Source organism: Lygodium microphyllum, chromosome 26 (genome assembly GCF_053477565.2).
Source record: "Lygodium microphyllum isolate KBCC chromosome 26, Lygodium_microphyllum_v1.1.10, whole genome shotgun sequence".
In the NCBI taxonomy this organism is placed as follows: Eukaryota; Viridiplantae; Streptophyta; class Polypodiopsida; order Schizaeales; family Lygodiaceae; genus Lygodium; species Lygodium microphyllum.
In genome coordinates this window covers 82,488,665-82,560,753 of record NC_141160.1, presented here as the reverse complement: position 1 = coordinate 82,560,753, position 72,089 = coordinate 82,488,665, and positions in this window count along the sequence as shown.

Below are 72,089 nucleotides of genomic sequence, written 5' to 3'. Positions count from 1 at the left end.
TGGCAGAAGGTCTTGGGGGCCTGTTGGTGGCCAAGGTGGCTGGTGGAAGATTGTTGGAGTTGGTGGTAGGGCTATGCTGTGTTGGGGATTGTATTGATGGCCAGCACAAGTGTTGGTTTGTTGGGGATTCTTCACATGATGATCCTTTTTGGGCTTGTCGAATGGTAAGGGATAAGCATTCAGAGTTGGGTGTTGATGAAGATCGAACGACACTTTTGTTGGAGTCTTCAACACGTGCAATTTGAAAACCTCTCGTGTGGTCTCTCCCTAAGGGGTAGTGCTAGTCTTCTTATCGTGCACAAGACATATTTGATTAGTTTGGGAGACAGGTCAAACTCTAAGCAAGCTGAGAGTATTGTCCTGCACTTGAGGACCCAAACTGTGTATATACTTTGGTGCATATATTAGGTGAGTGCCCGTGCATACTTAGATATTACGTAGTTAGAAGAATGTGGGCTAGTTTCTCACAACAATGTGTGGATGAAGCAAAGTTGTCCATGTTGAGAAGAAGTACACGTGAAGGTATATGAGACATCCTTTGCATTGTGACTGCACGATGGAGCATAATTGAATACAGGGACACCGCACTTTCAGTAGTAGCTGGAAACTATTGGACTTACTTGATGAGTACGGTGTACTTTTCATGGCCAATCGTGCGATGCTTATCACCACTAATTGCAATGGTACTAAGGCAGAGTGCAAAAGAAAATTGTGCAAGTGGGTCAAGGTGACAGGTCTAACCCTAGGCGAGACAAGCTCCCCAGGTATGTCCTGCCCTTGATGTGCCCTGAACAATTGTGGGTGATTGTAGGGGGCTAGGGGACTAGGGACGAAGCCGGTCGACCAAGGTCACCAGACGTACCTAATTTGAGGACCCCTAGGTGTTGTGCTGTGATCGTGGATGCTTCTTATTTTTCCATTCAGTTCTTTTCCTTTTCTTTTTCTTTCTTTTTCTTTTTTTTTCTTTTTCTTTCTTTCTTTCTTTCTTTCTTTCTTTTTTTTTTTTTTGCCTGAGTACAACCATTACAATATGTTGAGGCTACCAACCTTTCCATGGGTTGGAAAATGTCAAGCTTCGAAGGCTTTGAAAATGAATAGTACAATGATGATGGTGCCCTAGCCTCGTCGTTAGAGAAGCAGTTGGCGAAAGGGGGAGATACACTTGAGATATTGCAACCCTCCTTGTGGCACATGCGATGTGGGTACAATTGAGGTGACGACTGTTGGAGCCAACTGTAGAGCTTGTCCCAGAAAGGGGGCGTGGCCCAGGAATGTTTTGTGGGCCATGCAATGTGGGTGATTGGCAAGGGTGCTTTTTGGCAGCGTGGCTTTGCCGTAGCTTGCTGTGGGGTTGTGCGTGTTTCGGTGATTGGACATTGAGCATTTTTGCACAGGGACCTGTATTATCCTGCATTCACTTGTCGCTTCATGAGAGCATATGCATTGTGTATACCGCAACTATAATAAACCAGTGCAATGCAAGGAGACATCACTTATTTGGATTCTATGGTGTTGACTAGACATTTATCACCTGCGCTTGGTAAAGGCGTAGCATATATTAAACGCAGATATGATAAGTTTATACAAGTCAGGAACATGTCAACACTTAACAAGTCGGGAACACTCAACCATTTAAAAACAAAAAGTCCTGGCCAGTTATCATTTGATAAGCCCCTTATGCATTATGGGCTACTCGATTTGTACGAGGCGGGGCGAGTCTGGATGGCCGGGTGATGGGGGTTCTGCTGGTGTGGGACTCCCGCGGGGGTGAGCAGGGAACATGTCGGCCCGGATATGCATGGTGTAATCCCGGCTCGCTACCGTCTCCAAAATTTCTTTAAATAATTCATTAAATTCTTCTCGTTCCCAAGCTGCCTTTTCTGCCTTAGAGCGTCTGGGGCTCGAGCAGGAGCTGGGAGTGCGCACCACTAGTGCTGCCACCTGTTGCGCGTTTCGAGTCTCGACTTTCTTGACTCGAGGATTCTTCGGCCTTCGCCCTGGGCAATGTCGCTTAGGGCGTCGCTTCTTGGCATACCTCTTGATGGTGGGCACATAGTGCTCCGGCGGAGGGGCGCGTGCCACATGCTCTCACCTTCTGCGAAGAGCGTCTTTGCAAGCCAACTCTTCATGATTCTCCATGCATTCCGCCAAAAAAGGAAACCTGCCAGATGCACTCCAAGGGTCAGACCTTGATACAAGATACAACTGTTTGTATGGAAGGGATTTTAGTGTGGTTTATCAAGCGCATGTGACAAGAAGGGGAGGGGTGAGGCATGCAGTGTTTTGTCGTAACGGGATGTCCCCCATGATGATGTTCGTTTTGCCTCCAGCCATTAGCCAATATTGGCTTTTGCTAAGTTGTGTGGACTGGTTGTCATGGAGTGGGATAGGGCACATCCTCGGAAGGATAGACCAAAAAGGGAAAAAGGTGTATAGAAAGGGGCTACACCCTGTCTACACCATCAGTGTTGTTGGTCAAAGCTTCCTATGGCAGTAATGTGGGTTGGATGCCCTTCACTTGGAGGTGGAAATGGTCACACGGCTTTTAAATGTGTGATGAGAAGAGGACTTGAGGAGGTTAGCCTGTTAGAACCAACTCTTCTCCCTGCGCTTGACTATCATTACTTGTGTGTGTTGATATTGTTTATACAAGGTGACACAAAAATCAGTGTTTATTTATATACATATCTATGAATCCATGTCACATCACGAGGATAAGAACCAAGTGTAGAACTCGGGGTTGTACCGAAGCATGGCACACGCATCTAGTATTCGTGGCAGCTAACTTAATACTGATAGATATTTTGCCACGTCGAGTAGTACGGAACCTTGACCGAGTCTACTGGCAATATGTAACTCCTCTTCGGTGAGAACCTTATCAATCAAAGGGCCCAGTAGCCTAGTCTTAGCTAAGTCCGTACCCCGAATGTTAGTGAGCACTCGAAGGGAAGTTGGTGCCACGTAGGTTGGGTCTCTTTGAGACCGCCATTTGGCCAACTGCTCTTCTGAGACCGTCATGATCTGAGCCCCTAGTTCGGCCATTACGACGCGGCTTTCGCACCAACGCCCTCAAATTGACTCTAGCCTACTGACAATCGCTTTAGTAGCTCTATGTCTACTAGATTCGATTGACATAACACTTCATTGAACATGACGGTTAATCATAGTTCGTCAGCCTCCTTGTCAGGGATGAGTCGCATCTGTTCATGCAGGAGCTTGTCATAGTGCCCGTTAAGATGTTCTTGTTCTTCCCATGATAGAGGAAAGGTCAAGTACTCTCCAAGCTGCTCCTTGGGGATCGTGCCCACGTCTGCAAGGACGTAGACACGTGCGACCACTTTGAGCTTAGCCTCCAACTCAGTTAAGCATTCTGCGACATTTCTATGTTCAACGAGGGCTTGCTCGGTTGCTATCTCATGCAAAGTTCTAAGAGTTTCCTTAGGCCTTAGCATGGCTGGGGGCTCAGGCCTAGATGAGCAAGATTGGTCCACACTAGGTTTTCTTATGCTCTTGGGATTCTCACGTTTCTCCTGAGGTTTTGCTGTTATTTCGTCACGGTTCTTCTCGGATGTGACTGGTATAGATTTGTCACCCTGTTGTGACAGCGTTGTATCCACTCTTGATTGATCAATGTGAGTTCTATTGTCAGTGGATAGAGTGTTGCAAGCAACTGTTGATGACAACGGTTGCTTTGGTTTCTCAGAACACACAGATGTGTCTGGGGTTTCACCGCTATTAGGAGAGGCATCAGTGGGCTCATTGGTGGATGGACTCGATGCATTATTCATCAGCTCTCCAACGCCCTTTGTCTCAATGTTCTTTGGGTCCACAACCACCTGCATCTATTGTTGTTTTCTCTGATTTCTCCTCTTTTTCTTGGTCAATGAAGGTGCCTCTTTCAACAACTCAGGACCTTGGGCTATATCGACCGTTGATGTGCTTGGTTGGGCCTCAGCATTTCCCTTCTCTAGTGTGTCCTTATGGGACATAGCCATGGTTTGCTGAATAGCCTTGCCCGGTTGTGAGGGCACAACTGCCGCCCTTTTCGGAGAGTCTATATTTTCAACTAACTCCCCTGCGTTTAACTCCCCCGTCCTAGGCTTTAGGCACTTTGCAGGTGCTGGAGTTGTTGAGGGATTTGGTTGCGACCCCTCCTCCATAGGTAAACTACTAAGGACACGTTCCACAAGGGGCATTGTCACGGCCAAGGGCTGTGACTGCTGTGATCCCGGATTGGAAGTAGTAGCAATTAGTTCAGTGGGCTGGCTACCCTTGGTGGATTGTGGTGTCAAGTCCCTAGGGCGATCAGAAGTGGTTGTGTCTTTTGTTGGCCTTTGAGCACTCATTTGTGTAGATCGAACATGAGTTGATCTAGTCGCATTAGGTGGCTCAGGCATATCCTTGGGTCGAGAGCTACAGATGGCATCATGTCCAACCTTTTTGACGATTGGAAGCTTGTTGAGATGACAAGCTCACATGCGGACATTGATGATGGACCGCCTGGTTAGATGGGTCCACACATCTACACTTAGCACGTCGGTGGTCATTATGACTCTCACATGGCCACTGACTCATTACTTATTATATTCAGGTTATTACACCTATTTACAACTGGCATAGTTATAGCGCCAGTCGACTAGTGTAGTCGGTTATGCATTGTTTGACTTAGTAGGCCACTTTCCTTTTATGTTGTATCTTATCTATACTTTGTGTACATTGTAAAGAGTGTGGAAGAAGAAGAAGAAATCAGCAAGAAAACGTTTTGGCCTCCATCTCTCTTCTTGTCTCTTGAGTGAGCTTCTCCTTGTGCATTCTGTGTGTGTTCGGCGCAACATCTTGAGCAACCCCCTCCACCACGCAATTCTTGACAAAGCTTAGATGGAGATAGAGATTGGATTTGAGTAGTTGCCCTTGACAACTGCTGTGGTGCTTCGTGTGTCTGTTTGGGAGCAGAGGGCGTAGGAGATCTAGGACTCTTGGGTGGACTTGGCACTCGCTGAATGATCTGCTCGAGGTTACTAGACAATTGTGCCATTTGCTTTGTTGAGCGATCAGCCTTGCCTTGAGCAATGTTGTGCCTATGATGCTTGTTCTCCCCTTGGGGAATCAAAGGCTCTTTGGGCACTAATGGCTTTTGTGCACACTCAATGACTACATATGACATCTGCTTATTAAGCATGCTAGGCTGTGGCTCTTTCTTTTGAACACTCATGTCTGGTTTCTTGCCTCGAGACCTAGAGTTTCTCCTAGATTTCCTCAAATGCCATGCTTTTGATGTACTCTGGCCTTCAGCTGATAGAGGAGGTTTAGCAGGGGATTTTGGCACCCAAATCCATTGGTTACCTGCGTAGTACCCTTGAGCACGTAGCAACGCTTTGGATATCCATCGCGGCGTTGTGCTGACTCTCCATCGATGCCTTCGTCTATAAGGCTTGGGCTTCTTTTGGGGTCTTCTACGACATTTGTAAGTCCAAAGCCCGTCCTTGGCATTGTCTCTTGACCTTCTTTTCTCAGGCCTGGCCTCACTCACTGGTTCTCGTTGTTTGACCTGTGCTTGTATCAGTTTTTCCAACAAGTCCTTGCTACCTTCCTTGCCCTTCCCTTGAGGTTTGATGAGGTCACCCTTGCTAAAGGTTGTGACTATCCTCACACCCGGTAGTGCTAGGTGTATCCTCTGTTCTACATAGTCGGCCTCACACTTGGTCGCCCTTTTGAAGGGTCTTCCTAGGAGGGTTTCTTTCCCGTAGCTAGCACTATTTGGAGGAACATGAATTAGGATAGGCAAGCTTTTTGTTTCAATTGTCGCAAGGATTTTGCACTTCCCTATGAGTGCTTGTGGGTGTCCCCCATAAGGGCTAAGAGTTGCACTAGTCGGTGTGAGCTCTGGTTGGCCTAGTAGGGTCCATGATTCATAGGTCAAGATGTTAAAATCTGCTCCCTCATCAATTAGAGCATCAATAGTATGCTCTCTTTTCGCGGTGAGTTTGACCCTAAGATAAGCAGGCGGTACTATGTCTTCATCTTCCGGGTCTTGGCTTGTAAATTTAAGCCTTCTGACCGATGCCCTTGAGTTCTCAATTGCACGACCAGATGTGGATTCTCCACCGCTGTCTTGAATCGTCAGTGCAGTGCTATTCAAGGTACATCTCTCGTCAAGAGCGTCATGTCTAGTCATCTTGGCATTTGCAGCTTGCTGATGTTGCATTTCACTCTGACTAGACATGGTATGAACACAATGTCTTTGTGTTCTCGTGGCGTGGCCGTTTTGCCCTTGATGGCTAGATTGGCCCATGGAGGTTCTAGGGTCTCTGTTTGTCTCTGTTCGGGTATGGGCTTTTGGTTGCTCTATTGCAAGTGAGAATCCATGCTTGTATAGAGCCATCACTTCACTAAGGTCCACCGCAGGGCCGTTACGGTAGACGCCATATGCAATTTGGAGGACCGTTTACAGCCAAATTTTGAACTAGTGCTCTAAATTTTAGCCCAGTGAAGATCTGTGATGTGCGTTTAGCTCTACGTAGCCTTTGGGGTCAATTTCGGGGTTTAGATGCGTCAGAATCTGTGTTCAAGATACATGTCCGATTTTGATAGTTTTTGGTCCAATTCTAAGATGTCCGATTATCAGAATCAGACGTCCGATTTTAGGTTGGTTCGATCGGCCCAGTGGTCTGATTTTGCTCATGTCCGATTCTAAGAGTCGGATCAAAAAGTGGTCCGATTCTGGGAATCGGATCAGACAGGGTGGTCCGATTCTGGCCTGGTCCGATTCTGAGTTGGTTTGATTCTGGCTGGTCCGAGTTTGGGACTCGGACGGCCTGGTCCGATTATGGACTCGGACGGCCTGGTCCGAGCGTCCGATTCTCAAAATCGGACGGGTTGGTCCGAGTGCCACGTGGCACGTCCGATCGGGCTGGTCCGATTTTGGGAATCGGACGGTCTGACTCCCGAACTCGAGTGGTCCGATTCTGGGAATCGGACCACAGCGAGTTGGTCCAAGTGCGTCGGCGGCGGGCGCGATTCCAGTGCGTTTGACCCCTCCTCACTATCTGGTGCACAAAATCACCACAAACTTTTTAAATCTGATAAGGGCACTTGTTGGAAAACATCAGATTCACCTGGAGCAGCACGAATCACCGATGCCTAGGAATCGGGGCAGCGCTTCCTCGCCCTATGAACCAGAAGTTCTCTCTCTCTCTCTCTCTCTCTCTCTCAAGGCAAACCAAGGAACTGAGGTCTGTCCTAGCCTCCCAGGCCTCTTAAGGTCCTTTCCCAGCACTGCAAAACCTCACAGCTAGTTCCTTGTCCCTATCCTACCCAAAAACTTGAATCTGGTCCCCTCTTTCCCTGTTTCAGCCTGTTATACAGCAACACAAAACCCCACTGTTTGCCTGTTTTTTTCTTCTTTTTCTTTGTTTTTTCCTACCCTAAATGCATCCAAATCACAAAATAAATACCTACACTACTCCATTCCACAATATAAATCTCAGAAAGCAACAAACCTACTTGCCAAGGAGATCGAATACCATCTTCAACCCCCTCGCTTCCTACCTATCTATCTCAAGCACCAGTTCGGGGGAAACCCCTTACTTTGATGCTCGATTCGAAGCGCGCAAGCACTCAAGGCTTGAATCGGTTGGTCGCGGCGAAGGAACCAAAATGTGGGAGCTTTCACTCAATCGCCAAGACCCTCGGACCGCTTATTGTTTCAAGCGTTCCAAGCCGAGCACTAATGGCTATCTCTCACATAGCCGACGCGCCATCCATATCTACGGGTGTAGTGAGCTTACCTTGATGCCGTTCGAGTTACCTCCTCTCCCACGCACTCCGGTAGCTTCACGATCCAAGTGCAAGCTTCAAGCAAGCTCGATCCTCCCGCTCCAAGCTCCAAGCTCCATTGCCGCGAGCAAGAGAAGAGAAGAGAAGAGAAGAGAAGAAGAGAGGAGAAGATGGAGAGCTTCTCCTCCTCGGTCCCTCACCCTCACACACTCACTCCCTCACACTCTCACACTCCCTCTCTCAAGCACAAGCTCAAGCAAGCAAGAAGAAGAAGAAGAAGAAGAAGAGGAGAGCTACTTTTGGCCACACACAAGAATGAGCTTCTCATTCACTTTTCAACTTTATATACAAAACCCTAAATCCCTTTTGGGCGGTCATCCCCTTTTCCCTTTTTTACATGGCCGGCCATAGCCTTGGCCCTCTTTCCCATTGTCCTTCTATCTTCCTAGCTTCCTTTCCACCGCCCATCTACATTTACAAATTGCACGGGTGAGAGCCCGCGGTTGAGAGCCGGACGCTCTTTTACAAGATTTCAGGGTGCGCCTTTTCATTTTAAAATGCGCCTTTCCCCTTTTGTCGTTGCCTTGGACTTTTAAGGTTGCCCTTGCGCTTTTGGCCTTTTCTCCTTTTTTTTCTTCAGTCGGGCTACCTTTTTTCTGCCTTTTCCCTACGTCTTTTCCACTTCCTTTTGCTTTCTTCGTGTTGGGGTTAACAACTATAAAAATATCAACGTAGCTACAAAGAGAGACAACTACTCATTACCATACACTGAGAACATGCTAGAGAGAGTGGTAGAAAAGGAATCCTACAATTTTTTGCATGGCTCCTCACGCTATAACCAAGTGCAAGTCCATTTGGATGACAAGCACAAGATGACATTTGCCACCAAATGGGGGGTGTTTGCCTACATAGTCATGCCATTTGGATTGATGAATACCCCTATTACCCTCTAGCACCTCATGTACTATTTTCAAGGACATGCTCAAAAAGTGGTTGGAAGTATTCTTGGATGACTTGTGTGTCCACAGCAACTAGGAAGCGCACTTAGAAAAGCTACAAATAGTCTTTGAATGGTGTAGGCAATACAATCTCTCACACTGAATTTGTGAAAGTGCTAGTTTTGGGTGAAGCATGATTATATTCTAGGGCACATTGTGTAAGAAATGGGATAGCCATAGACTCCTCCAAAGTCAAGGTGATTTAGACCTTCCCCATCTAACCAACTTTAAGGGAGTTCAAATCTTCTTAGGCCACACAGGGTACTACTCCACGGTTTGTGCTAAACTATGCATTGATTGCTAGACCTTTGTACAAGCTATTGATACTATTCGAGTGTACCAAAGAATGTCAACAATCCTATGAAATTCTCAAACAAGATCTAACTTTAGCCCCTATCTTAAGAGTCCCAAATTGGTCCATTATCATCCATGTGTAGGTTGATGCATCAAAGTTTGTCGTGGGCGTAGTGTTGGTCAACCTGGTTAGCATAACATCGATTATCCAGTGAACATTGCTAGTAGACAACTCACTGATATGGAAATGAACTATTCCACAACAGAGAGAGAAGGGTTAGCCATGGTGTTTGCTATAAAGAAATTTAGACACTATCTTCTAGCAATATCCTCTACCTTCGTTGTGGATCACCAAGCATTGCTTTATCTTATAAATAAACAATGTGTAATAGGACACATTACTCAATGTTTACTTCTTCTTTTGAAAATTGACTTCTTTGTGGTAATGCACAAAGATAAACACTACTATAGGGAAAATCACATGTTCTGTATATCCATAAGTGAAGCCGGTGGATAGGGCATCATTGATTACTTACAATATGCACATATTTTTAGAATATCCAACCAAAACAAGATTTGTTTGGAGTAGACCTCACAGCATATTAGTTAGTTGATGTAGTCCATATCCTAGAGAATGAATTGCCTAAATGACCCATAGAAAAAGCTAGGTTAAGGAGACTAATCTTGAAGATCCAATCCTATTAGTTGATTGTTGGTCAATTGTATTAGTCAAGACATGTAATAGAGCCCCCCCTTTTTCATGCATTCCATACGAATCCCCCCTAATCTAATCAAAATTATTTCAAAATTTTTTACTTCCCCCTCATGTTGACACTGCGGGAGGGGAAGCAGAATTTGGTGATGAAGACGATGATGACGAAGACAATGAGGAGGGGCACACATGTGCCACCTCCCACCCCCCCAACTATCCCTCCCCCAATTCACAGTGACGGCTTGCATGGCGATGGCCATTTTAAACTACTCATGTGGAGGGTGAGGAGAGGGGCACCATCACCCCCCATACCACTCCTCCTCCTCCCTCTAAAGACCCCCTCATGTCAAGCTACGAAGAGAGAGAGAAAGAGAGAGAGACAGAGAGAGATAGAGAGAGAGAAGAAACTTCTAGAAGTTTCCAAGCCCCTCCTTGGGAGGGGTTCCCACACACTATCTTTTGTAAGGAGCTATCCATCTACCAAGAAGGCACACCAAGGAGCACATTCAAGTTACCTTGATCATTCTAGTCTTCATCCTTAGGAGGAAAGGTATCCTAGGATGCACTACAAGGAAATTAGGCCATAGCGACGCTGATTAACGATGCAAAATAGCAGCAGAGAAAAAAAAGCGGGCCGAAACCCGAGCATGTTTCATTTCGCACATTCATGAAAGTTTTTGAGTGGAAGAGCGAGAGAGAGAGCGACCGTTTTGCATAGAGGGTGAGAGAGGGAGAGGAAGAAGGCTTCTCGCCGCCGCCGCCACCATTGCCATTCGTGAAGGAGAGGAGGAGCCACCGTTGTGAAGAGGAGCTGCCGTCACGAAGAGGAGTTGCCAAACCCTCCTTCAAATCTTTATAATGAGTCCATTCTTTCTCTCTTTTACTTGTTTAGGGTTTAATTTATGTATATTGAGAGAGGGATAGGAAATGAGAGAGAAAGAGAGGGAGAGGGAGAGGGAGGGAGAGAAAGAGAAAGAGAAAAAGAAAGAGAAAGAGAAAGAGAAAGAGAAAGAGAAAGAGAAAGAGAGGGAGAGGGAGAGGGAGGGAGAGTGCATTCTCTCTCTCTTCTACTTTTTTTAATATAATTTGTGTATATTTAGAGAGGGAGAGGAAATGAGAGAGAAAGAAGGGAGAGGGAGAGGGAGGGGCAGGGAGGGAGAGCGAGAGAAAGAGAGGGAGAGGGAGAGGGAGGAAATGAGAGAGGGAGAAGGAGGAAATGGAATAGGGAGGGGGATGAAATGAGAGAACGAGAGGGAGGGAGAGTGCATTCTCTCTCTCTTTTATTTATTTTTGTATAATTTGTGTATATTGAGAGAGGGAGAGGAAATGAGAGAGAAGAAGAGGGAGAGGGAGAGGGAGAGGGAGGAAATCAGAGAGGGAGAGGGAGGGAAAGAGAGGGAAAGAGAGAGAAAGAGAGGGAAAGAGGGGGAAATGAGGATGGGAGAGAGAGAGAAAGAGAGGGAAAGAGAGGGAGAGGGAGAAAATGGGAGAGGGAGGGGGAGGGGGAGGAAATGAGAGAGGGAGAGGGAGGGAGAGAGAGAGAAAGAGAGGGAGAGGGAGAGGGGGAGGAAATGGGAAAGGAAGAGGGAGGGAGAGGGAGGGAGAGGGAGAGGGAGAGGGAGAGGGAGGGAGAGAGAAAGAGAGGGGGAGAGAGAGGGAGGGAGAGGGAGACATTAAACATAATAGAGGAAATGAGAGAGGAAGAGGGAGAGGGAGAGGGGGGGGGACGAAAACATAATAGGGAAATGAGAGAGGAAGGGGGAGGGAGAAGAAATGAGAGAAGGAAAGGAAGAGAGAAAAATGAAATGAGAGAGGGAGATGAGAGAAAAAAATGAGAGAATGAGAGGAGAGAGAAAATATGTTAAACATAATAGGAAAAGAGAGAAAGAAGAGGAGAGAGAAAAATAGATGAGAGAGAGAGGAGAGAGAAAAAGAGAAAAATCATTAAACCTAATAGGGAAAGAGAGAAAGAGAGGGTCAGGGTGAGGGAGAGAGAGGAAATGAGAGAGGGAGAGAGAGAGAGGAGAGAGAAAAATCATTAAATCTAAAAGGGAAAGAGAGAAAGAGAGGGTCAGGGTGAGGGAGGGAGAGGAAATGAGAGAAAGAGAGAAAAGGAAATGAGAGAGTGAGAGGAGAGAGAAAAATAGAAAAAAATCATTAAACCTAATAGAGAAAGAGAGAAAGTGAGGGAGAGGAAATGAGAGAGGGAGAGAAAGAGAGAAAGGGAAATGAGAGAGGGAGAGGAGAGAAAAAAAATGAGAGAGAGAGAGAGAGGAGAGAGAAAAATAGAGAAAAATCATTAAACCTAATAGGAAAAGAGAGAAAGAGAGAGTCAGGGTGAGGGAGGGAGAGGAAATGAGAGAGGGAGAGAAAGATAGAAAAGTAAATAGGACCTTACAATAAGCTCATCCTAGGCTCATAGGGGTTAGGCCAATCCTCAACAAACCTAAGGGATATATGGCTAGAGAGCCCTAGCATACTTGTGCCTCCTAGCATAACATTCTTCTTGCAAAGAGACCTTTCATACATGGGGCTTGTCCTAGCCTCCACCAAGCAAATATACAACTAAGGCAATCAGCCTATTAGTATGAAAAACATTCATTTTTCATAACATAAATCTAAAAATAACTTTGAATATTCCATAAAAATCAATCTCTTCTTAAAAAGACAAATACAAAAAACTAAAACAGCATCATTCATATGCTTCGCAAAACAAAAACAACATCACCACAAGATCTCTTAGGAAATCCATCTTCAACTATCAATTTTAATTAATAAATATAATATAAAATCACTTGCAAGGAATGACACTCTTTTATCATTAACCCTCTTTCTTCCTTAGAATAGTCTTAGGAAAAAATTCCTACTCTAACAAGCATATATTTGAGCATAATAACTATTTTAAGGCTTATTCGATGAGTAGTAGTAGTATATATGCAACCATCAAGCTAGAGATTATGTTTTGGTATATGTGGAGATCCCAATCTCATGCCCTCATAGAGATTGTAGTGTGCAATAGTGTGGAGAGAAGATGGGTGAGTTGTAAATGATAAAGGAGAATTCTATTGATGATGGAGAGAAGATGAGGTGAATCGCCAATCCTATTCTTAGTGAGTGCAACCTACCCATTGTCATGGTCATCCTGGTCATGGTCGTGGTCGTGGTCTTGGTCATGGTCATGGTCGTGGTCATGGTCATGGCCGTGGTCATGGTCATCATAGTTGTAGTCGTAGTGGTGGTCATGGTCGTGGTCATAGTCGTAGTCGTATTCGTAGTCGTAGTCGTGGTCGTGGTTGTGGTCATGGTTGTGGTCGTGGACGTGGTCGTAGTCGTGGTCATGATCATGCTCATGGTCGTAGTCGTGGTCGTGGTCATCATAGTCGTGGTCATGGTCGTGGTCGTGGGTCGTGGTTGTGGTCTTTGTAGTCGTAGTCGTGGTCATGGTTGTGGCCATGGATCGTAGTCGTAGTTGTGGTCGTAGTCGTAGTCGTGGTCATGGTGGTCGTGGTCGTGGTCATAGTCGTAGCCGTGGTCATGGTCGTGGTTGTAGTCGTCGTGGTCGTGGTCGTGGTCATGGTCGTAGTCATAGTCGTGGTCGTGGTCGTGGTCATGGTCGTAACGTAGAAAAAGAGAGAGAGATGGAAGGAGAGGATAACAATTTAAGAAAGAAAAAATGATCGTGGTCGTAGTCGTAGTCGTGGTCATGGTCGTGATCGTGGTCATAGTCGTAGTCGTAGTCGTAGTCATGGTCGTGGTCGTGGTCATGTTCGTGGTCATGGTCGTGGTCGTGGTCGTGGTCGTGGTCATAGTCATAGTCGTAGCCGTGGTCGTGGTCGTGGTTGTAGTCGTGGTGGTGGTGGTGGTGGTGGTAGTTGTCGTGGTCATGGTCGTAGTCGTAGTCGTAGTCATGGTCGTGGTTGTGGTCATGGTTGTGGTCGTGGTCGTGGTCGTGGTCGTCGTCGTAGTCATAGTCGTGGTCGTGGTTGTAACGTAGAAAAAGAGAGAGAGATGGAAGGAGAGCATAACAATTTAAGAAATAAAAAAAAAGAGAGAGATTGAAGGAGAGGATAACAATTTAAGAAAAAAAAAGAATGATAACAAAAACAAATTGTTTGTCGTAACATAGACAAAATGGAAAACGATGAAGGTCCTATTGTTCAAGATCGCGAGGCGTATCCGTTGGAAACTACGAGGAAGACGAGAGACGAAAGGAAGAGAGGAGAGAAGAGAGATATGAGACATCGGAAGTGGAACCCCAGAAGTGTGTAAACTGAGCACACATGATAGGAATATATAGAGGGGACCTGGGGTGCTATATATAGACAGACTATATATAGCTAACACCCCCACTCAAATAAAGGTCCCTTACTATGGATGAAAAAACCCTTGGGGGCTCAAGGGAATAACCCACAGCTCTATATAGCCTACCGTTATATTAATATTCAAAATATAAAATTACAAAGTTGAACTTACAAGAGCCTATTCATAGGCATCAAAGGAGCTACATCACTCGTGAACGACAACATCAACAGAGAAGGAGCTACATCACTCAGGAGCTACATCACTCCTGAATTACAACACCCTATTCAGAGGCATCAAAAGAGCTTTATCAATACTAAATATACAACATGTAAAATAAGGATAAGCGACATCACTGCATAGTGTTAGCTATATATAGTCTGTCTATATATAGCGCCCCGGGTCCCCTCTATATATTCCTATCATGTGTGCTCAATTTACACACTTCTGGGGTTCCACTTCCGGTGTCTCATATCTCTCTTCTCTCCTCTCTTCCTTTCGTCTCTCATCTTCCTCGCAGTTTCCAACAGTATCTTAATCAGTGTATCCCATGTCCTTGCTCTCAATGCAAGCTGGCAATTAGACAAAAACGTCGATTGTCTATAGAACACATACGAGGATTTGGCAAGTTTCAATCTGAGATCATTGATCAGGCGATTGTAGATTTTCAGCAAATGGTAAGAAAAGTTAATATCAATCATGCATTGTACTCGCAAGCTAATTGAATATCATATACAATAATATTCCCATGGATGTCGAGACTTCTGATCCGCTTAGAGAGGAAGCATCCATACCATTATATGATAGGTGCTGAGTATCTCGCCTGAAGACACTGCTTGCACTCTTAAGTGTGCAAGCAAAATACGGGTGGAGAGATGGGAGTGTGACCGAGTTGTTCAGGTACCTTGCACATACGCTTCGTTGATTTTTTTTTCAGCACTATTATTCAAAATATTTGTGCTTTTTCAAGGTGTTTATGATTTTTTTTCAGGTTATTGAAATATCATATATTACCATCTGCAAATACCATGCCTAAGTCTCGTGATAATCCACGACATGTTTTACGAAAGCTTGGCATGGACTACAACAACATCCATGCATGTATCAACGATTGCATACTATTTCGAGGAGAATACAAGACTATAGAGACATATCCAAAGTGTGGTTCTCACAGGTATCGACAAGACTTGCAAGGGCAAACCATCCCTCAAAAAGTTCTCAGACACTTTCCGCTTATCCCCCGCATAAACCACATGTTTCGTATGTCCGGCATGGCGAGCTTGACAACGTGGTATGCACAGAATAGGTCCATGGATGGAGTTCAATGAATATCAATGAATTCGCACGCATGGATCCACATTGACTCTACCTTCCTAGGCTTTGCCCGAGAGCCAAGGAATCTTCGGCTCGATCTTGTAATGGATGGCGTGAACCCATTTGGTCTGCGCTCAACTTCTTACAATGTGTGGTCTATAGTCCTTGTCAGCTACAATATCCCTCCATGGATTTCTATGAAGAAAGGACATCTCATTCTGCTTACGCGTCCCCGGCCACTACAAAGTCAAAAATATGGACGTGTATCTTCGTCCATTAATCGATGAGCTTAAGATTTTGTGAGAGGAGAGGGTCACCTTGCAAGATATGAGTAAGCGCGATGGTCGGCGGTCTGCCAATATTTGAGCCATTCTCATGTGGATGATGCATGACTTTCCAGGATTCGGAGAGTGCTCAGGTGAATAGGCCTCCATTCTCATTGGTAATATCTATATTTTATCTCATTCAAGCTTGTATTCACTAGGTCGTGGTATTGGAATAGGTCTGGTTACCTCAGGTTATCATGCATGTTCATTGTGCGGGCCATAGTTAGACTCCCGAAGGTCACGAACCATGAAGAAGATGGTATATCAAGGACACGTCACTTTCTTGCCAGAGGATCATGAACTGAGGGAAGGTTTTCTTAGACGACCTCCAACAGTATGAACGCCCCACGCTGGTATGAGCTAAAAATGGTCCACACGGAGTCACATCCAAATGGAATGCGACGGTTCTAAGTTTTCTACAAGTTTCCATATTGGACCCACTTACATGTCAACCACTTGTTGGATCCCATGCATATTTTCAAGAATGTGGCCAGCTTGCTATGGGACCACATCACAGCAAAGAGAGACACTATAGGGGTACGAATGGATTTGAAGGAGGTAGGTAAGATGGTGGCACTTTGGCTGCAGTCGAGTGCTGATGGTCACGTGCAACTACCTCGTGTTCCTTGGGTTTTGTCCACTAAAGAAGAGCGCATTGTGAAGCAAGTAGTCAAGTCTATCCTCACTCAATGGGTATGATACGTTCTCTCAGGTCTGCATTTTCTAAAGACGACCAATTATCAGGGCTAAAATCCCATGATTAGCATAAGATATGTCAGGTTTATATTACGAATGGATTGTAATTGGCATGCACATTTTGCTATTTGGAGTGTAGCCATTATTCATAATGCTTTCTCATTTGTGGCAGTTTGTACTACCGATCGCGATTGCAAGATGTCTTACTCCAAAAATACACAGGGCCATTTACAGGTTGTTGAATTTGGTGCAAGGGATCTCATAGAAGGAGATTAAAACATCCTCTATTGAATCCGCGAGGCGGGGAGCAGTGAAGATGGTCTATCTCTTTGAGAAATACCTGCCCACCAGCATGCTCACGATATAAATCCACCTTCTTGTGCATCTTGTAGATGAAGTGGAGATTGTTGGACCTGTCCATACGCGATGGATGTTCTTCTTGGATTGCTTCATGAAAACCCTCAAAGGCTTTGTGCGACAATGAGCTCGACCAGAAGGTAGCATGGCTGAAGGTTGGTTGGTGTCTGAGGCGCTAGTCCATATTTCACAATGGCTACCAACAATGGATCCAGACAACAAAATGCTATGGTCACTGAAGGACGATGATAGACTGATTGGAGATGTGGTGGTTGGAAATGGGGTAGAAAAAAAAATGGATGCTACAATGGAGGAGAAGGTAAATCGCTTTTGTATGTTGCACCATGCCTCTATGGAGGCATAGCTCGCCAAGTACCAAATTGCTAGGCAAGATCGAGAGGAAGGGTGATCTGAATTCTGACGTAGTACGCCTCATCGACCGATTTGATATCCCGAGGGCATGGAGGAGATGCCGCGGTTCATGTCAACACGATGGTTGCATGGAGCTTTGACCGTAGCGTCTCGCGAAGGGATAGAGGTCTCAATGGAGGAGTGGAAATTCTTGAGGGGATGTAGTCCAAAGGTGATGAGGTGTTTAGGATTTGTCATATCTATATTTTATATGCGACATCTAATTTGAGTGTTTCAATGTATAGTACAAAATATATAGTGCAGCGTGGTCGTGCTAATGGCATTTTTGCATGGAGCGTATTGACAAAATGCGCTTCACAATGGACTGTGGTATCATGGCAAGGTTCGAGCAAGAGAGCTCGCGACGAGCAATGGATCCAAACACGGTTATAGATGAGGTGGAGTATTTTGGAAACTTGCAAAGTATTGTTACGGTGGATTATCGTAGATTCTCCATGATACTATTTGATGTGCAGTGGTTTAAAGTGGTACTTGGAGGAGCTGGAGCAACAGTTTGATGAGGTCCATTTGGATTTCTCCAAATAGATTTCGAAAAAAAATAGACAGATTTGGACGATACCTTTGTGTTGCCGGCCCATTATGAACAGGTTCATGGACTCATTTGTTTGTTAATTGTATTACACCATGTACATGTCACAATAGTTTAAACTCTCTTGTACGTGTTTGTGAACAGGTAATCTTCTATCCAAACCCCCGACAACCTCGATGGTGGTATGTTATACCTTCAACTCCCCGAAGTGCGAGAGTATATGATCAAAGCGATGCTCCGAGCATAGATGAAGACAATATGCAAATAGAGAGGTCGATATTGCAAGGGGTGGAGGCCACCGAAAGCTTGGAGCCAGCATCGGCTAACAATGATGGAAATACGGGAGTCCAAGAATTCTTTGAGAATGAGGTGGACTCATCCTTTTGTGGTGACACGTCTATCGACCTTCTAGTGTATGCGGAGTTGTGTCAAGAGATTGACATGGGACCATAGGATACTTCATACTTGGAGCATCCACTTACTCAATTCATTGACCAATCGCTTATAAGGGTACACAAGATATGCATTTTAAGTGAGATCTTTTATTAAAGATTTATATTATTGTGCTTTGTATGATTTAAATTGATTATTCTAACATCATTTTTTATTTGTGCAGGTGACATTTTTAGGATGAATAGAGGGATGACCAATGAGGAGTTACAGGATATCTTCATATGCATGTCTCTAGACCAAATCGTGAGATTCAGAGACATGGCAGACCAAGAGCTGTCTCAGTCTTCGTTAGGCCGCTCTACTAGATCTACTTCAGTGCGATCGGATGCTTTAGCTTCGAGCAGACGAGGTCGATGCTCCAGACTTGGGCCAGAGGAAGGGAGTGCTTCAGAGTCAAGGGGATGCTGCAGACATATGAAGGCAGTGAGCTCGTGGTCGGCACGGGATACAGGTGCAACTCCTCGATCTCGTGGCGGTTCCAGGGAACGTGGCTCAGGCTTAGGTGGATCCTATGGAGGCACGGATGCGGTGTCTCTGTCTCGTCGCTCAGCTGGAGTTGCGTCACCTCCAGGATTTATTACACCTGTGGGGACGACTACTCCAGTTACTCTGGCATTTGCTCAGCTGTCTGTAGGTGGCACCCCTATGGCTACTACTCCGACAAATATTACCTCAGTCGATACATTGGATGCACAAGGGTCTCCTGGATATGCCCAAGAGTGTGGATGTAGATGGGAGAGGGCCCATCTTAGTCATACCCCAGGGGGATATGCATATCTAGTCGATGATAGGTCATGAGCCATCATCATGAATGATGAGGGGAGGAGGGTGATGGCTCGCATGAGAGAGTTGTGCCAACAAGTTTTTCGGCACAACATCTTAGATCATTGGAAGCACATACCAGAGGGGAGCAAGGACTACATAGTAGCATTCTTGCATGAGGAGTTTCTAGTTTCAGCCTTAGTAGATAGATTTTCTACAGGCTAGATGATGGATTGCATGCGTGCACATATGTCACACAGACGATCGGACACACGCAAGGCACTCAAGAGTGGGGCTGCAAAGCCCGAGTGGTTAGACACGGACGACTAGCACCGACTGAGGGAGGAGGCTAAAAATTCTCTAGGACGTTGGATTCAGCAACGTGAGGTGGCGAGGGAACAACTCGAGGCCAAAGTGGTCCATCATCTTAGGAGTGGTGGCCACAAGACATATTTGGAGAACTTTGTAAGTTTTTCTTTTGTTTTGCTTGTTTATTTTTTTGCAATATCCTTTGTACTACCAATCACTACAACAAAAAGGATTCATAGACGCGCTTGTAGATGCAATATTTAAATTGTGAAAAAAATATCGGGCACATTTATTAACGCGTCTATTTGCGCGTCTACAAAATCACGTCTAAAAGCGCGCTTATGATCAGAGTTACATGCACAGTTAGACGCGCATATAAACGTGCTACGTAAATATATAATCATATTTATAAAAAAGTGGACATATTCATATTGTGCGTCTATACAAGCGTGTATCTACGCGTCTAAAACCGTGTTTACTCTGAAAGTTTTTGACGAGAATAGACACGCATTTATCCTGCAATTTAGATGCACTGATAGAAGCACAAAACAGAGGTATGAAAAACCATCAACATCAAATTGTATGCTTAGGAAAAACAGAGAAAGATTATTTCGAAGATTGGATACTGAAAACAAAACAATGTATGTAGCACACAAAATTTCATATATATAGATGAAACGTTTTTACATTATGAGTTCTAGTGCTTGTGACATCATGTCGCAAGCACTAGCTGAAAGTAATACATAACAAAAATGAAAATTACAAGCCAAGGGGAGGCATGCATGCATGGGGCTCCTCTATATCTCCTCAGAAGAGGCATCATCATCGCTACCACCACCGCTGCCTGTGCCGCTGCCGTTGCCGCCACTGCTACTGCTAGTCCTCCCTTCGCTATCCTCAACTGCATCAAGGTTCGCCTACACAAAGGATTAAGGTATATAAATACCATTACAAATAATAAATTAGAGTTATCTATACTTTTCATGTAAAAAATAAAACATACCTCTTCTGGTGGTGGAATCCTCATGGCGCGATTATATTGCTCCTCCGTGATAAGTCCCTCGTAGAAATGCTGCCAAGTGGACGCCCGGTTATGACCTCGATGGTAGCCTACCTCTCTAGGAGTAGGCATCTTACCAACGATATGATACTACAAAACAATTTGAACGTACAACGTATTAAAACACACTACATAATGAAGTGAAACAAATTACAAAATTTAATTTAAAAAAGAAATCAAATAATACTTACAAACTCAGCCTCCCATGACTCCCTGCCACCCGATCCATAATGCGACGATCCCATGGTTGCCATCTGGATACGTCGCGCCTCTGCATGCTGGCGACTTGTCATTTTCTCTGCTGCTCTCTCTTCTTGGCCTCTTTCCACTCCTTGCAGTGGCAATTGGGTGGTTGGCCATATCTAGGGCGCCCCTGCTCTTGTCTTCGCAATGACTCCTTGGCACGCGTCATAAGGTGAGACCTCTTGTTATGAAGCGTGTCTCTCACCTTTGACCATCCCCAATCATCTGAGAATCATGAATTCTCGGGATTAGGGTACCTTTTATGTACTGCCTGCAGCACCTCTTGCCACAAACCATTTTTTTTGTGCTTGAAGGGAATCATGCAATCTTTGTATGTGGCATGCATGACACTCCTCAAGTAGGCTATCACTTCCCTCCCCTCAAAGTCATGCAAGATACCACCAACATTAGTGATAGAGTAGTAAATTTGTGGAGGCTCACCTCTCTCATTTTCTGGTGAGGGTGATCTAGAGCCACCACGTAGGCAACCCCCACAAAGCCCTCGACCTCCTTGTCCTCCCGCACCACTCTTCCTCCTCCCTCGACATGCACTACCCTCTACCTCACTCGATACACGTGCTTCTACAGATGCACGTACTTCGGCCGATCCATGTACCTCAACTGATCCCTGTGTAGGCAAAGATGTGATAGGTGTCCCAAACATCATACTGAAAACCTCATTTGCAGTGGGAGGGCGACCAAGATAATTGGTCATCTCCCCCATGAATTACTCCTTGTTGAACGGGGTGTTGGAGGATCCAGGATTCCACATCTACACAAGAAAAATCATATTATCCTGTGCAGATAAAACATATTACATACAACGTCTATACCTGTGTCTTTGTGCACATCTATACCTATGTCTTTGTGCGCGTCTATACTTGCGTCTCTGTGAGCGTCTGTCAGAGCGACTCTATGGGCATCTGTTAGCGCATCTATTTCCGCGTCTATAGCTGCGTCTCACTATCATCTGGACGCGCTGACAGACTCACACAGTCGCACCATTTCTTCTCAAACTTGCTTAAAAAACAAAGCTAAAAAACCTTCATAGATGACAAGATCCAGCATGTGAAGAGAGAGACAAATAAATAGAGAAACCAAACAAGATTGAGAGAGAGAAGAAGAACTCACCTTCTTTGCTTGTTCCAACAGGTGGCGGCGGCTAGGTTGCAAGCTCCTTGTCCTCCTCCCTTCCCTTGGTAAGTGGCTTCAATCTTGTTCTCTTCCTTGCTGTTTGGCTCTTGTTCTTTACTCTTTGGCTCTTCTTTCCTCTTGTCCTCTTTTTACTCTTATTTCCTTGCCTCATTGTCTTCATGAAGTGATAGATAGACACGAGTAGTGATGTTGAGCTCGAACTGCAGAAAACGCGCAAAAAAGGAGGAAAGTACAGGTTTGAAAAGAAAGCCACAACTTTTTTTAAATTTTTCTATACTTGCGTGGTGCGTCTGTCAGCGCGTGTAATAGTGTGTGTATATGCACAGATAATTCCTGTTACACGCGCTTATAGACGCGCAGCAACAATTTAAGAAATCAATGCATGCATTTAAGGAATCAATTGACCTATGTGGTGACATATATAACAAAGCTTGAGGATAAGAGATAACACATTGGCAAGTCAATTGGCACATATATATGTAGTGACTTACTAGACCATGCCACTTACAATTGCATATTATCCCACTTACGTATCAATAGGTGGATAAAGCACGAATGTTTTTTAGCTAGAGAAAGATAATGCAATGAAGGTGTACATGAAAGAGATAGAGAAAGGCATATTATCCATCAATCAATCAAAGATATGTGAGCTATAAGTGCACCTTGACATGATTGGAATAGCTTGCATATGCACAAGCCAGCTGATTTACATCAATCTACTCATGCTATGAATTGGCATGCATGGCTAGGTTAAGTGCACAACATTAAATGAGACATGTGAGTGTATTGATCAATTCTATATATATATATATATATATATATATATATTACAGATGCACAAGTCAACCTTTGATTTATATACACATCCAATCATCATGCCCTATCCAATCACATTTGTATAGGGCATGATTGGATGTATATAGGGCATGAAATCACATATATGTAATTAGCTTTGAATGATTGGATGTATATTTGTAATACTCAGAAAGAAGTAAAATTGGTAATGTATATCATGTCCTATGCATGTATATGCCCTATACATGTATATCATGTCGCCTATACATGTATATCATGTCCGTATGATCCTATACATGTATATCATGTCCTAGCATATGATCCAGGTGTAATTATGTCGTATATACATCCAATCATGCCCTATCCAATCATGCCCTATTCAAAAAAATACATCCTGTTAAGAGGTTTGGACATATTCAGGTAACCTCTTGCTTGCATGATATGTTTTAAACTACTCAGAATCTTGGGAAATTTAAAGAAAAGATAGGATTCTTTGCCACCCAAGCCTACCCTGCTTACTCTATTGTTGCTTGAGAGATTGTTGCAGGGGCTTCCCCCAATTATGAGGTCAATCTTTCCCACTGCATCCACAATCTCAGCCAACTTATCATCTGTAAGATCTCTAACATCATCCTCCATTTGAAATCGGCCTGTTTGGAAGGTTTTGTTCCACTAGCTGGCTATTATGTTTTTACATTTATCATTGATCTCCACAATAACAATAGCCTTCAAAATTATACCCAATTTGTGCAATACCACTTCTTTCCCACCAAGGCTTGAGAATAAGGACAAAACTGTTAAACCTTGCGGATATAATTCTTTCAGTGGTGAAAGACTGTACGCAATAGTATTGACCTGAAATGAGTTGCCCAATGCATCATACCGATCTGAAAGGGTAGAGAAGCCTCAAGTGTGGTCACGATCATATCCAAGCACCAGCTCAATCTCATGGGGTTCAAGTGGGGCAGCTTGGCCTGGGCTGACCCAAACCAAGTTCCATATTTTGCATGCCAGGACAATCTCATGTTGAAGATAATAAGGTATCTTGCTTTCTTTGTGGGAAGAAAATATTTTTCTGATCAATCTACATATAGTGCTAGGGGCACCCCGTGTGTTTATGCAATTTAGCTTCTCTCTCGGATCCCATGGGGGCCAATACTTCTTTGTTTTTGGAAGCACCTCAAAGATTGTCATGGGAGCAGGGGGAAGGATCAACCTTCTTCCATCTACTGGAAGGTTATAAACATAACCACCTCAGCCTAAAGCATGCTGAAAAATATCTAGAGTTTGTGAATGTCGTTTGATGGTCTCCCACTCTGAATTGGGAACGTTCTCAACATTTTCAAAATAGAAAAAGGGAGGGCCTTCCATCAAACTATTCAATGGTTTTGGCTTGCCTTTAAAAAAGCAAGGAATTCCAAACCCCATGCCCTTTTTGAACTTGAAGGGTGGGATAGAACCTAGATGTGGACGTGATGTTTTTCCATTCATAGATTGAGTCTCGAGCCATAAAACACTCGAGTCTTCACTGGGATTTTTATTCAAGTCTAGAGTAGGAGTAATGCTGATCTTTGTTTTAAGGCCCAAGTAAGTGTACCATAGCTTAAGGGCTCTTTCATCTACCCAGTATATTTTGTTACAGACACCTTGTGAGGGTCCAACATGTCTAGTTATTTGAACACCTCGTGAGGGTCCAGCATGTCTAGTTTGATCTTTTATCTTTTACAACTAGTGCACATTATTCAATGCACTTTGGTGTGAGGATAAACATCATCGAACTCAATGTATAGATGAAAAGAGAAATACCCAAGATTGTGGTGTCCTTGCTCACTTCGAGGATGCCAATGGTACTTCGAGTTATTATTAACTCTATTTTTTTAATTCAATGATTCAATGTGTATTCTTAATTCTATGGTTTTTATCATGCGCACACGTGCATGCTCAAGAATCAATTTCAGGTGGTTAAATAATTATTAAATTTGGTTTTTTAATTATGTGAATTGCAATTTTAGGTGGTTAAATAATTGTGCGTCTGTTGGCGCGTCTATATTAGCGTCTATTTGCGTGGATATATAGATGCACAATTCGCGTCTATTTACACACACGTTTATATGCACTTATAGACGCTATGATAGACGCGCCCGACTTTGTGCATCTAACATGCGCGTCTATGCCTTGTTTCTGTTGTAGTGAATCATGTTTCTAACAGTTAGTATTTTATTTTCTTTGCAGCACTCCATTACAAATCGCAATCTGACCGGCCTTGAGACTCGATATGCAGAGAGGCATGGTCTCACTTCATTGATCGACCGATTGTATAGACGCGGTGGCCCTGTAAGTCACTCATCTTTCTTATCCATAGTTACCATGTTTAATTAAAATGCATTATTGTATGGTGGACTGATGTGTTGTTGTTTCTTTTTTTGCAAAGTTCGTTCGATGCTCCTTTGCGGCAAGACGAGCTTTCGGATAGCCATGATACGTAGCTCGCCTTTGGATCCCTGGAGCTCACACACCTTTATTTTTTGATCGCCTAATCTGTGTAGACATTTTCTATGTATTAGTGATATCTTGTCATGATTTTACCAATCGCTTTCATTATGCAATCATGTATTTATTTCATGTATCAGTGTTATGATTTCAGTATACTTTGTTTTTGTTTGCACGAGCACAAATTTTCTTTTCCCTGTTACCATCGGTATTAGTATCGCAAATTTACTACTCGCGTCATTATTGGTGTTATTTTTGTTGCCCCTGTCATTATTGGCATCGGTATCAACGAAGCTAATACCGACACTGATACTGATTGTTCTATGGCGTCGCCAATAACGACACTTTTTGCGACAATGGGGACAAATTTTGTTATTTACATTTTCGTCGCTTTTAACGTCAGTATAAGGCCTATATCTTGTAGTGATGGCCCCCAAACAAAGATTTCCTCGCATTGATGGAAATCCCACAAACACCAATGGAGTGACCAGTCAAGGCGGTATGGCAAACAACAACTCACATTCCAGTGTAGATAGTACATCCTTGAATAACCACGTGCTATTGATAATCTTTCCTACATAGGAAATAGAAAATAAAGAAAAAATATTTGTTTTGCAAAAGATCATACTTACATTGAAATGGCCTATTGAAATAATCATGTTTTCCTGCATGGAATTGAATTAATTGGTGCATAATATTAGAGTTATTTCTGTAGAAGTGCAACTTGTAATTCGTAGGTCGTTCACATTCATAAAATCACACAAAGAACAAGGCTTGCATAAATCTGCACATGAAGAGTGGATAAATGTGTTAAGTAACTCATAGGAAGAGATAAAAGTTTTCATCTATTTGCTCTCGTAAGATGTACGTGCGAGTGTCATTTAGTTGTAGGATGCATCTTTAAAAAGAAATTTTCTAGAATTGAATTATTGTAAGGAATGGCATCTCAAGAGTGTTTAGGAAAGATAGCTTGCATTTCCATATTAATCATGAAGGATCCCACATTACATAGAAAACATTTGATCTCAAGGGTGTTAAATCTTGTATCCTAATTTTTCTTGATATCGTAGATATAATTTTGATTGTACTACGCATGGGATGTGGTCTTCATCGTAATTCATACTAAAGCTAGCTTGTAAGAGGAAAATTCGTTAGGACATTCTTTCGACGGTAACAAACTAAGAATTCAACCACAAGCTAGATCGAAAAATGTTACAAAGTCGAGTTAGTTTCAGTCGAACCAACATAAGTGGAAAGATCAAACCTTGTTAACAATGGTTACTAGATTCAAGAATCCCTCTAGACAAACTTTCAAGGCATGATACTATTTAATTTGATGCATCAAACGTAAAAGGAAGGACCCTCTCCACTATTCAAATAACATAACTAAATCTTGCAATTGGACAAGAGCTATTTACAATGAACTAGGTTATCCTTACCTTCGCAAGAGGATTGAGCAAAAGATTTCCATCATGGAACCCTAGAGGGGAAAAAATCTTAACAAAAACTAGAGCAGAATTCCGATTCGTAATAGATTCTCAAGAGGGTGGAGCCACCCTCAAATGGTCCTTGAAGATTTTAAATTGGATTATCTAATATCTTGCCGAAAACCCAACCCATGAGCTATAGAACCTAGGAAAAAATTACCATCCAAAAACTAATGGGTATTGCCAATTGGAGGTAAGACTAATTGTGTAAATTATTGTTCTTATTGCATAATAATGAGGGATGGGACAAGGGCATTGCTACCTCACAGTGGGTATTTCAGTTGACATCAAGGCAAGAAAAACCCGAAGGTTGAATGCTAAGCATTTAATAAGGAACGTCTCCACCTTAGCAAGTGTTTTTGAGCACTTGTCCACATTATTGTTTGTACTTGTAACTTTAGGAGCCCTTATAAGAATCTTTTATAAAGAATCAGGTTAAATTCGTGGAGGGGCATCCCAAGCCACCCCAAGTTGATTGTCAATCCTGTCCAAGGGGGTTCTAAATAAGCGTGATGGGAATGTGGACCAAACCTATCATGAGAGGTCTCTCCATGGATTTGTTTGATCATAGGAGGATGGTTGGATGCCAAGGGGGGCTCTAGTTGTAAATCCCCTATCTCCGGGTCCTACTCAAACGATCTACATGACTCAAGATGGATTCTCGAGCCCTGTTACTAGTGCAAGGGTGGAAACTTGGAGGATAATAAGATGCATCCTTACGGATTGCAGGAATTGTCCTATGGATGGGATTTGTATCTTAGTTGAAATTTTAATATAGATTTTATTTCTCAAGAAATTTATCTCAATTATTTTCGTGTCTATGCATAAATTTGCGTAAAGGAACATGTGACTAATGGGTTAATTAGGGAAGTTTCTTGAATGTGTTACCACTAATATTTCCTTAGGTAAGTAGAAAGCTAAAGCTATCAAGGGAAGTGGGTGGACAGAACCCTCGATGGGCTCATCCTACGACAGAGTGGTCCAGAGAACTGGGAGGCTTCTCAACATTCAAACCATGATGATGTATTGACTGTAGTTAATATAGGGTAGAACACTAGCTCATATCATTTTAGGAGACTGGGATGGGACTTTACCCTATGGGTAGAGAGGTTGAGTGATGCATCCCTCTCATTTCCCATTCTCTTTGAAACAAGTGCGATGTGATTCCGCTTTGGTTTAGATGCTCTGCGCAAAGGAGATCGACGCTAGAAGGCTATGGAATGACTTGACCATTAGAAACCATGTAAGATTCAAGTCGATCCTAACAAGATTGGCCGATATGTTTCATTGCAAAGTAGACTCGGAAGTCGCTAACCAATAGATCTTGTGACATTCCATTGGAGAGCCAAGTAGTGTCTTTTAGATCAGACTCCTGATGGACTACTAAAACGTGTCAAGGACTGGACAAGTTATACGACACAAGATGGACACTTTAGGAGATACATTTGTGAACATGAAATGCATGATGTGCTCATGAAACCGTAGTATGCAAGGTGCTTTGGTCTCAATTGTGGTGGCCAATGCTATTCCGCGATGTAGCTAAGTTTGTGAAGCATTGTGATGATGAGTACCAACAAATCAAAGTCCTTATCCCTAAGGTGAGAGCGGAATTTTGGTGCCGAGAAGTGCTTAAAAATAACTAAAAATTATGAATATCAAGGGAAAAATATTCAACATTGAAGGCGGTGGCTCGATCTAGGACGATTTTAAGCGCCAAAGTGCTTTAAAGGCGCCCGAGCGACACTTGTTGATTTTTCATAAATTTTCAGACTGTCGTGTGGGTTGACAAGAGTTACTGGCCAATGTGGGATGTCAAGCCGAACGCCTAGAATTTTTCAAAGCTCAATTCGGAGTCCGGACGGGGAACTGGCCAAGAAATCGGTCAAGATTTGAAGAGGTGGACCAAACTTTGGCCAAATTGAGTGGTGACCTTTGGGGGCTCAAATTTTATGCCACTTGACATTTTGAAGATGAAAAAATGTGAAAAAACGTGGAGGAGGTGTGGAGGAAGATGGCGCTCGAAATTTGCGCTTCTTGGATGGAGAGGCATTATGCAGCTTGAAAACAATCATGGCAATTGATCATGGGGCTTCAATCCCCCCTGGATGCTGACTCTATCGTTGTGCTTCGCTCCTCCAATGGCAGTCTCTATGAAGATCTCTAATTTTAGTCTTTCTCTCTCCTCCCTCTCTCTCCCTTAAAGGCAGATTCATGTGGTGAAGAAGAAGAAGAAGAAGAATGGATGGCGGATGCTTGTCCAATGAAGACCGGATTGCTCCGTGGTTCAAGAGGAAGGAAGATTGCTGCTTGTGGACTATCATGAGCATTAATGGTCGCTAGAAATCAGTCCCAAGATATGATAAATAAAAACCTGCAATCCGCAAAGAATGGTAATCTCATTTTTACAAAGGAAATTGATGTTTTATGCAATTTGCTTCATGAATGCTTGTTCCCATGGGATGATTATGCATTATAATGTTGTTTGCAATGTCTCCCAACTGTTTAAAATTAGAAAATTAGAAAATCATAAGTGTTGTGGATGGAATTAATAGTGTAAAACCCGTAAAACACACGAAATATGGAAAAATTAGGTGTTTTTGATATATCAATGGAAAATACAATAAGACACACCAACTAAATTTGTGTTTTTGGTGCAAATGAACCTAAGGGCCATAGCCCACAACTCATTTTGAATTTTAGTCATTTAATATTGCAAAAAATACATGAAAAATAGGAAAAATGGGAAAAAAATAAGGAAAAAATAGATTTTGAGTGTCGAAAATTAAGGAAAAATAAGATTCATGTTTGTGGATGTATGGGGGGTTTGAAGTATGAGGTTTAGCCTCAGTTCAGCCCTACCTTTATATTTTAGTGAGTTTTTATTGTTTTTCATACAATAAAAACATGGAAATATCACCCTAAACCGTTCAATAATGCACAACCTAAACGGGTGAGGGGGTAGAGTGTATAAAAGGTGTTCAAATGCTGAATGAAATGATGAAAAGCTTTCTCGTTTTTATGCATACCACTTAGATCGATCGTTAATTAAAAATTAAGAACCTAGTAGCACGGGGGTTTCTCGGTGCTAGGTTCATGCAACGCCGCATACGAGCGATAGTCGAAAATCATTGAAAGAAATGTTTTCCACATGTGCACCAATGCTGATTTTTCTTTGTTTGAGCACGTGGACATTCACCATTTGCATGAAGCATAAAATGATAAAAGGTATCGGACAATACCTCTTGGATGCATGGCAATTGCTTTCTAAAGGAACATGACCAGCGTTGAGTGAGTAAGGGTTGTCCAAGCTGTAGGCTAGGCCTTGGGTCTAAGGGAAAGAAAGTGAGGTATGGTACATTCCTGGATACAATCAATTGGTACCTTGAGTGGAAATATGTGCGAAGTGTTATATATGTTTAGCGACGCATCGAGGGGCCAATCCCCAATGTGTAGGAGAGTCGCAGTGAGGTAGCGGCAGTCAGCCGTGGGAGGACCTCCCATGTTTGTACTTCGTGCTATTTGGCTATGTGCTTGGACTCCCTCTGAGGAGTGTTAATTGGGTTAGAGTTGGACTACGAGATGTGATACAAACGCAAGATGTTTAGGAAGATGATGTATGTATCATCCACGCTCTTGGCCGCGAGGCCGTGGGGTTGTTGAGCGCATGATAGAGGCCTGGCTAGTGCATGAGCCAGTGCCAGCCGGTTTTAGATCCCATCATAAGGATATAATGGAGTTGACTCGATTGATTGCATGCCAACCATTTGAGAAATGATGAATTGACTTCATTGGTCCAATTAGTCTTGTGGCACAATACGCGTAGGCAAAGTATATCATTGTTGCTACACAGACTATCTCACTGAGTGGGTGGAAGCTCCAAGCAACTCAAAAAATGATGCTCCATAGAGTTGGTTAGTGATGACCAAGACACACACTTCATCAATGAAGTGATTGCTCACTTGTTATCTACCTTGTTGATAACACATAGGAAGTCCTCACCATATTATCCTCAAGCTAATGGTCAAGATGAATCCACAAAAAAAATATTAGCAAATGTTCTAACAAAGATAGTCTCAGCTTCATACATTGATTGGGACACCAAACTCATGGTAGCTTTATGGGCATATAGGACGTCCTACAAAACAGGTGTAGGACGATAGACCCCATTCAAATTGACCTACAAAATTGAAGCAATTGTACCAATAGAGCTCTTTATTCCAAGTTGAGAAGCAATCCATGAGAGATGGGAGAGCAAAGAAGCATGGACAAATTGGTGCTAGAATGGCTATCTAGGACTCGTCTCATGGCAAACATTCCCTAATCTATGAGAAGGTGCAACATAAGAGTTGATTTGACAAAGATGCCAAACAGCAAGACTTTGAGTAAGAAGACCTAGTATTACTATACTCCAATTAATAGACACAAGTAGATGTAACGTGTCCACTAGAATCCTCTAGGACAAGTCTTGGCAGTCCATCGGAAAGACTGTCTAGAGAACTCCACCCGGCACTCCCATGGAATGTTACGGGTTTTGCAATCTAGGTCTCCCCGCGTCTGCCACGTAGCGGAAGTGTCCTGGCCGTTTCCCACCTAGGATCGACCGGAATTAAGGTTTTTCCTATTTGGTCGTTAACTAGCAGCAACTAGCGTCAGACCCGAGCGAACTACTTTACGCAGAAACGCCCGATCCGAAGCGGATTCATGCTGCACTTGGTTCAAGGAGAATGGGAAACGAGAGGGATGCAAGGCTCGACCTCTCTGCCATAAGGCATAGTCCCATTCCGTTCCCCTAAAACAGCGTGAATCGGGTAATAGGTAATTCTAAGTCATCGTTCTTGTTATTTGTTTCGGCGATGATGATCATCCCTCTGTTCGTCGAAGATTTTGAGAAAAGTTCCCGGCTAACCGGGACCACCCATCCATAGGACGGACCCATGGTCCATCCTCCGCACTTTCCTCGGTTTGTTTTAGTTATGTAATTACCTACCACATTAATTTGACATATAACAAACAGCTTCCTTGATTAATCCTGTTAAGCACTGGTTCCTTCACGTAATCTTATCACGGGACATAAAGAAAACAATGTCAAACAACTTCTTTATTATCATTTTATCATTTTATCTTTGAAATACAAGGAATTCCGCCCGTAGGCTTGTTCATAATCCGCCCGAAGGCTATCCAGTAATCCGCTAGGGATCACTAATCCAAGCTTCTGCCCGTAGACTAGTATGCGGGCCTCGAGATCCAATCCCGAGTCACGTTAGCCTCTTGTGCAGGACCCGGAAGGCGAGGGATTTACGGCCAGAGCCCCCCTGGCACCCAAGCATCCTCCTGCTCCAAGTAGAGCTCAACGGAAAGACCTCTCGCGGCGGGTTCGGTCCACGTTCCCGGCGCGGTCAACAACCCCCTTGGTTAGGGTCAGGCAGGCAGTCGGGGGTAACTGAAGCTGCCTCTCCCTTCAGGCCTTCAACCTGAAGTATTTAGATATCTTTTCATCCTTTAGTTCATTGAGCAAACAATGCAAACAGTGCTTTCTAAACTGTTACAAGCACAATCAATTCCCGTGGACGTTTAGCTGGCAAACTGTTAAGGAGTGACTCCTTCCCTCCGAATGCATCCCGCATTCGATCCGGAATCAATTGCAACATGGCAAGATTCCTATCGTCTTTGGGTTAGGGTCATACCCTGTCAATACTTTTAGGTTTTGTTAATGGTGGATTCCGGCGACCATGTCGCTTTAGTTTATTGACTAATCATTTGCGTCCAAGCAAATACCTAGCTCCCCCTTAACTTGGCAAATTTTCCCTAATGAGGATAGAGCAAGAGGATGACTACCCTTTTCCCTTGCAAGTTAAACTCGCGCAAGAACCTGCCAACCTTAATCCATAGAATGGCAAAACTTCTTACGATCAACCCGCAAGGCTAAGTGACGTTGCAATTTACTGCACAAGTGTCGCCTCCATCATTTCGCCTAATGAATGACGTATTCAAGTCACGGAATTAACTTCAGACTAGAAGGAGGATTTAGGGTGTCTTTTACCCACCCCATCCTTAATTTCACTAAATCGACAACGTTTAGTCCTAGGGATCCAACTCAATTTGAGTTTCATCATTTTGAACGCTTGGTCCTTAAGGTAGGAATCCTAGATTATTGTTTACATGAGCATCCAATTAGCTCAACATTTTTGGGAATATGGTTAGGACTATTGGGTTTGAAGGTTTCGACTTAGCGACAATGGGAAAACTTGGCCGAATCCTTAACGTGCTAATCCCTAGTTAATGTTTGGGGTATCTATCGTATTGACTGAACCATACCCATGTGAATCCTTTGTGACTAGGTGATTTGGGTAATTCACTATGCTTGTCTCGCGACAAGGATGAATCCTTCCTAGAGATAATAAAGTAGATCTAAAGGAGGAAAAATAGTTGCAACTACCGCAATACATGTAAACATGTGATTCATTGCTTCTACGCATCACATGGTTCACAATAACTCTATCTTTCCTTGGTATAGTAAAAATGCATGATAATCTGGGTACTAACTTTCCTAGGACCTACTACAACTTACATCAAATAACCATGCCTACAACCTTGTTGTCTACACTTTAGAATCTCATGCTTTGATAACCCATGCGACCTTTCCTAAATACGGCTCCTGATGAATGAAATTTTTGCATGATGACTATGCAACATGCAACTTTCCCCTAGCTACAATGTAGTTAATGAAGTTCATATCAAACTAAAGCTAGTGTTAACTTATTCCATGTTACATGCTACTTGCAAGTCCATAAGATCATTTTCGTACTCTTCTATTTCTTTTCGGATAATATCTTATGGGTGTTAACTTTTCCTCATGAATCATTACAAGGAAGATGTTGCCTAAAATGCGGCACACGCTTATTCCCACCATGTCTAGTAACCAAATGCACTTATCAATTTCATTTCTTTGCCCTATATGTTTAGACTCATTACTTTGATAATGTTCCAAAATAGCAACATGCAGCTAGTCTTCTAAGGCGGACAACTCTGGAAATGCAACCGTTTCAATTTTCATGACATGCATCAACCTTGTCTAATGTTTAAAGAGATAATTTATCAAATGTATTTTTAACGCTGCCACAATGCATTAAAAATAAGCGTAAAATGCGTTCTTCCTTATGGAATTAAGCGTGCCTAAACATTTCTTTGTGTGAGAATAAACTCGAAAAAACCTGGACTTATGGGCTCGGGGAGATATCCACTTGAATGCTTGGAGATGAACCTCCCGCAGCCGTGCCTTGCAACTTCTTTGGAGCCATCATTGAGGACTTGATCTCCGCGGATTCCCTCGCTTCTACGCGTTCTCTAAACAGCCTCAAGATGTGCCTTGTCCCTCGTACATCGGAGATTCCTTCACCGACTTTCGGATCTTTAAAAGGCCGGGGCTTGTGAGGATTGGGGCTTATGGGATTTGGAGCTTTGCTTGGGGGGAATGGGGCTTTTATGAAAAGGACTTGTGGGAATGGGGGCTTTACAAGGAAGTACTTAAACACCCGGGGTGGCCACGCGGAAACAAGCCTTAAGGGAACCCCGTAATAAAAGCTTCCAAGGAAGCTTCTATACCACAGAAGATTACGTTGAAGAAGGAGGGAATTTTCAAATTAACGTCGGGGGACAATTTTTTTGATGAGGAGGATCTTCATGGTGGCAGCGGGGCTGTATTGGCCGCCTGGCGGCGATCTTGACGCTCCGCCCACACGCGAATGCTGTCCCCTTGGACCTTAGCACCTCACGGCCTCAGGCCCATGCTGCGCCGAGTAGCAGCAGCAACGTCGAGGGGGGGTACCAATGATTGGGAAGGGTCGTGAAGAAGGCGAGAATGGCGGCGGACTGTGGCGGGCTGGCGGACTGTAGCGGCCTGGCGGCTTCCTGCACGGCGGCGATGGCAACAGCGTCCCTTCTTCCCTTCTCACAGCACCGTCGCCTCCCCCCCTTATTCCAAGCTCATGATGGATGTTTTTATAGGCATGGGGGGGGGGGGGGGGGGGGGGGGGGGGAGAGAGGGCTCCCCCACGTGGCCCTTGCATGGGTTCCCCCTTCTCCATGGAGTCCACGACTTCCCCAAGTCCATCTCTCCCACACTCCCTTTTCTCCAGTCGTGCATCGGCTGGGGAAAAAAGGGATAAAAGTAAAAAAATTTGCTTTAATAATAACTATTTTGCCCCTCCCAAGAGGGTGTTTATGCGGGAATTTTGATTTTTGAACCTCGGTTTTAATTTACCAATGCGGAGGACCCCATTTCTCGCGTGCGGGTCACACATTATACTGCCAATAATTTCAATGCAAGAGATAACCTTTGCACAAGGTTTACGTCGTGTGCGGGACGTCAATATTCACGGGTTGGAATATTATAGTAGAATATGAAATTTAGGAGATCGGGATCTTTCAAGGTCCACAATATTAGTAGAATAGGCAATTCAAACTCAAAACCATAGAGGGGGAGGACATAGGCCTTTTCAATGGACGTCACATAAAAGAGTATTACACTCTATCACATCCACTTCATGAACCTCCAATGATAGAACTACAAATGAATGTGAGAATTGCAACCATCATTGAACTAGAGGAAAAGGATGAAGAAGCAGTGGCACTAGCGTACCTGTGAATAACTGTGGATGCTAAAAATGCATACATCTTTGATGCACTAATTGATGAGGGAGTTGAGTTTAATATCTTAACGTATGATCATTGGATGGCCATCATGTGTCAATCCTAATTGCAACTGCTGACCCATGAAAAACTCAACCGATTTGGGAGACACTCCTAAATGAAAACTCATGGTTTCTATTGAGATTGAGAGCCTACCCATCATCTTTTATATGCTGCCTAACAAGAAAAGTGTTGGTATGGAATCACTATTGGGTTGCGTGTTCAAAAAAAAAAGCTCATTGTAATACTGACTATGACTTGCAGGCACATCCACCTTGCCATCGGCAATGTTAGAATAGTAATGACTTTCAACAACCAAGGGCACCACAACTACCCACAGGCCTAGAGTGCCACCAATAGTTCAACCCTATGAGTGTCACAATCAATGCACCTAGGGACCACTCTACCTCTCCTTCACTTAAAAAATTAGGAGATATCAAGGGTAGAACGTTTGGATAGACATGTCTTCCTAAGTCAATCACAATACCTTCATTTACATGAATTGGGTCCTCAAGTGTGAGACTATTGGAGCTATATATAGCTCACCCTATCTAGACTAGGTCTCACCTATATATATGTAGATTGTGATCAATATGATATAGTCTTTGGGAGTGCACATGGTGTTTCTCTTATATCTCTCTCTCTCTCTCTCTCTCTCTCTCTCTCTCTCTCTCTCTCTCTCTCTCTCTCTCTCTCTCTCTCTCTCTCTCTCTCTCTCTCTCTCTCTCTCTCATGTCTCTATGTATCTTATCTCTCTACCTCTCAACATGGTATTAGAACTATCACAATCAACTATAACAAATTTCTTGAAGAAGGCAATCAAGAAGTATACCTATGTAGTATCTCTTCAATTTTTTATTCATGTTCTTTTCATGCTTAAATTTGATGTAATGTGTATGTTATGAGCATCTTATGTTATGCATTTTAAGCATAGAAGAAGTTCACCCAATTATCAATCATCATTTAGATTGCAAAGATGTTGAATTGTAGATAAGTCTTGGTTGGACACCTAAAAGTTTCTATTTAGGAAATTTTGAATAAGGAAATTCCTTTCTCAAAAAAATAATTTCTTGTGATATGTTAGGACTCGCATGCTTTCTTTCTAGAAAATCCATGCTCAATTTCAAGTTTTGTGTCAAAAGTTATATAAGTTAAAGTAAGTTGTACTTGAAACAAGAAAATAATAAGACAACAACTTTTTGTAAAGACTTCTACAACATAGGATTCGTCATGATTGCTCACTCGAGTTTCTACCAAAATTAGCTAGATCATCATCTATTCTTGGCCAAAAAGTAAAGCAATAGGTTTTATCTTCTACGTTTGACATGGTGGATCTTGGAGACATACACTTATGTCTTGGTATTCAGATTCAACACCATTGAGAAAGGGGTATTTTATTACTATGTCAAACAAAGTTCATTGAGATATTATTTAGAAGTTTGGTTTGAGTTCTTCAAATTATGCCACTACTCCTTGTCTTGTGAGCTCTACCAAAAACTCTCACTTTGTGCAGAATGATAGACAATTAGCATTACATCAACCTTATGATAATCGTGTTGGATGCCTCAAACATTACAAGATTGTTTATCAAGGAGATATTCAAGATACATGGGCTACCCAAAAGAATCATTAGTGATCGTGATTCTCTCTTCACATCACACTTCTGGAGAGCTATCTTTGAAGCCATTGGGACTCAACTCTATTTTAGCACAACTTACCATCCGCAAATGGATGGCCAAACAGAGTGAGTAAATCAAATCATCGAGGATATGCTTAGGGCATACTGCTGTCGTGAGCCGAAAAGGTGGATTCAATACTTGCCTTTGGTTGAATTTGTCTACAATGCTTCTTACCAACAAAGCATTCAAATGACCCCTTTCCAAGCATTGTACGGTCATGACTGTCAAAGCCCCCTAAAGTTCTCACATCCAAGCTTAAGGGTTGAAAGCTTCAAGGAAGATGTTGGAAGAGATGGATGACCAAATAAAGTCAATAAGACAGGACATCCAAGCTGCCAAGGATAGATAGAAGGCATACGCGGATTTGAAGTGTCAAGATAGAATCTTTGAAGAAGGAGACATGTTCTTCATTCGCATATGCCCTAAGAAGAGTTCCCTATCCTTAGGAGATGGCAATAAGCTAAGTCCAAGGTATTGTGGACCGTACAAGATCCTCAAGTGCCTAGGATCTAAAGGTTCATAATGTATTCCATATCAGCCTATTGAAAAAGTATGTACCTAATCCTAACCATGTACTTGATGACCAACAAGTTGTAATGCCTAGTCAAGGAGTCCTTGAACTAAGGCCTGACAGGATCTTAGATGTTAGGGAGAGACAACTGAGATTCAGAACCTTGAGAGAATGCCTTGTCCAATGGAAAGACTATCCTGAAGAGGATGCCACTTGGATAGACGAAGGCACTCTCAACCATCAATATCCCTAGCTTATCTTGAGATGAGGACATCTTGATTCCTCCAAGGGGGAGAGAATGTAACATACCGAACGTTACAAGTCACGTATGAAACCCCCCTTTAAAAGTAGTGGGGATAATAATATTGGATTTTGATAATTTAGTAGGATAATGAAAAAAACAAAATTTCCCCCTTATCCCCCCTAGCCGACTGATGAGTTGGAGAGGGAGGGGAATAGAAGGTATGACTAAAGCTCCTCGGTGGAGCTTGCAGGTGAGGAATTACATGTTTGTTGCCACGTAGGGGAGGGAGGAACCTCCCACTCTCCCTATAAAGTTAGTGGCTATGGTAGCCTTGGAGGAAAAGGAGGAGCTGGGCACGCTAAGTAAAAACTCATGAGGGAGAGAGAGATTGAAGTCGTCAATCCGCTGTACTACCGTAGTGCAGAGTTGGTCGCCATGAAGCCGCTGGAGGAAGAGCCGCCGCCAATCGCCTATAGCAGCCGCCACCGCCACCTAAAGCCATAGGCCGTGCTTCCCCCTAGCCATCGTGTCATCATCTGGGGGAGTCATTCCCCCCCCCCCCCCCCAGGTGCCTTTCTAGGAAGCCCTTGGAAACTTTCAAGGGTGGGCTTCCTAAGCCCCCCCTCCTGTGGCCTTAAGACTACCTCCCCCCCCCGAAATTTTCCTCTAAGGGCTCCCTTAGGCCCTTTCCCACCCCCTCAAAATTCCTCCCTAAGGGCTCCCTTAGTCCCTTTCCCACCCCCTCAAAATTCCTCCCTAAGGGCTTCTTTAGGCCCTTTTCCCCCCCCAAAAGCTTTTACCTTAAAATCCCTTTTTCTCCCCTATATCTCAAATCCCCCTAAGGACCCCCTTAGCCCCTTTTTTTTTCCCATGCAAAAATACCCCTTTTAGCCCTTTCATACCTTTTTTTTTTCCCCCACACGTAAAAGAAAAGAGGGTGTTAAGGGTTTTTTTTGTGACACCTTCTTTCCCCATACCAAAAGCCCTCGTAAGGGTCCTTTACACTTTCCATTTTCCCTTTTCTTGTAAATCATTAAAAGGCCATTGAGCCCTTCCCCATGGCTTTAATGAGCCCTACTCTCACGGAGGATTTCAAAATACCCCATTTTCAGGTTTTGAACCCTTTCCGTGGTTTCTCCCCTCCTCCACAAGTGTCCCTTCAAAGAGCTTCTACGAAAGGAAAGAACAGAAGACTCATAAAGGATGGTGGTATTTCAAAAGGGAGTTTGCAAAGTTGCATCCACAACGAAAAGGCTGCATTCACGATGCCTCCTAAGAAAGCGCAAGGCGCAACCACAGGAGGATCGTCCCCTAGCATCCACGTGGACATCTCACCACAAGTCCAGGTCTCCCTTCCTAATTTTTATTTGGTATTGTTATAATTCAATCGTGCGAGGATAATTATTGGAAATAGGATGCATTTTCGTCTTAAACGTTTTAGAAAAAAAATTAACTCACAACGGAGGAATTCAGTCATTAGTATTTCTAATAAAATGAACAAAATAAAGTGGGCAGAAAAGTGATATGCATGTCTAGCAAGTAATCTGATGCATTGCAATGAACTGAATTAGATTATTGTCCACATTTCCAAAACAGAATTAAGATAATGCACTCCGTTTAGGCATGGAAATATAAATTGCATGTCTCATTATTAGGACATATCTTCTTTGCAATGACTTATTAAGGAAAGTGCTAATAATCCATGCGAAAAAAGCAAGGTATGAAATGATTCTTAGGTTGTATAAATTGGTCAATTATCGTTTTTCAACTGCATAATTACTAGTAAAAGGTTGCTTGTTTAGCGTGAATCTTGTTCGCAAGTTGATTAGTTGGAATTAGGTTATAACCTAACCTATGCTTGATCTTAAATCGATAAGTTAGGATTGAAAATCAACTTATGCATAGACAATGAGTCATATGGTTATGGAAACGATAACGTAATTATCACAAAAAATAGATAGATTAAATCGGCATAAACCTAAACACCAAAACCCACGGAGTACTCGTTTTAGAAAGAGTTAATTCAATTCCAAAGAACTCGCTAGGATTTAATACGTGACCTAGTCGCACGTGTTGCTGAAACCAAAACTCCTATTCCCTAAATACTTGCCCACATTCACCGAATGTAGGGACAGTGGAACATACTCGAAAAGTGATCTAGGGTTTGTCCCTAAGAATCTTTCGCTAAAAAGATGGAACTTGGAACCCTAGGACTGACAACATCAGCCTAATGTAATCAGGAACAGATTGTTTCGTGACTCCATTTGATGAGTAGAATAGTCTCATAGTTCGATGCGACAATTGTGCAACAGGTGCGGAGTCATATGATCTTGTGATTGGATCACAAGGGAATGGCCAATTCTCGCAATGAGGTTGGCAGGTCCTTACGCAAGTTATCTTGCAAGAGGATGAATAATCATCCTAATATAGTATCTTTCTTGAGTAAAGATAATTGCTTGGAAGCAAAAGACTAGCCAATAAATCGGAATAATCTATGAACTTAAGGTTTGACCAAGTCGGGTTAATAGGGTACGCCCTAACCTAGGATATAAGGGATGTTTCCAAGTTGCAAGTCATCCCGGATCGAGTGTTGGATGCATTCGAAAGGAAGGATTCATTCCTTAGCAGTTGGCCAACAATAAACGACCAATGGAAATGTTTGTGCTTGTTACAAATTTAAGAGCATTGCTTTGCTTTGATTGACCAATGAATTGAAGGATAAATGGATATCTAATGCTTCACGTTGAAGGTCTGAAGGGAGAGGCAGATTCAGTTACCCCCGACTGACTGCGTGACCCTAACCAAGGGGGTTGTTAACCGCGCTGGGAAGGTGGACCGAACCCACCGAGAGAGGTCTCTCCGTTGAGCACTACTTGGAGCAGGAGGACGCTTGGGTGCCAGGGGGGCTCTGGCCATAAATCCCTCACCTTCCGGGCCTACACAAGAGGCTAACGTGACTCGGGATTGGATCTTAAGGCCCGCATACTAGTCTATGGGTGGAAACTTGGATTAGTGATCCCTATGGATTGCTGGATAGCCATCGGGTGGATTGTGGATAAGCCTACAAGCTGGACTTTATGTATTTCAAAGATAAATATGATAACTTGTTAAAAGGAACTTGTTTGTCATTGCTTTTCTATGTCAAGTGATATGGTTACGTGAAGGAACCAGTGCCTAACGGGCTAATTAAGGAAGCTGATTGATACATGTCCAATTAAATGTGTTAGGTAATTAAATAACTAAAACAACCCTTGGAAACTGCGGTGGATGGGCCATAGGTCCGTCCTACGAATGGGTGGTCTCGGTTGGCCGGGAACTTTTTTCAAAATCACGATGGACAGTAGGAAGATCGTCAAAGAATACGAACAACAAAAGAGTTGACCTAGAGTTATAATTAATTCCGATTTACGTTGTTTTAGGGGAACGGAATGGGACTATGCCTTATGGTAGAGAGGTTGAGCTTCACATCCCTCTCGTTTCCCATTCTCCTTGAACCAAGTGCAGTGTGAATCCACTTCGGACCTGGCGTTTGTGCGTAAAGTAGTTCGCTTGGGTTCAATATTAGTTGCCGTTAGGAAATGACCAATAGGAAAACCCTAATTTAGGTCGGTCCTAAGTGGGAATGGCCGGAATACTTCTGCTACGTGGCAGACGCGGAGAGTCCTAGATTGCAAACCCATAATATTCCATGGGAGTGCCGGGCAGAGCCTTCTAGATATACTTTCCAATGGACTGCTAAGACGTGTCCTGAAGATAATAGGTGAACACGTTACATAAAGTGCCTCTATATAGGAGAGAGAGGGAGGAGAGAGAAATATTAAAAATCAAAATTTCATTCCCTTCATCATATTGCACGTGGTTATCATCAAAATCTTACCCTCTCTGCAATGATCAGGGATCTCCGCTTCTCTCTCTACATGATTTAGCATCCAAGAGGCACATACGTCCCCAAAAAATGGGATGTCAATCAAAAAAAGCCCCTCCCTACATCACGACATGTTTTTGCATGTTTTCTTCATTTAGAGTTTCATTTTATTTCATTTATAAAATTTCCACTTAAAAAAAACCACTTTCGCACTACTATAGAAGGATTTTTGGCCTATTTGGGGGTGCAAACGAACTCGAATTCACGATCTGACTGGACGGATGACTTCATGACGTCGAAATCTATAAAGTTGGGCCCTGTTATGCACTTTTTGGCTCCTAGATCTAGTAGCTGCTTTATAATGCCAACCCTTGCGGGGATTAAATGGGGAGTCAAACGACTTCCAATCAACAAAAAGAGACTTGCGTTGGATTCTTGACATCGAAATGCATGTAGGAAAACTCTAGCTCAGCCATCCACCACCGTTTGATTTTTCATGAAAATTGGCACTTTACCGCCTCTCAAACACTTTTCGGCTCCAAAAATGAGCTCCATCACTTCAAGAATGGGTCCAAATCGGGTCCTAAATGTGGCTCTCATTGGCAACCACGGGATAGGGTGACTCATCCCGTCGAATCCCACGAACTAATCTGCACATAACCACAACCATAAAGAGCATCAAGCTAATACAAAATAGATACACTCCAAAACACATCACAGCTCTCACCCTACCCCTTGCCAAAACCAAGGCATGAAATCCATGAGGAATAGGCCTAGCATAAACTAGTAGAAGGCCAAAAGCTAGTCACTAACCAATTGTTGCAACACAACTAAGCTAAAAAGAACTATTAAAGAGGTCATCCTAAGTGGTGGTCTGAACTACCTATCTAACTAAGGACAACTCCACTAGGAGCTTCTACTATAAGCGAGAATTCCTATAGCCTGATCAAGAAATATTATCTTTTAGCACATTGGGTCTTTTAGCCTCTTATTTTCCATACTCGGGCGTGTAAAAAGGAGGGAGCTGAGCATAGTGACCCAAGGAGAACAAGGCATAGGCCTCAGGTCCTGTCTCGGTACTGTTACAACTATATATATCATCTCTCACTTGACTTGGGTCTCACCTATATATACTAACTCTATATCAATATGAATCATTCTTTGGGAGCATGTCTTGTGTATCTCTCTCGTACTCTCTCTCTCTCTCTGAACATGGTATCAGAGCTATGGATGCATAGCAACAACAAGGAAGATAAGTTGTTTCATTGTTTATACCTGATTGAATTCTTTGCACAAGTGATGATTTGATACATGAACTTGTTCAAATTAGAAGTATTAGTCAATTTGATACATGAAGTCTGGATGCATAGCTCTCGTCGTGCTCTCGAATCTTGTCAAAACCGCTTGTTAAACAAAGTTCTGAATCAAAAGTTATGATAGTTTAGGATTCAAGACAACAACTTTGCTCGAATCTGCGATTCTTTATTTAAAACTATAATTCTAATTACAGTTTGTTAATCCCCAATTACAGTTCGTTAATCACTCGTCTTTGTTAATGACGCTGATTACAACAAGCAAACATCTTGCTATTTTTAGCGATGTTTTATTCTCGTTCATGTTCTTTGTTCGACCAAAATAGCACTTTTCTTATATGCGTCATCTCATCTTGCACGTTACGTCTCTCTATTTTGGGCTTTCTTTTTAGTCACTCAATACTTTTCATCGTTCTTACATGCATCTCTCTATTTTGATTATCACGCGTCTCAACTACTCTCGTCTTGTTCATGGTTTGCAGATTTCGCGATCTCATTTTATTTGTTTTCTCTCGAGATACATGCATGACCAATTGTGTAATTGTTAACGGATATCCATTTGGCCAACGTTCAGTTCCCTTCTTCCAAGGATACGACTTTCGTGGGTGGAAAGCAAAGATGATGCTAATTCATGAAGGTGACGAATTATTTGATATTAATTTGGGCGATCTGTCTTGCCCATTTCAACCTATTGATGTGATGAATGACAATTCTCTGATTATTGATGGCCCATTATTTGAACAATGGAAAATTGATCATATTGATTGATTTGTCGTGACAAAGCGGTTCGTCGTTATATATTGTCATGGGACCTGAAATGGGCCGGCACTGGCTATAGCATTAGCCGGACCTCATGCTCATGACACACAAACACCCTCATGGCCTTGCGGACCAGGAGCATCAATCTAATGCTAAAGGACAAACTGCCCTAAAGCTTAATTTCTGCGTTTATATTTTATAGTCCAACATTTCCCTTAAACTCCTTAGAGGGAGATCCCAAGGTACATACGCATAACGCCTCGTAACACACATATAGGAGGCTCTCCACTGACTAATAGTCGGAGCCCCATTGCAGCTCTCCTACATCGCAGGGATTTGCCCTTTGATGCGCTACTAAACATATAATACAAATGAGTACAAACTCCTCTCAAGGTACCAATATTTTAGGTTCCACGATGTACCATTCCTCACAACAATTTCCCTTTAGGACCCAACGATTAGCCTACAGCTTGGGACATTCTCTCATGCTCATCGTTGGTCACAACCTAAGGAAGACAGGTGCCATGCATCCAGGAGGTTTTTGTGATACCTTTTAATTATTATACTTAATGCAAATCGTGTATGGCTATGTGCTCAGACAAAAGAAAAATCAGCATCATGCATGGTGCATAAAGTATTCTTTCCATGAATTTCACTAACGCGTGCTGCGTTGAAAGAAGACACCGAGCCATATGCTCATGCTACCATCCTCTTTATTTAAACCATTTCCTATATGCCAAGTGCAATGCATAAATCAAATCTTTTCTTTATCCTTCAGTGTTTCAGCCCCACCTCATCCAACTCTTAGCATTTCGTATCATTGATCAGTTAGATAGGGTTTTTATGCATTTTTCCCTTTTAAAAGAATGACAAATACTCACAAAACATAGAAAGGGAGACAAAACAAGGTCAACCGTGTGCTTTGCCATCGTTATACATCGCACAAAAATAGATATAATTTTTCCTTGTTTTCCTCAGCCCATTTTCTATTTTTTTCCTAATTTTAAACCCATTTTTCCTATTGTTAGGTATTTTTATCTATTTTTCTTTAATAAAAAATTATTAAAAATGAAAATTGATTGTGGATTGTGGCCCTTAGGTTCATTGATAGAAAAAACTCAGATTTAGTTGGTGTGACATATCATATTTCTCATTTATATAGCAAAAAATCCAATTTTACCCTTAAAACGCGTGTTTTCATGTATTTTAACACTAATTCTGGCCATGTAGCCTTATATTTTTTTATTTTTAGGGCATAAACTGATCAAACTCATGGCAAGCAATATCATAATAAACTTTCATCCCATATGAACAAGGTTTCATAAAGCAAATAGCATAAAAAGATCATTTTTCTTTATAAAAATAGCATTACCACTTATTTTCAAGTCTCGGTTTCTTGGTCTTGATTACGGGACTGATTTCCAGCATGCATTTAATGCTCAACATATTCAAGAATAGCACTCTTCATGTCTCCATCCACCATCGGGAAGCAATTCGATCTCATTCGGACAAGCTTTCCTTCACCATTCTTCATTGTCTTCTTTCACACAAGAACAACCCCTTAAGGGAGAGAGAGGGAGGAGAGAGAAAGACTAGAATTGGCTCTCTTCATTCAGTCCACCATTGGATGGGCGAAGACAGGCGATAAGATCGGCCAAGAAGGAGAAGATCAGCCCCAAGATCGGTTGTATGGGGTACTCACAGCCTGTCATCTCCATCTCCATCTCCATCCATGGAGGCGCCAAGAAAATGGCTTGAAGATGGCGCCCTCTTCCTCCATTCTCTCTCCATGTTTTTTCGTGCTTCTTGATCAAAAATTTGAAGGGGGGGTTAAAATGTCCCAAAGGGGACCCCTTTTGGTCTTCTCCAATGTCCAGCTTTTCATATATTGTCCCATTTGTGGCCATTTTCTCGTCCGGGCTCCAAATCGAGTGCTGTAAATTTTTGCGCATCCGGCTTAACATCCCGCATTGGCTGGAAACTCTTGAAAACCCGCACGGTAGTCTAAAAAATTATCAAAAATCAAGAAGTGTCGCTCAGGTGCCTTTCAAGCACTTGACGCTTAAAATCGTCCTAGCTGGAGCCGCCACCTTCGACGTTGAATTTTTTTCCTTGATATTCGTAATTTTTAGCTATTTTTAAGCACTTTTCAGCATCAAAACTCCGGTCTCATTGGCGACCACGGGATAGGGTGACTCAGCCCGTCGAATCCCACAGTAGATCTGCACAAAACAACCAAAATGAAGCATCAAGCTGATAAAAAATAGATACATACTAAACACAGCACAATGCTCACCCTAGCCCCCGACAAAACCAAGGCATGACATCCACAAGGAGTAGGCCTAGCATAATCTGATAAAAGGTCCGAAGCTAGTCACTAACCAACTGCTCCAACACGGCCAAACTAAAAAGAGTTATCAAAGAGGTTGCCCTAAGTGGTGGTATGAACTACCTACCTAACTAAGGACAACACAACCAAGAGCTCCTACTAGGCGAGGACTCCTATAGCCTGATCAAGAAGTATTTTCTTTCAGCACAGTTCTTCTTCCAGGGTTTTATTTTATTGACATACTCGGGCATGTAAAAAGGAGGGAGCTAAGCGTAGTGACCCAAGGAGAACAAGGCATCAGCCTCAGGTCCTGTCTCGGTATCCAAGAACCTACCAAGCCCTCGCAAGGCGACACTTAATCCTTTTCTGACGCTCACTTTTATTTTCGCTCCAACCTTCCTGAATTTCTTCTTTTCCAGCAAGATGCCACCCCTAGGAAGACAAGGCATCGGCCTCGGGTCTGACTCGTCCCTAGGAACTACCAGGCCTTCGCTAGGCGATGATCAACTGCTCAGAAATTTTCCTTTCTTTTCTTTTCTTGGATAGGGGTTAGAACCCCTTTTTACACCTTTATATATTTTTATTGTCTTTCAGATATTCAAGGTTTCTTTCCTCTTTATCATCATCATTTATCCTCTACAGGCTTCTCTAACTGCCTCACAACTAATAAGAACTCCTAGAACGGCCGCCTAGTAGGCTAGCAGAACAGGGTCACCAAGACTTCCTTCTAAAACAGGTCTTTTGATGTCGGACAATGTCTTTACAGGAGGCAACGACTACTCAGACCTCCCTCAGACATACCCAACCTAAACCTGGGTCTTCATGCCTTGGACGCCGGTCCCCAACCAAGAAAAGAAAAATCCCTTAACAAGTACACAAACACATATAGCATAAAAACCATAGTACTCATAAAGGAGAGATATCACCGGGATAGGGCCACGAGAAGCTTACGCGCAACAAAAGGCTCCTTCCAAGCTCTTCTTCCGAACCTGTCTAGCACAAAACTCAAACAAGAAACCATTAACCATACCTGCACTAAACAGACAACTGGCCCTCTTGGCCTAATGAAATAAAGCACTTCACCACAAAACTTAATGGGCCCTCTTGGCCTAACGAAATAAAACAAAATGGCACCTACACATCCCTCCCTGAAATAGCACAAATGTACAATAATAATCTCCTTTCCAAGGAGGAAAACACAGGACTCATAGCCCTAAACTAAATGCATAAGGTTATGATCCATCTCTCTTGCATATATAGTAAGAGGCGTATGCATAACATGTTGTCTAATCAACCTATGGGTCCAAGATAACAACGGTAGATTGGTCGCGGCTACTCTTTGCATCACCCATATCAACCATCATCTGCCATATATTGCATGCTCTGATAACAGACCCCACAAGCAACCGGGTCATGTTTCATCATTGACCACAATATCCAAACTAGGACCACAATTGAAGAAAAGGTCTTCCTCATAAGCAAGATTTGCCAATGAATCCGCAAACTGATTCCAATAATGTGGAATCAGCTGAAAAGACACTCTCTCAAACTCCTCAAGTAAGGTCATAGTAGTTCGATGATACATACAAAGAATGGGATTCCGCACTGTGTATGTCCCATCTAGTTGATTTAGGATCAACTGGGAATCCCCTTTTACTAACAATCGATGAATACCACCTTGTTTGGCAATATGCAGCCCCATAATCAAGGCTCTATACTCCACCATATTGTTAGTGAATCCTACCCCGAGATAAGCAGCTAACTTCATCGTAACTCTACGTTGGGGATCTCGGATTACTACTCCAACACTCCCTTTTTTATTAGGGCCCCTGGATGCGCCATCAAAATATAATGTGTACGTCCACAATGGGTTTACACAGCCTGCCACCACGAACTCCTCTATTCATAATTATGATAGTCAAAATTCAACATGTTGAGAGGATGAACTGATGGCTCCATCCCTCCTTCATTGAACTCAACAGGGATACTCATCAATAGTCGTAAACAGTGATGGAAGAAGACTTTGATCTCCCACACAAAGGTTCCATCTTCTTGCTCAATCACTTTGTATCCTTTGCTCCCGTAGATGAGTTTCCCCTGATGGTATCTCTGCTCCAGATATGGATGCTCCAAATAAGGGATTAACCGCCCCATCAACCGGCTTTAAGCTCTTTTGCAAGTCTCAAATCATCCCCAGCGTGGACCTGCAATGTATTTCTTTTGTATTAGCATACTTAGAAATAATAAGGTTTAATCTTATTAATATTAACCTTATTATTAAACTCTACTCCCTGTAGATCAGCTAATGGAGCCATAGACCTATTTTTCCCTAGTCTGACAATCTTGTAGGGGCCATCCCATTTAGGTTCCAGCTTCCTTGGAAACAACTCCCTACGTGCATCATAATATAGAACTAATTTCCCTTTTTGAAAGGTATACTTCTTTGCTCGAAGGTCGTGCAACTGCTTCATCCAACGTTTAGCTATCTCCTGGTGTAATAAGCTCTGCAACTTCAGCTCATCTAGGTGGGCTATGGTCGTGAAACATTCAAAAAGGGAATCCTCATCTCCTACGTGCATCATAATATAGAACTAATTGCCCTTTTTGAAAGGTATACTTCTTTGCTCGAAGGTCGTGCAACTACTTCATCCAACGTTTAGCTACCTCCTGGTGTAATAAGCTTTGCAACTTCAACTCATCCAGGTGGGCTATGGTCGTGAAACGTTCAAAAAGGGAATCCTCATCTCCCAAAGAGTGGCTAATTGCAAACCGTATGGTTGGCAACTCGATTTCAAGGGGTAACACACACTCTTTCCCATAAACCAATTTAAATGGAGTATGGCCGATAGCTCACTTGAACGTTGTATTGTACACCCATACTGCCACATACAACTTCCTGTCCCAGTCTCAATTTCTTCTCAGAGACTATCTTAGACAAGATACCCACAAGCTGCTTATTAGTACTTTTAACTTGCCCATTTGCTTGCGGATTATAAGGAGTCATTTTATTATGCTTGATCTACCAAGCCTCAGTCAAGCTTTTGATCACTTTGTTCAAAAAATGGGTTCCATGGTCCGACATCAATTCTTTCGGTGGACCAAAATGGCAGATAATCTTCTCTAAAAGGAAACTTGCAGTCTCTTTTGCATTGTCCTGCCTCGTCGCCTATGCTTCTGACCATTTTGTAAAGTAATCAGTTGCTACTATAATGTACCTCTTTTGAAGAGTAGACGACGGGGTGATAGAACCCACAAAGTCAATGCCCCACTTCTCAAATGGAAGGATAGCCATGATAGGCGTAAGTGGGCATTTCCTATTCTCTTTACTGTCATGTCTTTGATAGGTATCACATTTCTTAACATACTCAAAGGAATCTTGGAAGATGGAAGGCCACCAATACCCAACTCTTAAGGCTTTCTGTGCCGTCAACCGACCTGCGAAGTGCCCTCCACATGCAGAGTCATGACACTCCTCCAAGATGAAAGGAACCTCGTCAGGCATCACACATCGGCGGTAGATATCATCAACACCCTGCCGATATAGTGTTCCTGCAATCAAGGAAAACTTTAATGCCTATTGTTTGATTTTCTATTTTCAGACTTTGATAAACTAGCTCCCGTCTCTCCTGTTGATAGATAATGCGTAATAGCAGCATACCAAGATGGGATAGAAGCTGTATCAATTTTAAACATTTCCTCAATGTCACTTCCTTTAACCAAAATCTCTTTCGTCTCCCCGAAATCCACAAGGCATTCCATAATACCCTGCAGCCTCGGTGGCTTACTCTTAATCTCATAATCGAACTCCTGCAAAGTGATTAACCACTTTGCCAAACGATCAAGCGGCTGTAGCTTGTTCAAAAGCAATCTAAGTCCTTCCACCTTCATATAAAACACTACCTTTTCATAGAGGATGTAGTGCCTGAATTTCTTAGTCCAAAGACCATTGCAAGACACAACTTCTCCATGTAGGTATAGTTGATCTCTGAAATACCCAATTTCTGACTAGCAAAAGCTATCGGATGATACCACTTTTCCTCCTAGATTTGGGCTAAACAGCATGCAGAACACCTCGCCTCTTTTAGGTGCTTTTAAAATGGGTACTTTTACTAGCTCCTGTTTTATATCCTCAAAAGCTACCTTACAAGGGTCACTCCATTCAAATGAACAGCTAAAGTATAATAAATTCGTTAATGGCAACATTCTTTCTACCAATGCATTTATAAATCTTCGATAGTACCCTATCGACAACAGAAAGCTATGCACCTCTTTCGGAGTGCATGGTGGACTCATAGAGACTATAACCTTGATCTTTCCATTCAGGGTCAATTGCTATTCCCACTGAACTGACCACATGGCCTAGTAATAACCCATAAGGCACTCCAAAGACACACTTTCGTGGGTGAAGAGCGATACAAAATTGTCTGCAACGCTCAAAGCACTTTCTTAAAATAATCAACATCCTTTCCCTTATAGTGGTTGCCCCCAGGTCATCAATAAATACTTTCAACTCATCTGGGGAGATGTCATCAAAGGTCTTGTCTGCTGTTCATTGCCATGATCCCGGTGCATTGCACAAACCAAAGGCCATCACATGGTACGCAAAAGTACCAAAGACTGTAATAAAAGTTATTTTCAACTTGTCCTCTTTTGCAATTGCCATCTGGTTGTATCCTGCAAAGCAATCCATGAATGAATATATTTCCCTACCCACTAATTGATCCAAAATCTGGTCAATAAACAGAAACGAGTAGTAATCTTTAGCCGTCTGCTTATTCAGCTCTCTAAAATCCACACAAAATCGGATCTGATTGTTTTTCTTCTTCCTGATAACAACTTGTGAGCACCATTCTGTGTGTTGTATAGGGAAGATTAATCCAGCTTTCCTTAACTTCTGCAACTCCTCAAATAGCCCGTCCCTCAATTCAAAAGGCATACGCCTTACCTTCTGATGCACATGATGACTGCCTTCTTTTACAGGAATAGTATGAACAGCCAGGCTGGGAGGGATGCCTCTCAGCTCATCATAACTCCAAGCAAATATATCGCGGAATTCTTGAATCAAGGACACATAGTCCTCCCTTTCTGCTAAACTGAGCATAGAACCTAATTTAATTGGCCGCGAATCATTCGGCGTACCAAGGTCTAACTCAATCACATCCACATCTCTTATCTTATCTTGCGGTTCTATTGGCTCATTTAGAGTTATCTAATAGATATCCTATGTAGTGGACCCCTCTTTAGATTCATCGCTGGATGATGTCTCACTACCAGATGGATCGTCTACTGTCTCTAATTCAGTAGAAGATAAAGGAGCTCTCTCACTTTGAGGGGACTCAAGATAAGCATCGACTATTACTCGATTAGCACCTCTACCTAGAACCACTCAACCGGCGGGTATATCGACTTGACAGTCTGTTCGTAAGATCCAAGGCCTACCTAGCAAAACTCGATAGCTAGGACATCTTGCAAATCTGATCACCCTAAAGTCTAGGAAACATTCTACACTCGCAACTATAGCATGGACCTTAGTAACGCAACCTTCTGGTTGTCTTAGACTATCATCAGCCATTCTAAGAAGGGTGGAGCTTTCTTTTTGGATACCTAGACCCAGCCTCTCCATCAACTCTGAACTCATGATATTGACGGAGGATCTAGTGTCTACAATGGCATGTTCCACTAATATTCCATCCACATAAGCTGGAACCCTAGGTCAGCTCTTTTCAGCATGATCAAACCAATCTTCCCCTACTCGTGCTATGCCCAAAGGTTCTACAATATACCCAATACATAGGATCTTCTTAAATTCCTTGCGTACTCCTGGAGATAATTTGATCAATTGCAAGAGGTTCACCTCTGGTTTAACTTCACAGAGAGAAGTTGCTAAATCAAAGTCATGATAACTAGCCAAAGCCCTCTTTTCCCACCAAATCATCCTCTCTTTTGGTCTTTGGACCGGTTTTGGTGCTTCTTTATTAGCCCTTGCCTTCTTTCTTGGCACTTCCTCATCCTTCTTAGGGTCGCCTTTTCTATCAACTAGCCTTAGCGGTCCCCCTTTTATGCTAGGATCCTGAGCTGTGTCCCCTTATCCCCTTGTTTAGGGTTTGCCTCAACCGGTTTTGCATTATCTTTGTCAACCTCTTTAGCCTTTTTCCCTCTTGTCACAGCTCTTAAGTTAGAGGTTTCGGCATCATTGACTCGTACAGCCTCAATAAGGCTGACTCCGTTGCCTTGTGGCAACTCTTCTATAGTTGTTTTTCCCCTCTGCAATATTTGTCTTGGTGCATCATTCTGCTGCAGGTTATTTCCTTGTGCTCTATGATTCACAGGACCCGACTGTTTACTCCCTTGTTGGAGGAAACTAATCTTACTCCAACAGGTAGCAGCTAAATGGCCCGACTTTCCACAAATGTCACATTTCACATTTGGACAGTTTCTGGGGAAGTGTTGTCCACCACACCATTTACAACTGAATCTAGAGGGTCCACCCTCTTTAGGGCGTCGACTCCCTATCAGATTTTGTTGCTTCTTCAAGAATTTAATGTTGACAGCTATTTGTTGATATTGTTCGGAGATCATATCAATATAATGCTTCATCATATCCTTAACTTCGCCAAGGACATTAGATGCACTCGACTCATAGCCTCGATCGTCGACCCATCGTTCCATTGGCCTAACAATCTGATTTGGCATTGGCTGTTGACCCATAGGAACAACATTAGAATTCAAAACTTGGCCTCCAACATTTGGTGGAGCCAACTGACTTGCCATAGGCATAGTCACACTGGGAGGAGCTGGCAGCAAAGGTACATTCTAAACCACGCTCCCTCTCCCATTAGGGTTAGTCATAGGCATCCCTTGACTTCCATTCATCAATGATGGATTGCCGCTAGATACTAAACCCCCATTAACATTTATCCGGGAGGAGTAGGCCGTTTGCAATCGTGCTTCTACTCCCTCTGCCCGAGTAATAGTGGTGTCTATATCTGCCAAGGCCACATTGCTCAATTGTACTTGGATATTAAAATCCAACCCATGCAAAAAGTATTGCAATTGGACAGTTGGTGGAATGGGAATGTAAGTTTGTAACTTACAGAATACTTTCTTCAGCTTCTTGGCATATGCTTTCACATTCTCGTGAGGATCTTGGCGTGTTACATTCAAGACCTGCAACCAATATTGGCCACCTCTTTCAGGGGCATATTCCACTCAGAAAGCTGCATAGAATTGATCAATGGTGGTTATGGTTCTAGACTCTATGCTGCGATACCATATCGCAGCCCTTCCTTTTAATGTCATATTAAAGAACATCATGAGATGCCCCTCGTCTTGGATGCGATAATTGAACATCAATCTTTGAAATTCACAAATGTAAAATTCTGCATCCTCTTCCGCTAACCCATTAAAAATGGGTAAGGGGAATCCTAAGGCTGGTAAATCTGGCGTCCCTGCAGGAATTGCAATAGGTTGTGCCATGGTGACAATCGCATTAGTAGTAGGAGCTTGAACTGACGGATTCACACCCCCACTTGAAGTGGGTAAACTTGGTGGAGGGGAGAAAGAACTTACGCTTCCTCCTATACCTAACGGAATATGTGGAGCAGTTGGGTGACTAAAACCACTGCTTCTTATATGTACTCGGCTACTCCTTTGAGGAGAGTAACGACTTACTAACTCTAACCGCCGCCTAGCCCTCTCAGCACGTTCTGCTTTTTGGATTTTGGCTTGACGCTTCTTGTCAGAGGACATAAACCAACTTTCTTTTGGTCCCTAAAAACCCTAGATCCGAAAACCACCACTTATAGGCGGATCCTGGCAGACACACCACTAATGGGACCTGAAATGGGCCGGCACTGGCTATAGCACTAGCCGGACCTCATGCTCATGACACACAAACACCCTCACGGCCTCACGGACCAGGAGCGTCAATCTAATGCTAAAGGACAAACTGCCCTAAAGCTTAATTCCTGTGTTTATAGTTTATAGTCCAACATTTTCCTTAAACTCCTTAGAGGGAGATCCCAAAGTACATAGACATATTGCCTCGTCACACACATATAGGAGACACTCCACCGACTAATAGTCGGAGCCCCATTGCGGCTCTCCTACATCGCAGGGATTTGCCCTTTGATGCGCTGCTCAACATATAACACAAACAAGAACAAACTCCTCTCAAGATACCAATATTTTAAGTTTCAGGATGTACCATTCCTCACAACAATTTCCCTTTAGGACCCAACAACTAACCTACAGCTTGGGACGTTCTCTCACGCTCATCGTTGGCCACAACCTAAGGAAAATAGGCGCCATGCATCCAGGAGGTTTTTCTGATACCTTTTAATTATTATGCTTAATGCAAATCGTGTATGGCTATGTGCTCAGATAAAAGAAAAATCAGCATCTGCATGGTGCATAAAGCATTCTTTCCATGAATTTCACTAATGCGTGCTGCGTTGAAAGGAGGCACCGAGCCATATGCTCATGCTACCATCCTCTTTATTTAAACCATTTCCTATATGCCAAGTACAATGCATAAATCAAATCTTTTCTTTATCCTTCAGTGTTTCAGCCCCTCCTCATCCAACTCTTAGCATTTCGTATCATTGATCGGTTAGATAGGGTTTCTATGCATTTTTTCCTTTTAAAAGAACGATAAATACGCACAAAACATAGAAACGGGGACAAACCAAGGCCAACCTCATGCTTTGCCATCGTTATACATTGCACAAACATAGATATAATTTTTCCTAATTTTCCTCAGCCCATTTCCTATTTTTCCCTAATTTTAAACCCGTTTTTCCTATTTTTAGGTATTTTTATCTATTTTTCTTTAATAAAAAATGATTGAAAATGAAAATTGATTCTGGACTGTGGCCCTTAGGTTCATTGACAGAAAAAACTCAGATTTAGCTGGTGTGACATATCATATTTCTCATTTATATAGCAAAAAACTCAATTTTACCCTTAAAACGCGTGTTTTCATGTATTTTAACACTAATTCTGGCCATGTAGCCTTATATTTTCTGATTTTTAGGGCATAAACTGATCAAAATCATGGCAAACAATATCATAATGAACTTTCATCACATATGAACAAGGTTTCATAAAGCAAATAGTATAAAAAGATCAATTTTCTTTATAAAAATAGCATTATCGCTTATTTTCAGGTCTCTGTTTCTTGGTCTTGATTATGGGACTGATTTTCAGCATGCATTTAATGCTTAGCATCTTCAAGAACAGCACTCTTCATGTCTCCATCTATCGGGAAGCAATCCGGTCTCATCCGGACAAGCTTTCCTTCACCATTCTTCATTGTCTTCTTCCACACAAGAACAACCCCTTAAGGGAGAGAGAGGGAGGAGAGAGAAAGACTAGAATTGGCTCTCTTCATTCAATCCACCATTGGACGGGCGAAGACAGGCGATACGATCATCCAAGAAGGAGAAGATCAGCCCCAAGATCGGTTGTATGGGGTACTCACAGCCTGTCATCTCTATCTCCATCCATGGAGGCATTAAAAAAATGGCGTGAAGATGGCGCCCTCTTCCTCCATTCTCTCTCCACATTTTTTCATGATTCTTGATCAAAAATTTGAAGGAGGGGTTAAAATGTCCCAAAGGGCACCCCTTTTGGTCTTCTCGAATGTCCACCTTTTCATATCTTGCCCCATTTGTGGCCATTTCCCCGTCCGGGCTCCAAATCGAGTGCTGTAAATTTCTGCGCGTCCGGCTTGACATCGTGCATTGGCTGGAAACTCTTGACAATCCACACGGCAGTCTGAAAAACTATCAAAAATCAAAAGTGTCGCTTGGGCGTCTTTAAAGCACTTGACGCTTAAAATCGTCCTAGCTGGAGCCACCGCCTTCGACGTTGAATATTTTTCCCTTGATATTCATAATTTTTAGCTATTTTTAAGCACTTCTCAATATCAAAACTCTGCTCTCATATTTTCTGCACTTCTTGACTCACTTATGTTGGATGTCTTTCATTTGGAAACCTCTCATGCTGTTTGGGAGTATCTTATCTCAACGTTTGAGAAGAAATCGGTCACCAAAATTGTATATCTCCGAACTCGTTTGAAGAATCTTCAATATAAGGTTGGTACTTCTATGCACTCTCATATCGAGGCTTTTAAAGACATTATCAATCAGCTTGGTGCTGTCGGCGCTCCTGTTGCTAAAAATGAGATTGTTACTCAACTTCTTCATACCATCAAAGATCCTTTATATGACAATATCATCACTATTTTGTCTAACAAGGATGATATCCACTTTGACAAAGCATGTATATCTCTTATTGAATATTCTCAATGTCATGAGCATCATTTGGAAAAATCTGATGCTGTTTTGGTCACTCGTGAACAAAGGGATTTTGATACTGCTTTTGTTGCTCGCAAGCATTCCACTTCACGTTTTCAGTAGGGTGGACCCCCTAATCAAGGTGGTAAATCTTCTCATCTTGCTTATCCTAACAATCATTGTTCTTATTGTGATAAGAAAGGCCATGTGGCTTTTGATTGCTGGGCACGTCAATATGATGAGGAGCATGGAGTTACTACAAAGAAACCTCACTCGTCCAAAATTTTTCCTCCTTGTGATTATTGTGCACACACAGATCATCCATCTCGTCGTTGTTATAAACACAGATATGATGAAGAACGTTCTCGAGCTTATATTGTTCAACAAACTACAACTGATGATGATCATACTCATCAGGAGCTCAATTTCGTCCATCATAATATCTCTCCAGAAAAGGTACTTCATGTTCATGATGGTTCTCTATTCATTGTTGATTCAGGTGCCACTAGAAACATGACATACTAATTGTAGTGGCTTCACAATTATCATTCTCTTCCTGTCAAGAAGTTTATTTACCTTGCGAATGATATGCCTTGTCAAGTCAAAGGAGTGGGTGATTTATATCTGGGGACTGTTTCATCCACTAGAATATTAAGAGGAGTTCTTCATGTTCCAGATTTGCAAAGAAATCTTCTTTCTATTGCTCATCTAGTTGATCTTGGTTTGTTTGTTGGCTTTGATCATAATAAATGTCATATAGAGAAAGAGGACATACTATAGCAGTGGCTCCTCGACGTGGTAATCTATTTGAGCTATCATTGAACGATACGGTTGCAAAAGTTGTTACTGCCCCTGGAGATGCAGATTGCAAATTATGGAATCAATGATTTGCACACTCTGATTTTGCCAAAATTCTTGATCTTCATCGTCATGGTCTTGTGCAAGGTATGGATCTTAAATCTCATCCACGTATGGGAATATGTGAGTACTATGCACTTGGAAAACACCATCGTTTTACTTTCCACACTTCTATTTCATCACATTCCTGTGCTCTCTTGGATTTGGTTCATACCGATATTTGCGGTCCTTTTCCTGCCTCAAAGTCTTAATATCGATCTTTTATAACTTTCATTGATGATTTCTCATGGTACACACATGTCTATCTTCTTCGACATAAGTTTGAGGATTTATCTATATTTAAACAATACAAGATAAGTGTGGAGCTTCAAAATGGATTCTCTATAAAGATTCTTTGCAGTGACAATGGCGGTGAATATGTATCCAATCTATTTGATGACTTCTATAAGGATTAAGGTATTCATCATGAGTTTACAGTTTCTTATTCTCCTCAGCAAAATGGTGTTGCTAAGCGCAAAAATTGCACTATTCTTAATGCTATATGTTGCATGCTTATACACTCTGGTTTGTCTCGAAAGTTTTGGATTGAAGCACTTCTAACAGCCGTTTTTATTCAAAATCATCTTCCAACAACTGCACCTGCTAGTAAAATTCCTATAATAATCTGGACAGGGAAGACACCTTCAGTCTCTCACTTTCGCACATTTGGCTGCATTGCTTATATTCATGTGCCCAAGAACACTCGACATAAGTTGGATCCTCTAGGTTTGAAGGTTATTTTTCTTGGTTATTCAGATCATTCCAAAGGTTACAAATTTTATGATCCTTTTACTCAAAAGGTTATCATTAGTCGTGATGCTATATTTGATGAGAAGACTATGGGTTGTACATGGTCATCAGATGTTTCAGATGATACAGAGTCTTTGCTTAGTGCATTTCCTTACTTGCTTTGTGAGTCTACTAATTCTGATGATCATAAACCTCTTTCACCTCCAAAGAAGATTGATGAAATTTTGGAGATATATGTCGATCTTCCTATTGAGATAGAGCATGGATTCTATTCTATTGAATATGATGTCTTTGATGATGATATGTCTGTCAAGAGGATCCAATATCGTATATGGATGCTATCAATTTGTTTGAAAGGGATCAATGGCAAGAAGCTATGCAAGCTGAGTATGATTCTTTAATCTCCAAAGGTACATGGATTCTTACTGAACTCCCCCCAAATCGTGTTCCTATCAAATGTAAATGGGTTTATAAAACCAAGACCAAAGATGATAGCTCGTTTGATAAGTTAAAAGCACGACTTGTTGCAAAAGGTTACTCGCAGATTGCAGGAGTAGATTATCAAGAAACATTTTCCCCTGTTGTGCGCTCTACAACTGTTCGTATGCTTTTGGCTTTTGCAACACTTTTTGATCTAGAAATTCACCAAATGGATGTTAAAACAGCTTTTCTCAATGGAGATCTTTGTAATATTTCCGCACACTGCGTACCGTAAATATTGACTTCCCGCACGTTGTGTAAATCCTGTGCAAGGTTATCCCCTACATCGTATTATTGGTAGCTTAATCCATACCATGCACGCTCAAAAATGAGGCCTCCACAGTGTAAATTAGAGGCTGGGGTTGAAGACCGCAAAAGCCGCGAGGGAACACCTTTTTTTTGAAGGGGCAATTGGATAAATTTTAGGCAAATTTTTTTATCCCTTCCCCCAACCGATGCATGGCTGGAGGAGAGGGAGTGTGGGGAGGTATGGCCTAAGGAAGAGTGAGTAGGGAATGCATGAGGAGGGAAGGGCATGAGTCCTCCACGTGGTGGAGCTTCCCTTTCCCCCCCCCCCCATGCCTATATAAACACCCCCCTAGGAAGGGGCTGAGGGGGGGAGGTCGCCGTGCTGGACGTGCTGCAGCCGTCGTGCCGCTGGCCGCCATTGACGCCGCCGTGAGGACCACCTACAATGACCTGCTGCCGTCGCCCATTCCCTGCCATCATCATCATGATTTTTCCCCCCTTTCCGTCGTCATAACTCTCCCCCAATCATTACCCCTCCCCTCTCCCACGTAATCTGTGGAAGCAGAAGCTTCTTAAGAAGCTTCTAAGGATTAAGGCCATAGGCCTTGATCCTATGCGACTTTTCGGGTTTTGAATCCGATTAGGGACATTCTTATTCCCAAGCGAGGAGAAGATATCGATTTCCTAGCCATCTCGAAAAGCGAGAGTAAAGGAGTCCGTAACCACGACTACAATGGCTCCTAAGAAGTTGCAAGGCGCGACTGCGGGAGGTTCATCTCCAAGCATTCAAGTGGATATCTCCCCGAGCCCACAAGTCCAGGTTTTTTTCGAGTTTATTCTCGCATAAAGAAATGTTTAGGCACGCTTAATTCCATAAGGAAGAACGCATTTTACGCTTATTTTTAATGCATTGTGGCAGCGTTAAAAATACATTTGATAAATTATCTCTTTAAACATTAGACAAGGTTGATGCATGTCATGAAAATTGAAACGGTTGCAAGTCCAGAGTTGTCCGCCTTAGAAGACTAGCTGCATGTTGCTATTTTGGAACATTATCAAAGTAATGAGTCTAAACATATAGGGCAAAGAAGTGAAATTGATAAGTGCATTTGGTTACTAGACATGGTGGGAATAAGCGTGTGCCGCATTTTAGGCAACATCTTCCTTGTAATGATTCATAAGGAAGAGTTAACACCCATAAGATATTATCCGAAAAGAAATAGAAGAGTATGAAAATGACCTTATGAACTTGCAAGTAGCATGTAACATGGAATAAGTTAACACTAGTTTTAGTTGGTATGAACTTCATTAACTACATTGTAGCTAGGGGAAAGTTGTGTGTTGCATAGTCATCATGCAGAAATTCCATTCATTAGGAGCCGTATTTAGGAAAGGTCGCATGGGTTATCAAAGCATGAGATTCTAAAGTGTAGACAACAAGGTAGTAAGCATGATTATTTGATGTAAGTCCTAGTAGGTCCTAGGAAGGTTAGTATCCAGATTATCATGCATTTTTACTATACCAAGGAAAGATAGAGTTATTGTGAACCATGTGATGCGTAGGAGCAATGAAGCACATGTTTACATGTAATGTGTTAGTTGCAACTATTTTTCCTCTTTTAGATCTACTTTACTATCTCTAGGAAGGATTCATCCTTGTCGCGAGACAAGCATAGTGAATTACCCAAATCACCTAGCCGCAAAGGATTCGAATGGGCAAGGTTCGGTCAATACGATAGATACCCCAAACACTAACTAGGGGTTGGCGCGTTAAGGATTCGGCCAAGTTTTCCCGTTGTCGCTAAGTCAGAACCTTCAAACCCAATAGTCCTGACCATATTCCCAAAAATGTTGGGCTAATTGGATGCTCATGTAAACAATAATCTAGGATTCCTACCTTATGGACCAAGCGTTCAAGATGATGAAACTCGATTTGAGTTGGACTAAACGCTGTCGATTTAGTGAAATTAAGGATGGGTGGGTAAAAAGACACCCTAAACCCTCCTTCTCGTCTGAAGTTAATTCCGTGACCTGAATACGCCATTCATTAGGTGAAATGATCTCTTAGAATGGAAGCGACACTTGTGCAATAAATTGCAACGTCACTTAGCTTTGCGGTTTGATCGTAAGAAGTTTTGCCATTCCGTGGATTAAGGTTGGCAGGTTCTTGCGCCAGTTTAAACTCGCAAGGGGAAAAGGGTAGTCGTCCTTTTACTCTATCCTCATTAGGGAAACTTTGTCAAGTTAAGGGAAGCTAGGCATTTGCTTGGACGCAAATGATTAATCAATAAACTAAAGCGACATGGTCGCCGGAATTTACCATAAACCAAACCTAAAGTATTGACAGGGTATGACCCTAGCCCAAGGACGATAGGAATCTTGCCAAGTTGCAATTGATTCCGGATCGAATGCGGGTTGCATTCGGAGAAAAGGAGTCACTCCTTAACAGTTTGCCAGCTAAAACGACCACTGGAATTGATTGTGCTTGTAACAGTTTAGAAAGCACTGTTTGCATTGTTTGCTCAATGAACTAAAGGATGAAACAATATCTAAATACTTCAGGTTGAAGGCCTGAAGGGAGAGGCAGCTTCAGCTACCCCCGACTGCCTGCCTGACCCTAACCAAGGGGGTTGTTAACCGCGCCGGGGACGTGGACCGAACCCGCCGTGAGAGGTCTCTCCGTTGAGTTCTACTTGGAGCAGGAGGACGCTTGGGTGCCAGAGGGGGCTCTGGCCGTAAATCCCTCGCCTTCCGGGCCGTGCACAAGAGGCTAACGTGACTCGGGATTGGATCTCGAGGCCCGCATACTAGTCTACGGGCAGAAGCTTGGAATAGTGATCCCTGGTGGATTACTGGATAGCCTTCGGGCGGATTATGAACAAGCCTACGGGCGGAACTCCTTGTATTTCAAAGATAAAAAGATAAAATGATAATAAAGAAGTTGTTTGACATTGTTTTCTTTATGTCCTGTGATAAGATTACGTGAAGGAACCAGTGCTTAACAGGGTTAATCAAGGAAGCTGTTTGTTATATGTCAAATTAATGTGGTAGGTAATTACATAACTAAAATAAACCGAGGAAAGTGCGGAGGATGGACCATGGGTCCGTCCTATGGATGGGTGGTCCCGGTCAGCCGAGAACTTTTCTCAAAAATCTTCAACGAACAGAGGGATGATCATCATCGCCGAGCAAATAACGAGAAGGATGACTTAGATTTACCTGTTACCCGATTCACGCTGTTTTAGGGGAACGGAATGGGACTATGCCTTATGGCAGAGAGGTTGAGCATGGCATCCCTCTCGTTTCCCATTCTCCTTGAACCAAGTGCAGCGTGAATCCGCTTCAGACCTGGCGTTTCTGCGTAAAGTAGTTCGCTCGGGTCTAACGCTAGTTGCTGCTAGCTAATGACCAAACTAGAAAACCTTAATTCCGGTCGATCCTAAGTGGGAAACGGCCAGGACTCTTCCGCTACGTGGCAGACGCGGAAAGACCTAGATTACAAAACCCGTAACATTCCATGGGAGTGCCGGGCAGAGTTCTCTAGATAGCCTTTCCGATGGACTGCCAAGACGTGTCCTAGAGGATTCTAGTGGACACGTTACAGTTGGTATCAGAGCCGACCAACAACGGAATTATTTTCATGAGATTTCATTAAAAATGAAGTAAAGAAATTGTTGATGTCCAAACATTTCCTCATCTTCAATACTGTCTTGCAGAACTATGAAGCGTGGAACAAGTTTTTGGTGTTCCAGATCATGTTTATGACTGCAATGCATTCTCCGCATTATAGGCAGAGAATTGAAATGATGAACATCCTGGAGCAGATTTATAATCCATCACCTTTATATATAGAACGAAGATGGACTGGGTCTTCAGGAATCTATTACATAGCTGCCCACCGGTTCGCTTATCTATAGACCAACCTGAAGAGGATCAAGTGGTTGGAAGATTTGAAAGTCGTGAAGCTGTTCATTTTTGTGGAAGCTCACGTAAATTCGACTTTGCATATTCGAGGTCGGAGAGTTGAATTGAACTCATATGTATATGAGGAAGTAACCCGTGTAATTCCAGCTGATAGGATTAAGGTATTGGGCCGCCATGGGAAGTATGGATTCCAGCGGAAGGGATATCCTGAGCTTCCGATGAATTATCGATTCCTAAAGATTCATGACCCAAAACCCTACTATTACACAGTTCCTGTAGACAAATCCAATACAATGTTGTTCTCCCCAAACTAAATGTAATGATTGGATTATCATCACACGAGATGTTGTATAAGGCTACGCCATATAAATATAAATAAGGACTTCTTTTTATCACTATCCGATTGTGCATCAGGGTTGTTGCAAAAAGTTAAGTAGCTTCATGATTTACGAGATAGATGAATTAAAGATAAGCTAATGTCAATTATCATACAATAATGTTAAGAAAACTTTTATCCAGGCACAACCCCAGGTACAGGTTCCAAATTCGCCCCCTACATCAAGTACTACTGTGATCCAGGAGAAGAAGTTCCTCCTCAAACATATAAAGCCACCCGAGTTTGACGGGAGAGGCAGATTCGTCTAGTCGGATGCTGAGATTTGGATTGAATCTATGGAGGACTACTTCGAAGTAGCTGGCACTGCACCTACCAATCAAGCCATGCTCGCCAAATTAAAACTCACCGGTGAAGCCAGACTTTGGTGGAAACAATGGTGCAGGGATCAAGGGATTTCAGAGGGGTCCGTTACCTGGGAGAAGTTAAAGCAAGCCATGCAAGGCAGATATTTGCCACCTGCATATCGTACACAGAAAATGAATGAGTTCTATGAGCTAAAACAGTTAGGACTCACCCTTGACGCATACTACTCTAAGTTTGTCTCACTTTTAAAGTATGCGCCACAAATGGACACGACACAGCAGGTGTCCAAATTTTGCGCAGGCTTAAATCCACCTGTAAATACCCGTCTCGAATCTATGCGTCCATCAGATCTTCAGGATGCACTCATTCGAGCGGCACCTATAATTCAGGAAGTGCAAGCTAAACCAAGGGGTATTAAGAATTGGTCTTATAGCGACCCAAACAGAGGAGCATTCAGACCCCAAGTTAAGAGAGTTCAAGGCCACAAACAGGGACAAAGGAAGAAAGCAAGGACAAATAATGTCAACAACTTTGTTCCTACTCACAGTAATGGCCGAAAACTCCGATGTTTTCACTGCAATGAACTCGGTCACTTCAAAAGGAAATGTCCCAAGCTTAGCGAAGGACTCCGTCAAGGTGCAGGCCGCGGTCAGGGAGCCGCCACCCGTGGAAGAGGAAGAGCTACCTGCATTATCAATAGGCAAAGATGTGATGCAGAAGAAGGGGAAGATCCGACTATGGAAGCGGATTTCGAAAGAGCGACGGTCCATGCCGCTTTACACAAGAAGGGCCCGAATCGTTAGTTCTCGGTGATTCAAACACCGTCAGACTATCAAGGTAAAGGTTTCAAAACCTTGATTGATTGTGGCAGTACACATTCCTTTATCTCACCAGCGTGTGCTAAGAGATTAGGAATAGCCACAGTAGAAGCACCTACCCTACTTGTGGAATTGGCAAACGGTCATGAGGTAACTTGTGCTAGGCAAACTGCTAAGGAGGAGTTCTATCTGGGAGGAAAGAAAACCTCAGTCAAATTCAGAGTCATGAACTTAGGTATCCATGAGTGCCTACTCGGGATGGATTGGCTTAAGCCTAATGACGCTCACATCCACTGTGGAAAGGGCCAAGTTTCCTTTCGAAACTCTGAAAGAGAGTTTGTTACAACTCAAGGTGAGGCAGGAGTGCCAAGGATCCAGTTAGCCAAAGTATCGCGGATCATAAAAGGGGTTAGGAAAGGATTACCTGTTTACTTGATCAAACTCAACAAGTTAGATCAAAAGCAAGAGTCTCATGAGGGACCCTCTTGGCTAAAAGAATACGCTGACGTATTCCCTGAGGAATTAACTGAACTTCCACCTCCAAGGGAAGTTGACCATGAAATAAGGCTATTACCTGGAGCTGCGCCAATTGCAAAGAGACCTTATAGAATGTCTATTCCGGAAGCTATTGAGTTAAAAGAACAACTCAAGCAACTGTTAGAACAGGGTTACATCTGGCCCAGCAACTCACCATGGGGAGCTCCAGTTCTATTCCAGAAAAAGAAAGATGGGACACTTCGGCTATGTATTGATTACCGTGGGTTGAATCAATCAACAGTCAAGAACAAGTATCCTATTCCTAGAATAGATGAGCTTCTCGATCGCCTTCAAGGTGCAAAGATCTTCTCCAAAATTGATCTCAGGTCAGGTTACTATCAAATCAGGATCAAGGATGAAGATATTCCAAAAACGGCCTTCAATACAAGATATGGGCACTTTGAGTTCCTGGTTATGTCATTCGGGCTTACAAATGCACCTGCCACCTTCAATAGATTAATGCAGGATATTTTTAGACCATATCTTGATGATTTCGTGCTTGTCTTCTTCGATGATACTTTAGTCTATTCTAAACAGGAAGAAGATCATGAATCTCAACTTCGGATTGTCCTTGAGACAATGAGGTCTCATAAGCTATATGCAAAAATGAAGAAGTGTGCATTCTTCAAACGTCAGATTGAATATCTAGGATTCATAGTATCATCAGAAGGAATATCAGTAGACCCAGCCAAAGTCAGAGATGTGCTTGAATGGCCAGTACCAATATCCGTCAAAGAAATACGCAGTTTTCTTGGCTTGACGGGATGGTATAGGGTCTTTATCAAAAACTATGCTTTGATTGCAGCACCTCTTACCAACTTACTAAAGAAGCAGACTTCTATTACATGGTCAACTCCCGAGCAAAATAGCTTCGACCAATTGAAGCAATGTTTGGTATCAGCACCTATTCTGAAACTTCCCGACCTCAATAAGGAGTTCGAGGTAGTAACTGATGCCAGCATTCTTGCCTTGGGGTGTGTACTTATGCAGGAAGGTCATCCGGTAGCATATTATTCAAGAAAATTGAAGAGTCACGAAAAGAATTATGCCACGCATGATCTGGAGTTATTAGCTGTCATCCATGCTCTAAAGCTTTGGAGACACTACCTGTTGGGTAACAAGTTTACTCTAGTAACAGATCATAAGAGTCTCAAATGGATTTTTACCCAGAACGAGCTCAACATGAGGCAACGTCGATGGATCGAAGTATTGGAGGAGTATGATTTTGAAATCAAGTATAGACCAGGGAAAGAGAATGTAGTTGCCGATGCACTCAGTCGCAAGGCATTCCTAAACTCCCTAATCTTGCAGAATCCATCAACGGCCAGATCTCTGGCTACAAAGGTATCTATGCCAAGCAAACCTATACTCGAACTAGCTAGAGAGGAGGCATGCCATGATTTGGCCTACCAAACCATGATAAAAGAAATAGCTACCAAAGAGCAGAATCTGAAGTCATAAGCTAAGTATCGGGAATTTTCCACTGATAATGGACTTGTCTATTACAGAACAAGGTTATGTATACCAACAAGCCAGTCACTTAAGCAAAAGATATTATGGGAAGCTCATGATTCCCCTTTCGCAGGACATCCTGGCTATGCAAAAACTCTTAATGCAGTTAGGAAGATCTATCATTGGGAGAGGCTCAAAGGTGACGTTCTCAAATATGTCACTGAATGTTTGTCTTGCCAACGTATCAAGGCTGAACATGTCATGATGCCAGGGAAATTGCAACCACTTGACGTTCCCCAAATGAAATGGGAATTCATCAGTATGGATTTTGTGGTGGGCTTACCCCAAGTCCAAGGAGGATACAACTCCATTATGGTTGTAGTTGACATGCTTACTAAGGTTGCACACCTGATTCCAGTAAAGACAAACTATAAAGCCTCCGATATTGCTAGAGTGTTTATCAAAGAAATATTCAAGCTACATGGGTTACCTAGAAGGATCATTAGCGATCGAGACTCTCTTTTCACTTCACACTTCTGGAGAGCTATCTTTGAAGCTATTGGGACTCAACTCTGTTTTAGCACTGCCTACCATCCCCAAACGGATGGACAAACAGAGCGAGTAAATCAAATCATTGAGGATATGCTTAGGGCTTACTGCTGTCGGGAGCCGAAGAGGTGGATTCAATACTTGCCGTTAGTAGAATTTGCTTACAATGCTTCTTACCAGCAGAGCATTCAAATGACGCCTTTCCAGGCATTGTATGGTCATGATTGTCGAAGTCCCCTAAACTTTTCTGATCCTACCCGAAGGGTGGAAGCTTCAAGACAAATGTTGGAGGACATGGATGACCAAATAAAGTCAATAAGACAAGACATACAAGCAGCCAAAGATAGACAAAAGGCATATGCGGATTTGAAACGCCAAGAGAGGGTCTTCGGAGAAGGAGACATGGTTTTCATTCGTGTACGCCCCAAGAGGAGCTCTTTATCTCTAGGTGAATGCAAGAAGCTAAGTCCAAGGTATTGTGGTCCGTATAAAATCCTCAAATGCCTAGGATCCAATGCTTATAAATTGCAACTTCCGGATAACCTAAAAGTTCACAATGTATTCCATATTAGTCTCTTAAAAAAATATATACCCAACCCAAGTCATGTACTTGATGACCAACAAATTGTAATGCCTAGTCAAGGAGTCCTTGAACTAAGACCAGAAAAGATTTTAGATGTCAGAGAGAGACAGTTAAGATCTAGAACCTTGAAAGAGTGCCTCGTCCAGTGGAAAGATTATCCTAAAGAGGATGCTACCTGGATGGATGAAAGCTCTCTCAATCTTCAATATCCCCAGTTTATCTCGAGATGAGGACATCTCGATTCTTCCAAGGGGGAGAGAATGTAATATTTCCGCACACTGCGTACCGTAAATATTGACTTCCCACACGTCGTGTAAATCCTGTGCAAGGTTATCCCCTACATCGTATTATTGGTAGCTTAATCCATACCATGCACGCTCAAAAATGAGGCCTCCACAGTGTAAATTAGAGGCTAGGGTTGAAGACCGCAAAAGCCGCGAGGGAACACCTTTTTTTTGAAGGGGCAATTGGATAAATTTTAGGCAAATTTTTTTATCCCTTCCCCCAGCCGATGCATGGCTGGAGGAGAGGGAGTGTGGGGAGGTATGGCCTAAGGAAGAGTGAGTAGGGAATGCATGAGGAGGGAAGGGCATGAGTCCTCCACGTGGTGGAGCTTCCCTTCCCCCCCCCCATGCCTATATAAACACCCCCCTAGGAAGGGGCTGAGGGAGGGAGGTCGCCGTGCTGGACGTGCTGCAGCCGCCGTGCCGCTGGCCACCATTGACGCCGCCGTGAGGACCACCTACAATGACCTGCTGCCGTCGCCCATTCCCTGCCATCATCATCATGATTTTTCCCCCCTTTTCGTCGTCATAACTCTCCCCCAATCATTACCCCTCCCCTCTCCCACGTAATCTGTGGAAGCAGAAGCTTCTTAAGAAGCTTCTAAGGATTAAGGCCATAGGCCTTGATCCTATGCGACTTTTCGGGTTTTGAATCCGATTAGGGACATTCTTATTCCCAAGCGAGGAGAAGATATCGATTTCCTAGCCGTCTCGAAAAGCGAGAGTAAAGGAGTCCGTAACCACGACTACAATGGCTCCTAAGAAGTTGCAAGGCGCGACTGCGGGAGGTTCATCTCCAAGCATTCAAGTGGATATCTCCCCGAGCCCACAAGTCCAGGTTTTTTTCGAGTTTATTCTCGCATAAAGAAATGTTTAGGCACGCTTAATTCCATAAGGAAGAACGCATTTTACGCTTATTTTTAATGCATTGTGGCAGCGTTAAAAATACATTTGATAAATTATCTCTTTAAACATTAGACAAGGTTGATGCATGTCATGAAAATTGAAACGGTTGCAAGTCCAGAGTTGTCCGCCTTAGAAGACTAGCTGCATGTTGCTATTTTGGAACATTATCAAAGTAATGAGTCTAAACATATAGGGCAAAGAAGTGAAATTGATAAGTGCATTTGGTTACTAGACATGGTGGGAATAAGCGTGTGCCGCATTTTAGGCAACATCTTCCTTGTAATGATTCATAAGGAAGAGTTAACACCCATAAGATATTATCCGAAAAGAAATAGAAGAGTATGAAAATGACCTTATGAACTTGCAAGTAGCATGTAACATGGAATAAGTTAACACTAGTTTTAGTTGGTATGAACTTCATTAACTACATTGTAGCTAGGGGAAAGTTGTGTGTTGCATAGTCATCATGCAGAAATTCCATTCATTAGGAGCCGTATTTAGGAAAGGTCGCATGGGTTATCAAAGCATGAGATTCTAAAGTGTAGACAACAAGGTAGTAAGCATGATTATTTGATGTAAGTCCTAGTAGGTCCTAGGAAGGTTAGTATCCAGATTATCATGCATTTTTACTATACCAAGGAAAGATAGAGTTATTGTGAACCATGTGATGCGTAGGAGCAATGAAGCACATGTTTACATGTAATGTGTTAGTTGCAACTATTTTTCCTCTTTTAGATCTACTTTACTATCTCTAGGAAGGATTCATCCTTGTCGCGAGACAAGCATAGTGAATTACCCAAATCACCTAGCCGCAAAGGATTCGAATGGGCAAGGTTCGGTCAATACGATAGATACCCCAAACACTAACTAGGGGTTGGCGCGTTAAGGATTCGGCCAAGTTTTCCCGTTGTCGCTAAGTCAGAACCTTCAAACCCAATAGTCCTGACCATATTCCCAAAAATGTTGGGCTAATTGGATGCTCATGTAAACAATAATCTAGGATTCCTACCTTATGGACCAAGCGTTCAAGATGATGAAACTCGATTTGAGTTGGACTAAACGCTGTCGATTTAGTGAAATTAAGGATGGGTGGGTAAAAAGACACCCTAAACCCTCCTTCTCGTCTGAAGTTAATTCCGTGACCTGAATACGCCATTCATTAGGTGAAATGATCTCTTAGAATGGAAGCGACACTTGTGCAATAAATTGCAACGTCACTTAGCTTTGCGGTTTGATCGTAAGAAGTTTTGCCATTCCGTGGATTAAGGTTGGCAGGTTCTTGCGCCAGTTTAAACTCGCAAGGGGAAAAGGGTAGTCGTCCTTTTACTCTATCCTCATTAGGGAAACTTTGTCAAGTTAAGGGAAGCTAGGCATTTGCTTGGACGCAAATGATTAATCAATAAACTAAAGCGACATGGTCGCCGGAATTTACCATAAACCAAACCTAAAGTATTGACAGGGTATGACCCTAGCCCAAGGACGATAGGAATCTTGCCAAGTTGCAATTGATTCCGGATCGAATGCGGGTTGCATTCGGAGAAAAGGAGTCACTCCTTAACAGTTTGCCAGCTAAAACGACCACTGGAATTGATTGTGCTTGTAACAGTTTAGAAAGCACTGTTTGCATTGTTTGCTCAATGAACTAAAGGATGAAACGATATCTAAATACTTCAGGTTGAAGGCCTGAAGGGAGAGGCAGCTTCAGCTACCCCCGACTGCCTGCCTGACCCTAACCAAGGGGGTTGTTAACCGCGCCGGGGACGTGGACCGAACCCGCCGTGAGAGGTCTCTCCGTTGAGTTCTACTTGGAGCAGGAGGACGCTTGGGTGCGAGAGGGGGCTCTGGCCGTAAATCCCTCGCCTTCCGGGCCGTGCACAAGAGGCTAACGTGACTCGGGATTGGATCTCGAGGCCCGCATACTAGTCTACGGGCAGAAGCTTGGAATAGTGATTCCTGGTGGATTATTGGATAGCCTTCGGGCGGATTATGAACAAGCCTACGGGCGGAACTCCTTGTATTTCAAAGATAAAAAGATAAAATGATAATAAAGAAGTTGTTTGACATTGTTTTCTTTATGTCCTGTGATAAGATTACGTGAAGGAACCAGTGCTTAACAGGGTTAATCAAGGAAGCTGTTTGTTATATGTCAAATTAATGTGGTAGGTAATTACATAACTAAAATAAACCGAGGAAAGTGCGGAGGATGGACCATGGGTCCGTCCTATGGATGGGTGGTCCCGGTCAGCCGGGAACTTTTCTCAAAAATCTTCAACGAAGAGAGGGATGATCATCATCGCCGAGCAAATAACGAGAAGGATGACTTAGATTTACCTGTTACCCGATTCACGCTGTTTTAGGGGAACAGAATGGGACTATGCCTTATGGCAGAGAGGTTGAGCATGGCATCCCTCTGATTTCCCATTCTCCTTGAACCAAGTGCAGCGTGAATCCGCTTCGGACTTGGCGTTTCTGCGTAAAGTAGTTCGCTCGGGTCTGACGCTAGTTGCTGCTAGCTAATGACCAAACTAGAAAACCTTAATTCCGGTCGATCCTAAGTGGGAAACGGCCAGGACTCTTCCGCTACGTGGCAGACGTGGAAAGACCTAGATTACAAAACCCGTAACATTCCATGGGAGTGCCGGGCGGAGTTCTCTAGACAGCCTTTCCGATGGACTGCCAAGACGTGTCCTAGAGGATTCTAGTGGACACGTTACAATCTTGAAGAAGAAATCTATGTGGAGCAACCTACAGGTTTTATGATTGCAAGAAAGGAGCATCTTGTATGTCAGCTTCATCGTGCATTATATGGATTGAAACAAGCCTCTCGCTCTTGGTATATTAAGATTGATCAGTTCCTCACATCTAAAGGTTTTGTTGCATTTTTTGCTGACCCAAATCTTTACATCAAAATGGAGGACAAATGTTTTATTATTCTTGCTCTATATGTTGATGATACTATTCTTGTGTCAAATAATATTGCTTTCTTGGATGCTATGAAGAAGCTTTTATCGAGTGCATTTGAAATGGTGGATCTTGGTGAGATACATTCTTGTTTGGGTATTCGAATTCAACGACACCGATAACAAGGCATTCTTCTTCTTCGCCAGACAAAGTTTATTAATGGTATTGTTAAGAAGTTTGGGTTGACAAATGCGCACTCTGTCAACACTCCCTTTCTTTCGATCTCTACCAAGGGTACATCTACAACATGCAATGAAGAATCAACCATTCATCAACCTTTTGCTAATCTTGTTGGTTGTCTTCAATTTGTTGGTTTAAACAAAAGACCAGATATTTTATTTGCAGCTAACTTTTTGGGACCGTATCTTTCTTCCCCTTCCACTATTCATTGGAGTGCTGCAAAACGTATTCTTAAGTACCTCAAGGGTACTAAGGAGTTTGGTCTTATTTATCGTCATCGAGAGGATTCTTCTTTATCTTCTTCAACTTCTCTTGACCTTATTGGATATACAGATGCTCATTGGGCAAGCTCACATTTATCCATGCGATCTACAAGTGGGAATTGTTTCTTTGTAAATGGATGTTTATTTTCTTGGTCCAACAAGAAACAACGATGTGTTGGGGTTTCTACAACTGAGGCTGAATATATTGCTACATCATTAGCAGCTCGCGAGCTAGTTTGGCTTCGACAACTACTTGCAGATTTGGGTCATCCTTCATCATCTAGTACACCTCTTCGATGCAACAACCAAAGTGCTATTAGTCTTACCAAAGACTATATACAACATAGTAAATCAAAGCATATTGCTATTCATTATCATTATGT